This window comes from Lytechinus pictus, chromosome 18 (assembly GCF_037042905.1).
Source record: "Lytechinus pictus isolate F3 Inbred chromosome 18, Lp3.0, whole genome shotgun sequence".
NCBI classification, from domain to species: Eukaryota; Metazoa; Echinodermata; class Echinoidea; order Temnopleuroida; family Toxopneustidae; genus Lytechinus; species Lytechinus pictus.
In genome coordinates, this window is record NC_087262.1 from 11,609,893 (window position 1) to 11,681,981 (window position 72,089).

Here is a 72,089-nt window from a genome sequence, read left to right on the forward strand (position 1 = left end):
CCTAAACATGAATCGTTATCTACACCCAAATGGCAAACAGTGTAGGAACGTATCAAATATCAATTTTGCCTATCTGGAACCACTCATCTGCAAACGTAATGTAACTTATAAAACACGGTATTCTGAACGATGTCCCCTTCAAATACCCTTCCCAGGGATTATAAAAGAAAATCTTTTGAATATGTTGCTCCCTTGTGACATACACAAAATGCACGTCCCTCCATGCAGTAAAAAAACACTGTAAATCATTAAAATTCTGATTGTCATACACTGAATAACTTGATGTAATGATTCCATGATACTTATTGATTCACTCATGTATATAATGTTTTCTGTTTTTACTTTGTTTTGTTACATACTTTGAATTGCTATTGATGTAGAGTTATTTGTTACTTTTGTTCATTTTTGTTTGTAATTGTATTTATGTATTTTTGATTTGTATGTGAAAAATTGAAAGAAAAGAAATGAAATAAATCAATAAATCTTAATCTTAATCACTAAACCACAGGGTGCCTTTGGAAAGAAGTTTTGCATAACTGAACAGGCCTACCCTGCAGTATAAACAAATACATAAATAAATTAATTAATTAATAAATAAATAGATAAATTGCCAATCTGTGTCATGTAAATATGCATTGGCGGAAATCCCAGGGGGGACGCGTCCCCCCTACCATTTTGGAAAGGGGGGGGCATAATATCAAATGTCCCCCTACTATTTGTTGTCTTTTATTATGGAAAAAATACATAATTCAAAATCGAAATTATACACACATATCCTCGAATTTCGAAATATATATAAAAAGATAGTCTTTGTTAAGAACTTGGATAGGAAAAGATAAGGCATATACCGGCCCGACTATTCTCGAACTCGCATCTAGCCCTATATGACAGCCAAAGAGTGATGACTTTGATGACATCGATGGCCATTGTCAATTTCATAACTAATAAAAATGACGAAAAAAAGAAAATCGCCTCTGGATACTTATAAGTGAATTTAGTGCATTGATGATAGACGAGAATGTTCCATACCCAGTAAAAACATACCTTTGTTAACCCAATTCATTTTCCCTTTATTCCAAATTTACTTGGAATATAAGAATATTTTCATTGTTCGCGTACTCAGTAAAAAAAGAATAGTTTTCACGAGTTATGATTAATCCTTCACAGTGAATTTTAACTATGTTTAATCCCCCAAAATTTGTTTTTAAATACTCTATTAATGAGACTTTTATATTCCATTTTTACACAAAATTCCTGCCGTGGGAGGTGTCATCATAGGTAGATCAATGGGGCGAAGAGGCGGCCCGCCCCCCATTGGCGGCGTAAAATAGGAATGAGGAGAAAAATAAGAAGATAGGACCAGGAAGAAAATTAAATGATGGAAGGGGAGGGGAATAATTGGGGGAAAAAATTCAGGTCATCGTATAAAAATTTTAAAAAATTCGCTAGCGCTTTGCATTAATACACAGCCATCTCTTTATTTCAAAACGTGCTTAATTTTTTTTTCACTTTTTAGATCGAAATATATAAAATCTAATAATATATTTAGGAAGATATCCATCTTTTTCTTAATTTGTAGGTTTAAATCTTTAAAAAAAATTAGCTCGCGCTTTGCGCTTGCATTACTTATTGAGATAAACTGCTTGTTCTTTATTTCAAAAGTGCTTAAAAGATCCGGTTTTCAGATCTGAATATAAAAAAGTCATTTCGTCGCATCAGTATTATGATTGAGTCAGATACTATCCTGTTTATTGCTATAAGGTGAAAAGAAGATGACTTTTTTGGTCGGAAAATTAAAATAAAATCAGGATACGCTTCGCGCTCACATGAATTGAAATTTAGTTAAATAGCTACCCTGTCCTTGATTTTAAAATATGCTAATACCAATTTTTAGGCCGGAAATGACATATCTTCAGCACACACTTCGCGCTCGAATCTAATATTGTTTAGTAAATTCCTATTCTGTTCATGATTTGAAAAAAGTGTTACGATTGTCCAGTTTTTAGGTTGGAAAATACAAACTTTCAGCTCGCGCTTCGCGCCCGCATTAATTGTTTAGATTACTATTCCGTTCATTAAGTGCTAAGAATGTCCAGTTTTTAGGTTGGAAAATCAAAGACTTTCAGCTCGCGCTTCACGCTCGCATTAATTGTTTAGATTCATATCCTGTTCATATTCTTTTAAAAGTGCTATGAATGTCCAGTATTTAGGTTGGAAAATCAAAAAAATTCAGCTCGCGCTCGCATCTATTATTTAGTTAAATTTTTTATCCTGTTCATGATTTGAAAAAAGTGTTTCGAATGTCCAGTTTTTAGGTTGGAAAATCAAAAACCTTCAGCTCGCGCTAGCATTATTTTATTAGATTCCTATCCTGTTCATGATTTTTATAAAGCTGTTAAGAATGTCTAGTTCTTAGGTTGGAAAATCAAAAATATTCAGCTCGCGCTTCGCGCTCGCATTAATGGTTTAGGTAGGTTCGAATCTAGTTCATGATCACAAAAAAAAATCAGAATGTTCAATTTCCAGGTCACAATTTATGAAATATCAACATATTTCGGCTCGCGCTTCGCGCTCGCATTATTTATTGAGGCCTTTTATCTTTAGTCAGGAATACCTCCCCTCTTCGAAATATGTATATATATATGTTTGAGTTAGTAATTCTGTAGAACATAAAAACGGAAAACTCAATTGTGTCCCCCCCCCCCCTACCTTCAAGGAGAGATTTTCGCCCATGTATATATGTTTACAATACAAGTCTTACACGTTTTCAAATCAATGAACTAAATTGTCTCAGCTCTGTTAACGATCAAACATTCTTTAAACAAATGCCCCTTTTAAAGTAAATATCGCATTAGAAATCGCGGTTTGTGCTCCTAATTTTAATACGATATTATGTCCCAAGTATTATATGTTACATTTTCACGTTTAATGTGCATTAGAAATCCTTTTTAAGGTCAATGTATCAGAAATTTCATCTAGCTTTTCGTGTTTCCATTAATTCTTTAAGAATGAAAAGACATGTTCTGGAGATGTTTCATGTTCACTATTATAAAATGTTCTGAAAAGTCCTGATTTCAGGTCAACATATAAAAGTTTACGCACATTGCACATTGCACTCGCATTCAGTTCATTTAGTGATTATTGTTCATGTTCAATGTGCTGAAAACTTAATGGGAGAGAGAAAACAAAAGAACAAATGGAAAGCTCTGACAGTCTCGCCTGTATTATTGGATGCAATATAGTAGCAGTACTAACTTTGGAAACAACTGTAATGAATAATTGTTCACAAAAAACATCATTCTAAGTTCATTGACCCTAAATGATATTTGACCTTTATCACGTGACCTGGCATGCGTGCAAAATGATTAGTGATACTTGATTACTCTTATGACCAAGCATCTTGCAATATATACATTTACTTTCAAAGTTATTATACCATTCAAAACTTAACATTGGTTACGGATTTCATTGTAGATACTCAAAACATATGCTCAAAGTTTATTGACCCTAAATTACCTTTGACCTTAAATTGGTCATGTGAACTGAAACTCATGCAAAATGATCAGTGCACCGAGTTTAATTAACTCGATCCACATACTTTCTAAGTTATTATGACTTTTCAAAAACTTAAGTTAATATAAGGTCTCGCTCTGCTATGTAGGCAAGACAATTGAGATATTAGTGCCGTCACCAGCCCTTTTTTTTGGCGGGGGGGGGGGTTGTAGTGCAATTTGGAAAACAAGAGACAAAACTTACCAACTCCGGTGTCAGGCAGCTAGTGGCGTGGATGCCGCCGACGGCCTTTTTATTTATTGGGTCTTTTCAACGCCCCTAGATATTTGGTAAATGGTGGTGATTTTTTTTACCTGATTGCTAAGAAAACATGAGTGCCTGTAAGTAAGCGACTAGAGGACCGACGGCTTAAGGTCCTCTCCGAGAAAATTGCTAATAGGATTAATGCTATCGCGTACCATGATAAATAAATTTCAACTCATAACGGACCACTTTCGAATTCCTTCTGACGGGCCTACATGGTTTGGTTTGGCTTGATTAGTTTAGTACCAGCTGTCAGACTATTTTGGGCAAATAAAATATTTGTTTTAAAACGTTTGTTTTCTGACTTACATGTAGATGTATATATTTTTTTTTGTATTTTGATTGGAAAAGTTCCTTTACGCGGTCTTCAAATGAGACTATGATATCATACGCATTTTGACAACCTTACAGCGCACACGAGAAATCCATTGAACAATTCCGACTTTGTGAATCTGTGTTAAAGCTCCGAACAACCTGTTAGCACGCTGCTCGCCATTACAAATTCTAAATAAACGCACACACGTTCTTTTTCCTTCTCACTTATATCCCCTCTCCTGCTCATTCCTGTCTGTGGTGTTACTGTTCCGGGCTCTGTTTTTTTTAGTTTACTGCCAGTAAGTACCAAAATTCTTTCTTAACCCATTAACTGATTGTTTAACTATTCAATTAATCATGGAATCTCTTTATATACTATTATACGTGAAATCATCTGGTTTTTTGTTTCATGTTAAACGCCGGTGATCATTTTGTGGCCATATTAGGAGCGATCGCTTTTGTTCTGTTGGCCAACGCCCATTTTTGGTGTTGAAAGGGACTCTTACAGTTGTCAAAATCGTATTATATTACATGTACTTACAGACGAAGGGGAACTATACGATTCTCTTTTCGATGAGATGTTTACTATTGAATATATGTTTGTAACCCTGCTTGCGATGAATTGCTAGTCAATGAATGATGATGAAAAAAGAGCTTTGGTCGTTTTCTGATTTTATTATGGTTTATGCCCGGGTTGTGGCATTAACGTGTCTGCAATGTCCACAGATTGTTCCCCTTTCTCTCGCTCTGGAGGTGCAGCGAGGGTGTGCCTATGGGGCAAGGGGGCGTGGGATTTGTCGTGGGTGTGTGGTTTGTGGGATGTAATGTGCGTGCGTATACAAGAGGGGAATTCTTACACCCCAATTGGTAAAAAAGTACTTAGATTCAATATGTTTGCAAAATGATAAATAAAATATTAATTTTTGCCGTTCTACAGTTTTGTGTTGAAACGTTTGGTTGCATATATAGGCCTATATACCTGATATATACACTATCAGAAAAAAATATTTATTTCAGGTTGGGTAGTAGTCAAGGAAGTTTCATGTAAAAGGAAACCACAGCTGCAACTTCCGTTGTTTTCCATAATATTAGGATCTTGGCCTAAACTAGTCATAGTTTAGTCAATTTGTGTCATTGGCAAGGTGATATTTCGACGGAACATTACCATTAACATGCAGCCAGGGTCGGTGAATTATTGAATATAGATTAAAACATTTTGAAAATATCGTGTGTCGTCGATTGGTGTTTATTTTATTATATTTCTAATTAATTTTTTCTACAGAAAATTGAGTAATACTGCAAGATTTCATTAAAGTTCATCATAATAGTACATATTGATATGAATATATAACCCGGAAATCTGGATGTATTCAAGACGTGTGAAACATATTCCTTACCTTGGGGGAACATTGTTTAACAGTTATGTTATTTACAATGTATTGTAAAGTACAGTCAGTAGAGCAATTCGTATGTAAATAACCTATTGCAAGTTTTGAAAAGGATGTGCAATTTTCAGACAAGCATAATTCTGTGTTCGGCCATGCACGTGTAGTGGATGGCACCGACATTGGTTGTAACTGTGCATACAATATATAAGTCCCGGGGGGGCCACTTACATTGACGAATGGATACCATGCGCGACCAAGAAAACACGTAAAAAGGATGTCTTTTTCAAGATAGGGCACGTTACGTACGTAACGTGATAAGGGTGTCAAAAACACCAAAATAATGAAAAAAGGGTATCTATTTCGCTAGGAAAGCTACGTGTTTAGGGTCACATTTGCGGGGATGATAAAACAAAATTAAAATGTTGTATAAAGGATGTCCTTTTTGCCCCAACACTACGTGTTTAGAGTCCCGATTTGCGAGAGGTGAGGAAGATGGGGCCGTAGGTACTAAACCAAATGGTGTGTAAATTAGGTAAAACCGACGACCGACGGACCCGTGACACAACAGTAAAATATCGCTGTATACTTGTTTAGGGGTTCATTTCAGGGAATATTTATCAAGAGTATAGTTTTGTTTCCAATACTTGTTAAGGGTAGGGTTTGAGACGCCAATACTTGTTAAGGGGTGCATTTTCAGAACATGGAAAATACGTGTTTAGGGTGCTTTTCGAGACCCCGTCGTCGCGCATGGTATCCACTCGTCAATGGAAGTGGCCCCCCCGGGATATAAGTGCAAAAACAGACAGTTCGAATCGTAATGCTATTTGTATTTTTTTTCCTTTCTTTTCCTCGTCACTGATATCCGCATCAGAACTGCTCCCGCCTACATGCTTCCGACTATTTCCTCTCGCGCGCTCTCTCTCTCTCTCTCTCCCTCTCCTTTTCTTTTCTTTTTCTCTTTCATTGTTTTTCTTTGGTGTTTCAGTGAGTGGGTGACATTGGATCACACTGTTAAAAGGACAAGTCCACCCCCAACAAAAGGTTGATTTGAATAGAAGGAGAAAATCCAGCAGGCATTACACTGAAAATTTCATCAAAATCGAATGTAAAATAAGAAAATTATTACATTTTAAACTTTCTCTTAATTTCACAAAGCATTTATATGCATATCCTGCGGTCGGTATTAAAATGAGCAGACTGATGACGTCATCCACTCATTACTTCTTTTGTATTTTATTATCTGAAACGTGAAATATTCTGATTTTCTCACCCGTGTCATTTGAAATCGAGCTTTATTCCTCCCTGAACTTGTGGAATTAACATTCTTTATTATTACGTAGTTCAGTCAAGTTTTACATTATTGTTAATTCTGTATGAATTAAAATATTGTCTAATTCAAACAATAAAAAACAAAAGAAATAGTGAGTGATATATGGACATCATAGACTCTCGCATCTGCATATCACTGAGTTACAAGTGCATACAACTGTTTTGAGAAAAAATATGCGAAACTTTAAAATGTCAAAACTTTCTTATTTTACATCCGATTTTGATGAAGTTTTCAGCCTTATGCTTATTAGATTTTCTCTATTTATTCAAATCAACATTTTTCTGGGGTGGACTTGACCTTTAATTATCCGCTTTAATTTCACCGGATAAACTTCTGGGGTTTTGTGTGGCAGTCGGTTATCTATAGATCGCATTTTGTCTTCTTTTGTCTTTCATTAGTACTTGTTAATCAGACCATTTAGTTTTTGTACAAAAGGGTATGTTATGTATCATAATCATTTCTGATTCGTAAAAAAATAATATATGAAGTTAGGACTACGTCATTTCTGTATCGTTGTCAGAGTGACAACTTTGTTGATTATAATATATCAGCGCTGGTTGAATCATAGCCTAGCGGATATATCGTGAGCGAAAGAGATCATGAATAGGGTTTTTGTGTGACCCTCAGTACACTTCATGATTGTATTACGTAACGTGGATTCTTACTACGTCGCGTAGAAACCTTGTCATAAGAGCTGAAGTGTTAATTAGAATTCGGATTGAAATGTTTTAGTTGAAGAAGAAGGAATGGTATAATCATTATGGGATTACAGGATGTCGCTTAGTCACATAAGATATATATAGTATGTAGGCACCAGTATTTCACCGGTAAATGACGGAGCTGGTATATTACAATGCAATATTTTTACACATGCACGTTTCAGTCAGTTTGTGGCATGTTGGACTCAATGGTCGAAGATCAATTGCTTTTGATAAATTTGTTAAAGTTGTGTTTTATAGGCCTATATTTTAACCAATATCTTGAAACATCTGTTAAATGGACAAAATATTAGCTAAACTCCTTGATATTATAGCGGACAATCGTATGTCCGTTACTAAAAACATTCAGAGAATATCCATTTGAAAGCGTTCGTTAGTTTTTTTAAAACAATGCTACAGAATCCTTGCAAGAGTATATAGGCAGGGCCCGAAATTCCAAAGCCACAAATGCAAGGGCACAAAATTATCTGCATTTATCTACATGTATAAGTAATCAATTCTTCGTTCGGTAAATAATTGTTACCGTTTCGAGGAAATAGTCGATGTATGTATAATCCTGAAATTATGTCCATATTTGGATATTTCGTAGTGGTGGTACACATCCGTATCTCAGATGATGAATTGTTCATTCGGTCAGCACCTGAAATAGGTCTAATCATCAATCCTCCCACGCTATTACGTTCAATTCAAACATGTATCATGAGGTGAATAAACAGTATTATATACCTGCAATTTCCAAGTAGCTTTTTATGAACTCGAGGATTTACTGATCAAAGCACTAAGAATATTACAATGCCCTGATTTGTGATTTTTCAGTGTTCTTTTTTTTTCATTCAATTAAATACATGCCTCCCTTTAACTGATTTTGATAGATATGCATGTAATGAAGATATTATCAGATACCATTTAAAGTAGGCCTAGATGTAAACGATCGAATTTCTCCGAAAATTGTTCGATTGGTTTTGCCAAAAGCTCGTTCTTGCGTTGCGATTTGAACAGACAGAAATTTGGAATCAACACATTCAATTTTATCAATAAGTTGAAAAAAATCTGCCACTAAGATTTTCCTGTATACTTGCCAGACATAGCAACAAGTTATGAATGCATAGGGAATTACAGGTTTAAGTTCATTCATTAATGGCGCTCATCATGTCCTTGGCCTATATAATATATACCCTTTCCACTTCTTATAGGCTAGACCCTTTGCTCTTATTACGTCAAAGGGAAGAGGAATATCTACTAATTGGAATAGGTTTTTAGACCTGTCTTCATTGTTCATTGATGTTGATATTATGTTGCATACTTATCACCATATGCATTCGTACCACTCTTGATTTATCGTGTTCATTGTAGTTATCCATTATCATCACTCTTTATCGTAAACAAGATATCGACGATATTCCGAGTATTATAAATAATACTATGTAAATTGGTTTGACTGCCATAAAAAAAATCGTTATCTTTATTTTGATGAATTCAATATCACCGTTTATCACGACCATGCAGTTGAACCGTGTCTGCAACCATTCTATCTAAGTAATGTGATCGTCAAAATATGACAATGACTGAACCATAAATTCCGCGCCTTTGATTCTATTGGTTTTCTCATTTTTCTTAAAGGGGCATTCGAAGCCGGAATTTTTTTTAAAATTTATATTAGATAATTAGAAATCCAACGAGCAGGACGCTGAAAATTTCAATAAACTCTGTTTTAATTATGTAATGATTTTTGGCGGTACTGTGCTGTGAAAACAACCATAAGGGGATGTGGTAGGAGCAAATATCACATGACCCCCCCCCCCTCCCTGTTACCAATCCGAAATAGATCGTTTGGTCAGCTCGTACTTTATTTCTTAGGTATTTACTCCTGAAAGTGAAACTGACTCATGGACAATGAATGCCCATGCGTTTTTCTGGCAGGCCCCATTTCGGACACGTCGTTGGTTAAAGATAAAGAGTTTGTCAAAAAATGACCTATATGCCTACCAGTGCGATCCGGGGGGGGGGGGGCAGTCAAATGTATTGATGTACACATGCTGACCAAATTATTTCCAAACACCCCCTAAACGAGTATTTCTTTTTCTCTGTGTGCAAAATAACCCCATAAACATTTTTTTCGCGGGCTTTATTTACACATTTTGGCACCTAAACAAGTTGTCGCCAGAATATGACCCCAAGGAAAAAACATACCCTAAACACGTTTGACCCCGCGATTGACCATTGACCAATCTTTCAAAACTACCCTTTTTCTTGAAAATCGGTGTTTTTAATATATTCCCTTAACCCTTAGTGCACGCGCGGCCCTCGTCCAAAACTGAAAAAAACACCCCTTTAAACGCGTTTTTGGGGGTCACGCATGTGTACAGCGATATACCTGACTGCCCCCCCCCCCCCCGGAGTGCGATGTCTGTGATTGGCGCAATTTTAACAATGATATTCGACGAAACACTGATTTCACGCAAATATGGAATGGATATAGCTCCGTTATTCTTTGCATGCAGAATGGTATGAAACATTACAGGTTTCATTTCAGCTGTATTTAGTTACAGATTCAAACCCGGCCGGAATCTATCAATCATTGAAAGGAGACCACATCAATTATTCAAACACGAGCATGGTTGTTGGGTCTATTATTCGAGTTAATGTGCACATTATGTTCCTTACGGTCCATATATTATTCGAATTACACGTTTCTAGTGGTCCATTTATCATTCGAGTTAATGTGCACATGTTCCTTACGGTATTATTATTCGAATTACACGTTTCTACACAGTAAAAACGTTGTTTAAGATTTTATAAAACGCTGTTTAGTATATGAGCCTTACAGTATTTGTTTAACCGTCTAAATAATCATGTTTAATTTATTGAAGATTAGATATTGATAATTAAACTTTGTTGCTTAAGATTTAAACACTTTTTAAAACTGTTTAAACAATTACTGTAAGGTTCATATAGTAAACAGCGTTGTATATTTTTTTTTACTGTGTAGCAGTCCATTTATCATTCGTGCACATGCATGTTTCTTACGGAAAGTTTTGGTTACAAAGGTTAAATAAGCATGTTTGCTATGTTATTCTAAAATACAAATGCAAATACACGTTGATGCAACACGGAAGAATACGATGTGTGCCCAGTGAAATGATACACGTGAATCATACAACCAAGTGCTCCTGGTACAAGTAATCTGAATTGAGTCATGGAAAAATCCCAATTCGTAAGCAAAAATAATGACTTGTATTTTCTTCATTATTGAAACAAGGCGCTGTACATGTATAACATACCAAATTTTATGATCCTTGAATGATCGAGAGACCGGGCTCCTGATATATATATATATATATATATATATATATATATATATTAGCTATCTATCTATGTGATGTTAGAGCATGCGATAAAACTTCAAGGGGCAACCTTGAAAATGTTATTTCATAAGCAAAATTACATGCTTCGCGATATAATGTAAAATAGTGATTATTTTTCCTCCATATACTACAGTTTTAACTAAAGTGTACCTCGGGTAGTTATCAATTAGCGACCGATTACCTTCAAAATCTCAGGTGATTCCTGTTCGACCAGACCTGATGATTTGTAATTATGATTACAACCACTAGCATGCAAGATATATATTTTTTTTTTAGATCCTGAATGAAGGTAATCCACCCCTTAATGCATTTTTTATAATATCTAAAAGTCACGCTTATTATATACGGACAAAAATTTGACCTTCGGAATATTCCGAGGAACATGATTCAGTCGTGGGCAAATCACTGAATTATTCATGATGTGAATTACAGTATCTCATCATGCGGTTCCAATAATTAGGCCGAGTTACAGTTTCGCTTTGTGCGATGAACAGTAGCTCTACTTATTGTTGCAAATGATAATAAATGCATTTTTGATTGAGTACCCGCAAAACGTTCAGAAGTCCGTTTGTAACATCTAAATATTCGCCTATTTGCAGAAGTGCTAATACTCCTATCCCACTATCGTACCATCCGTTAAAAACGTCACGATTTATTTAGGGCATTTTTTTTTCAAATACATTCCATTATTATAATTTTTGAATTACGTCAATGATAATGCAATATTTGATGGATGTTCTTCAAACCTACAACAATATTTTTAAAATAATTTAAATGTTTTTTCTTAAATCTTTTCTTCAGAGTGAAATTCCCTTTTTATAAAGAAACTATGTAAATTCTGATATATAGAAGTAGAGTAAGGAAGAAGATCTTCAATACTAACATTCACATTACAAAAGAGAGAGAGGGGGGGAAACGGCAATCAGTAAATATTGGCTAAAACACTATTTGCTTTAGACGCCCACGTTATTTTTTACTCCAGGGCATGGAGGAAGTCGTCGTAAGGAAATACGAGACAACCATATATTACACCTTACTAGCATATGGTGATTTTTCTGTTGCGTACGTGTTTACACGTGAAACTTATTATGAGCCGTTTTATTTTATAATTTCATGAATCTGCATGTTAGTTGTGAAGCGCTGGCACGTGTAGTCCTAATTACCAAACCATGTATGATTCATTAATGAAATAGAAAAGTTATTGAGCGAGATAACCGATCGGAGGGCGTTCCACGTTCGCTTCATATAATATATTATACAAAATATGAAAAGCAGATAGATAAGGAAATTTAGGATTACAACAAGAAAGTAATAGCAAAAACAGTAATGTATTAATACAGTTTGTAGAACCAGCAGTAAAATTCGGAGAGCCAGAAACCTCCATGAGTATAAGCAACAAATACTGTATTGTCAGTGCTTACATCGTGGGGATCGACCCTTTAATTAAACCAACCTTTCTTGGTGGATCCAAGCATAGAGTATCCTCCCCAGTCTGATCCCCCCCCCCCTTCCTATATGCGCCACTGATTGGCACCGTCTTCACTAAAACTGGCGCGGTACTTCCTCTTCTATAGGAGTATTGAGGAAGTACATATACTGCTCGTATTCACAACTTATAGATATGCATGATGGTGTATATTTATATCTCTCCGCTCATGACACCGATTTCTTATTGTATCATATCTCAATGATCATTTTGTTATCATAGAGTGGACTTTCTCTTTAAATTACAGTGTGTATAGGTCGCAAACATTCTTGATTATGACTCGATATAGTGCGTTGTTTGCTGTCACACAATAGAATCGAATTGGTTACCATGGTAATTCGACAGGCAGAGGCGTTTATAGTCGAGTGGATTCGCATTGAGAGAGACTATACATGGCGATATGGCAATACGACTTGGTAATTCAGAAAAAAATCCAATAGTGGCTATTCCATTGCAAGAGACTATATCGAAGATAATTCAAATTGTCCTGATTATGGAGGTCTCTTTTGTTTAAAGTGAAAAACATACTTTGTTATTTGATAAATTCAGGGATGCCATCAAATTCATTATATTTTAGAGTTTATATCGATTTTTTAAATAGACTTAGAATAATACACATGTAGCATGAAATATTGTCGGATGAATAGTCATTCTTTTGCATGAAAGGGTATGCAGGCCCTGTCTATACATCCTTCATCAAGAAAATGAAGCTTTACAAACCCATAGCCATGGGTTTTGGGGGCTTGATAGAACCCATCCCCCCAAAAAAAAAATATATATATATATATAAATAAAAAAAAACAATAATAAAATAAGTAAATGAATAAATAAATTAAATATCAATAAAATAAAATAAAAATGAAAAGCTTTGAAATAATAGGTTAAGAAAATAAGAAGGTGGAGAAGGGATCGAACCCCCTCCATGAAAACCCTGAAATGGCTACAGGGCTGCTTAAATGTGAGTTTTAGCAATGGAATGGGCAAAAATCACAACCCAAAAATGTGCAGTAGGCCATTATGAAAAGGCTCATATTAGATACCGAAGCACCACCGACCCTACCCCCCCCCCTCAAAAAAAAAAAAATTGTTTGATTTTTTAAATATTCAATTCAATTCAATTCAATTTAATTTATTTTCATTTTTCAACATAATACAAATAATAACATGATATATCAATTCAAATAAAAGCATGAACAAAATTCAACATTGAATAAATAATATACATATTCAATAAGTGATTCAAATATAAATTAACATGCATGTCAAATTTAAATCAATATAATCAATATAATTAAATATAATTAAATCAATATAATCATATATCATGAGAAGAATGGAGGGGTCCACTGAAAAGCAAAGCTTGTAAAATGTGAACCCCTCAAAAAGTTAGGATAGAAAAAATATTGAAATATACGTAAAGGAATACATGAAGATAACGAAAGGGGCAAAAAAAATCTTATATACAGGATTGTGAAATTCAGAGACAAAAGACAATAACACGACACAACACAACACAGGTACATGAGGGTGGACAATAGTACGATGACAACTGCCTAGAATATAGAAAGAAAAATAGAGATAGGGAGAGGGATGCAAAGCTAATCTGCTGCATATATATTATGTCTACACATACATACACATCATGTACATATATATACACACATATATATATATATATATACATACATATACACACATACACACGCACACATACACACACCCTTACATACGGACATACACATATACAATATAAAAAGTAGAATATAATGTATAGACAAAGATATTATTTTAATTAAAAATTCATTTTTTTTAATTTCTTTGCAGGTGATTTCACCAACATATCAAAACAGCAACCATGCAGAAGGCTAAGAAGTTCGACTGGAAGGATTCAAATCTTGCCCTCTTTGGGTCGGATACAGAGAAACAGGTGAAGAAAGAAAGTGCAGAAAGTGAACCAGCCTGGAACGGAGCTGGTCAAGCAGTCGGCATTCAGATCTGGCGTATCGTGAAATTCAAGGTAAATAATTCTAAATCCTTACAAAAACAATAAAAGTGATGCCATTCGGGGGGGGGGGGCTTAGATGGTTCTATATATGCTTGTCCCGTATTTGGAACCTTCATATAGGTTTCCTAAAAGGTTCCAATTACCTTGGTTAGACAGCCACTTTGGATGCTTTCTAGGTACCTTTTTAGTTATATGCCATTTCAAAAAAGCTAATAAAAAAGGTTAAAAGTAAAGGTTCTTGACCACATAGAGATCCTTTTTGGGAACCCTTTTTTCTTGACGGTTCTGAATACAGGACAAAAGGGCTCCAGTATCTTTTTTCGGAGGCCCACTTGCTCAAGAGAATACTGAATTTCACAGTTGGTAGGACGTAGGTGAACTACCAAAGAAGACAGAAAAATGTCATACATTACCCACATTGACCCCAGTATGGAGGAGAGCCATCAAGGAAATAAACTGTCCAACCCCACAAAGTGCGAAAAGGGACTTCAATCGTTGCTGTTAAAGGAGAATGAAACCCTTGAAACCAGCTGAATCCATATCAAAGAAAAAAATCAAAGAAACATATTGTTGAAAGTTTGAGGAAGATTGAATGAATAATAAGAAAGTTATGAGCATTTGAATATTGAGATCACTAATGCCTTGTAGATCCTCCCATTGGCAATGCGACCAAGATCTGTGATGTCACACATGTACAACTCCCTCATTACTTTAGTACTTATTTCACTTATATTCTCACTTTTATAGTGTCTATCCCAAGGTGAGGTGTTCTCTTTATGAGAGGACAAGTACAGAGGTTTCACAACATTATATCATTGATGAATCGTTTGTCATATGATTAGAATGAGCAAAAAGAGATGTTTTGGGGTATATTTTCAGTGTCCAAAAGGGGAGAGTTGTTCATCTGTGACATAATAGATCTTGGTCGCATTGCCAATGGGAGGATCTCCATAGCATTAGTGATCTCGACATTCAAATGCTCATAACTCTTCTATTGCTAGTCCTATTTTACTCAAACTTTTGTTGATCTTATTCTTAGATTTTTCAGCTTTCACAAAAGCTAACTTGCTCCAAGAGTTTCATTCTCCTTTAAGTATTGATGATGGTGGGTAATGTGCATTATTTGCTTCATAACATGAAATGGATCTTTGGCATTTGGTAAGTTATCCCCTTGAGAATGTATTTTGTCACCCCGACATGAAATGCCTGAAATTCAATATTTAATAATTTTGACAGAGAGCTTTTCTTGGATATATTTGTCTTCCGTATGCACCAACAATGGGCAATACACAGAGGTACGACACCATTATGATCTGAATAGTCACAATAATGATGATACTTGCATCTATTTAAAGACATCCCACCTTCCCTTTTTACAGTCTTTTGATACAAACACACATTTACCACAAATTGGACTATATTTTTTCTTTATGCAGGTTACACACTGGCCCAAAGAAGAATATGGAAGTTTTTACGATGGGGATTCTTACATCATCCTTAACACATATGTAAGTTGTGAAATGGATTGTTATTCAAGTAAAGGTGTAGGTCTTAATTGATCAGGGGATAAATTTCTGGAATAGAAACCACAAGGTCTAGGGTTAACATCTCGCCACAACACTGTCAGTTGGCAGGACACTTATGGACATATCTGTCTAGTTATAAGGTGAAGTGGGGATGAAGAAGAAGTATTACCACATCCACTACTGTCACTGTTAGTAAAATAATTGGACGACACTGATTTAGTAGTAGGTAGCAGGGATGGTGTCAAGGCCTCATTTTGCTGGCTTCGGCCATGACCTTGTGCTGTTTAATTGTTATGGAACCCTTCTCCTGGCCCTGGAGAGGACTCTGTCAAGCAATCAGTCTCCTGGAAGCTTTCTAACAAGCATCGAGGTTAAAATAACCACCACCACCATTTCAATTAAACTGGTAGCAGTATAGGATAAGTGCAGCGTTTCGAGGTTTTGCGTAAATTATTAACAAGGTTTTGTTCTTTAATATTTCTAGAAAAATCCAGGCGAGGAAGATTTAGAACATCACGTTCATTTCTGGATTGGAGAGAATTCCACCCAGGTGAGTGTCGGCAGTTTTAGCCTTTTGCTGTTCTGACCCCCTTTCCCACATTCTTGCCCCCATCCCCTAAAAATATATTTTATACATATATATTGTGAAAGAAATTTGGATAGAGAATGATAGCAGGCGTACCTGTAGCTGTAATCAAAGTTCCAGAGCTATATTGTCGTGACGCCAAAGAATGCCTCCACCAGGAATCGAACAAGGGCCCTCAGCTTAGAATGCCAGTGCCCCAACCATTTGATCAAAGACAGGTTAATGGCTACGGCTAACCTGTTCATATTGACCATAAGATATATAAACAGATTTTCAAGCTCACTAATTATTTCCTGTGGCGGATGTAGAGGAGTTTTGAACAATGACAAGCCACCATGCCTTGGCTGGCTTCAAGCATATGCTTAGATTGTAAGATTTTATTGACTCTATCGACCCTCTCTCGGGGTATGCGAGTATGAACATATTTACAATACATGAATACAAAAACATAAGTGATAATAAAATATACATGTACAACCTGTACATGTTAAAATATCAGATAACGTATTTACAAGTCAAGGCATTTTGGATGTTTGACTACTCTACCACTACGTGTACACACATTCTCATCTACTTTACTTTCGATAAAACTACTGTCTGCCTTTACCCAGTCATAAGGATGATCATGTTGGTACTTGAATCAGTCATAACCTGACTGGGAATAATTATACTGAAATGATTCTCTTCAAACATGAGGAATGAGTTAAATAATGATGGGAAACATATATGTAAATGCATGCAATGTTGAAATTGTTGGCTTTCCATAATTTTAATCCATTGCTTACTGGAACTGGGTGATCTGTGTACAAAACTAATGGGAATGACAGAATTCAGTAGTCAACAGGTTAACACAGGTGTCAGACCATGACTTCTGAATACAGGCCAGTGTAAAAATGTACTTCTTAACATCTCTTTGTAATCAGAATGGCTCACAGAGTGTATCCTGTCCAAGCACTGTTCCTATACTTTGCTTTATTCAAATTTTATATTAATTAATTAAATCTATGGGTCTGTGCTATTCAAAGAGCAGAATGTACTAGAAAGTAGTCTGCTATAAGCTATAGACCTTATGTATTGATGGCGCTATCATAGATGCTGCAGTGGGCACATCTCGGACACCTCCATTTACATGTATTCCTATATCCTGTGAGGTAGGCCGCTACTAGATTATGTTGTCATTACAAGGTCCATTGTAGATTACAATAGCCTGAATAATAATTTTACCAAGATGGTTTCTAATCTATTCACTTTTTCTGAAATTACTTCATGCCATCCAGGATGAATACGGTACAGCAGCATACAAGACGGTGGAGCTAGACACTCTGCTTGACGATAAGCCTGTTCAACACCGAGAAGTCCAGGACAATGAGAGCGACCTCTTCAAAACTTACTTCAAATCTTTCACGTAAGGTTGCAGCTCCCTATCAAGGTTTAACAAACACTGAGATTTTTGGGTCACATGGTCAAAATTCAAAGGTCATAAACTGGTGCAGATCCAGAGTTAGACTTTAACACGATGCGAATATGCTTGAAAAATATGACAATAAAAGGGTCATCGCTCATTTTTCAGGTTGTGCAATTACTGCCTTAGGGGGGGGGGGGCAAGTCAAATGTATTGCTGTGCTCATGCGTGACCAAAAAGGTGTTTCATAGGGTGGGTTTTTTTTTCAGTTTTGGACGCTAGCCATGCGTGCACTCGTTAAGGGTATCAAAGACACCGATTTTTTTTTTAAAGGGTGGTTTTGAAAGACTGTTCAATGGTCAATCGCGGGGTGAAGCGTATTTAGGATATTTTTTTCCACAGCCTTTATTTTTTTAAGACTAGCCAAATGTGTTTAGGGTATGTTTTTCCCCAAAGCTTTTTCCCCGGGGCTTTTTCCTCCTTGTTTCTGAAAAGTGTTCGTGTTCTTCCCAATTGTGGTATTTTAACCCTATACTGCACTGGGGGGGGGGGGGGGCATGCAATACCCATGAATATAGTTGTATATTTAAGTTTATTGTTAAGCATGTAGACAAAACTTGTTTAAGGGTCATATTCTGGCGACTTGTTTAGGGGCCAAAATGTGTAAATGAAGCCTGTGAAAAAACTTGCTTAGTGGGTTATTTTGCACACAGAGAAAAACTTGTTTAGGGGGTGTTTGGAAACAATTTGGTCACGCATGGGTACAGCAATACATTTGACTGCCCCCCCCCCCCCACAGGATTACTGCATTCTATCATTATGTAGCATGTAGAATGTTTGTACTGGACACCAAGATTTCCGTACGACACGCAACATTTTCACATGCGGACAACAGACATTTGTTACTTGTCATTCTTTTCACAAGACTACCATGTAAATTGTAATAATTTATTATTACCACAAAACAAATTACAGTTCATTGTTTGTTTAGACAACAGGTTAAAAATGTTGTGAAAATTGCTAATTTTTTTAGCATGGAATCACCAAGGTATGGCATGCATTTCTGCTCTGTTCTGGCATTGGCGAAGGCATAACTATTGACTGCATGCAGTCAAGAATCGATCTAGCTTTTTGTTGAATGTGTCAAATTTTTGTTTGATATTGTGTCCACATTTTTTTTTACAATTGCAATCTGACATTCTGGTTTAAATGGTTGGTTTGTGGTGATTTACCAATAAAAAGCAAATGTAATGATTGAGTAAATGAAAAAATCCTGGTGGAAAGAACACAGTGTCACGCAGTGTGATCACAGTGTGTTCACAGTGTGGACTATGTGTAAATATTATTTACACTGTTAAAATGCTCAAAGTCAACAGTGTGAAGAAATTTTCACACTGTGGACACCTCAACAGGGTCACTTTTCACTGCGTGTTCACATGGTCGACTTGCATGAATAATCAATTAACACTTTTGAAATGCTCATATTTGACAGTGTGATTTCACATTGTGTTCCACACTTTGAACACACCTGTGGCACACAATATGGGACACACTGTACAAGAAGGGAATGATCAAATTTACATTTATAAATGAATTGATGAATGTTGTATTCATGCAATTGGTGATTCTTTCCTCATTCTTAATTGATTGTGAACATCATTGCATACACTGAGGGCACGCCTTGGTCTAGTGGTTACGACTCGTCTTTCAACCTGAGGGACGTGGGTTCAATATCCAAACGTGGCATGTTATCCCTCAGCAAGAAATTTACCCACATTGTGCTGCTCTCAACCCAGGTGAGGTGAATGGGTGCCTGATAGGAAGAAATTCCTCGAATGCTTGAGCGCCTGTATAGCGGCTCGGCTACAGCCGGGAGAATATTATGATACCAAATGTAAAAATCAGTAAAATATATTAATATAGTAGCTTTGTTATATAAATGCTCCATATTATTATTTTCATGACTATTGACCTAAACTGTGTCCTTCCATTTCTGTTGACTAGGACAATGACTGGTGGAGCTGACACAGGTTTCAGGCATGTGACACCAGAGGAATACAAGAACCGCCTCTTCCACGTATGTGGCGATAAGAAGAAGGTCGAAGTGAAACAATTAGCTATCGAGAATGCACGCCTCGATAGCAATGATGTCTACATTCTGGATATGGGACTCAAGCTGTACATTTGGGTTGGCAATGGATCAAACAAAGATGAGAAATTCAAGGTATGTAGGGTGTTGTGCCATAAATGGATTTTTAAATATAACCACCCACTAGATTAATTCTTTTATTGAGCATGGATGAACAAAAGAATTAATGCTATTTGATTAGCAGGACTCTTCTACCATGGAGCTATAAGACACAGATAGCTCCATGCTTCTACTGAGGGTACCTTTAGAGTGCTAATGATACCACACCTGGTGGATGTTTCATAAATCTCTTCGTAAGTTACGAGCGACCTTGCGAACGACTGGTGATCCTTTCTTATGAGCTTAATACCAATGAAAATTTGCTGCACATAATGTACCACAGGAAAAGGATCACCAGTCGATCCCGAGTTTGCCCGCAAACTGCTTTATGAAACACCCACCTGATCAGCACTCACGCAGGTTGGTATGAGGAAAGAGATCACCGACTCTATACTGTGTGATTTGATTTTTTTTTTTTTATGAAATGAAATGGCATATCCAGTTTTCTGGGGGTTTTACCAAAAATATAGGGTTGTAGGCTGTAGCCCAATTTATGTCTTCATATTGGCCAATAGATAAATGGAGAAATGTTCTTTGGGTTATCATCACCAATAACAATCAATAATAGCCTTCTTGGCAATGACCTTCAGGGAAACAAACTGCTACTACAATCATCCCAAGGGCAATTTCTACCCCCTTCCTCCTCCCCCCCCCCACCGAAAATGCTTGCCCCTATAAAACTTACCCCAAGAAACCCCAGGGCACTTACCTTGTTACTCTTGTTAGTTGTTACTCCCCCTTATAATTACTAGAATGGCAATTACCACAAAATAATATCAGTCACTTTGAGAAGGGTGGGGGAATAGCAAATTAAAAAACAAAATACATAAATAATAAAGCTCATGAATAAAATCTGACAAATGACAATAGAAGTTGCCAGCACTGTTAGGAATGCGATTCCATTGCTTGTAGAGCACTGGCTGGCCAGATGAATAAATGGCCGGGTTTATTGTCCGGGTTTATTTATTATTAAGGTAATTGGCTGGGTTTATATCCTGGATACCTAGGATATCCTGGATACCTTGGCATTGATTGCACTCTCTGGTAATTTTCCTGGGGTAAATGTCCGAGGGGAGGGGGAAGTTTTTTCTGGGTGCAATAACCTTCAGGTGCAATTGTCCTAGGGTATTTGTACTTGGGGGCTATTGTGCCAGGGGAATTATCTTCCGGGGGCTCGTTGCATAAAACCCCAACCTGAGTTTTTTTCTGGTTGAAATCAAGAAATTCCGGTTGGAAGCTCCTAGCCTGCATTTTTCTATTGCATAAACTTTAACCAGACTTTTCTACGGTTCACCTTACAAAACTCTGTCGATATATAACAAATTCTGGTTCATGTGACCCTTGCAACGGGCCCCTGGGGGTGGTTGTCCTCAGTGTGAGGTAATGTTCTAGAGGGCAGTTTTCCTCTGGGGTAATTTCTAGCACTAAGTGTCCTTCGTCCCACCCTTGGATAATTGCCTGAGCATAGAGACTACATTGGTCTGAAGTAAAAACCTATTTTCAGAATACTGCAAGGTAAACCCATGCTACCGTAGAGTTAATTTGCATTTTTGTTTAATAAAGTATTAACTATATTTTACAGGCGGTACAGTATACACAAGGAATAAAGGACAAGCGAGGAAAGGCAACATCTGAAACCCTGGATCAGGATGAGATACCAGCGAGCCATGAGTTCTATACATTTGTTCCTATGCCTTCGGATGATGGTACAGATGGAACAGACAATGGTGAAGAGGTGCAGGACACAAGTGTACCTTGTATCTTCCAGTAAGTCTACTAAAGTTCCTCTGAACTTTGACCCATAGGCATGGGTGGATCCAGATTTTTCTAAAGAGGGCGGGGGGGGGGGCATTATTGTTAAAACTTGAAATTTGATGTGTCCAAAGGACACAGATGCCCCCATTTAACCCGATCAGAAATTCATTCAATATGATTGAACTTAATATCGTGCAGAAACCAATATTCATATATGAACAAATTTAGACCTTTGACCTAAAGACTCACCCTTTCCATAAAAATCTCTGACAGAAGATATGACAGTCAGGTCATTTGATGTGACCTGCATTTTGGTGTCATCTACCCAGACACCAAACATTTTTAATATCTGGTGAGTATTTCCAAAGTTATCATGCGGAAACGAACTCGCATATAAAATGAGCTTTGACCAGCGGACTCTGAATTCGAACTTAGACTGTATTTTGGTGTCATCTACCTACACACCAGAAATTTTTTAAACCCGTTGAATATTTCATAAGTTATCATGCGGAAACTAACTTGCATATTTAATGAGCTGTGACCTTTGACCTGCGAACTCCGAATTCGAACATAGCCTGTATTTTGATGTCATCTACCTACACACCAAAAACTTTTTAAATCCATTTAATATTTTTCGAGTTGTCGTGTGGAAACCAAGTGGGGGACGGACAGACAAGGGCAACGCTTAATGCCCCCTCTGGACTTCGTCTGCGGAGGCATAAATATATTAAAGGTCAAGTCCACCCCAGAAAAATGCTTACTAGAATAAATAGAGAAAAATCAAACTTGCATAGTGTTGAAAATTTCATCAAAATCGGATGTAAAATAAGAAAGTTATGACATTTTAAAGTTTTGCTTATTTTTCGCAAAACAGTGATATGCACAACTAGGTGAGTCAGTCGATGATGTCTATTTCTCACTATTTCTTTTGTTTTTTATTGTTTGAATTATACTATATTTCATTTTTTATAGATTTGACAATAAGGACCAACTTGACTGAACCATATATCATATTAAACAATGCTAATTTCACATGTTCAGGGAGGAATATAATCGTTGTATCACTTGACAATGAGGAGAAAACTAGAATATTTCAGATAATAAAATACAAAAGAAATAGTGAGTGGATGACGTCATAGTCTCCTCATTTGCATACCAGCCAGGATGTGCATATAACTGTTTTGTGAAATTAAGCGAAACTTTAAAATGTCATAATTTTCTTATTTTACATCCGATTTTGATGAAATTTTCAGTGTTATGCTTGTTGGATTTTTCTCTTTTTTATTCAAGGCAACTTTTTGTGGGGGTAGACTTGTCCTTTAACAAGATAAAAAAAAAGTCTTCACTTGCATAGTAGACATTTCCCATTATGTTTTATTAATCTCAGAATGGGGGCACCGATGTACCCCTAACTGGATCCGGCACTGCCCTTGGGCCAAAATTCTGAAGTCTCGTTTAATTTAGACCATGTTCTAAGTCGATGCCTAAAATTGAGTGAAGCAAAAAATGTCAAGATTTTGTTCACATTGTATGCTTCTTTTTATTGAGTTCCTTAACCATGCATGAATGGTAAATAAAATATATCATTCATTATTTTCTCAAAGTTCTCAATGATTGGAGTGGCAAGTGGTAAATAGGCTGATAAATGGAACTTGTACTCTTAAGAAAATGTGTCACAATTGGCCATCCATGTTTAAACCACAACTTCGTCCAGAGTTTAAATAAAACCCTGGTTGATTTGGGCCATAGAGATACATGTCTACTTAGAAATAATGCGCAATGTATGTATCCATCTAGACGCAGTATGCATGACTGTGCATATGCACGTTTGTAAATTGCACGACAGCTAGACTTAAGCCAGGTAGGTGGTGGCTGACTTGAAAAAATTTGCACGGCGTATTTATCGCGAAAAATGTTTTATTAAAATTCACCAATCGATTTCCTGTCTTTCATCCCCAGACTGAGTGATGCAAGTGGACAAATGGAATTCAATAAAGTTGCTGAGGGCCAGCTTTCAAAATCAGACCTTCAAACTGACGTAAGTATCTCAGTAGTAATGGGGAGCTAACCTAGCTTTGCAACGTAACTTTTGCAACGTGCCTAATTGCCCAAAAGTGTTGGAATGCTAGGCAAATTTTCCTCGCGCCTGCTCATTTTGAGCAATTTATTCTACTCTCAAATATGTGATAACCCAAATTCGCGACCCATCTAATTAAGCTGCCCGTCCTTGTTGGTCGTGTTATGACATTGACATCATAACGTTGTGCACAGCATACTTTATACAGCAAAGACAATGCACACCTTACACGGTAGTTGCAGTGTCTCCCCAATCTGCACCTGACTTCAACTAGGTCTTTCAGAAGATGAGGGAAAAAATTTCAAATATGACATGAGCTAATTTAAGAGAAGAAGTGAATGCGGGTGGCTTAAGTTAAAAATGACTTTAAACACGACTGTTGACTTTTTTGTGCTAAATGGTATCCCTATGTAACTACCACCTATGAACAAGTTTTATGAAACTCATACCTGGGGGCTGGTTTACAAAAAAGTGTGACGTAGAGTCACACTTAACCTTCCTATTTCATACGTTATTAAAAGGAATCACTGCTTGGGTCAAATAATGCTATGAGGATGCGCACTACTGCGTGTGAAACAATAAGATTGTGTGTTACATGTCATGTATGCGTCAGCATTTAAGCATGACTCTACACACTTAGCTCTTTGTGAAACTCTACCCCCCCCCCAGGTCACACAAGCCTGTGAAAATTCAGTGTCACGTTTAAGTCACACGAGCTAAAGAGCTACTTATTAGTCCAATGCCCATCTCTGTCAATGATGAAATCATACATTTTATTATGACTGCATGAGCATATTCAATTATCAATCATTAGTGGCATTCATCAATATAATTCCCTTCTTTATGTCTTCATACAAAAATAATGCTTAGGAAATCTAACCCATGACATTTCAGACTATCATTTGCATCTCTCACAACTTGGTTTTATTTTTAGGACGTGTTCTTGATTGATGGACGTGTGATAAGCGATGGACCGAGCAAGAATAAGAGGATGAAAAGCAACGACAGGCATTTGTTTGTCTGGATTGGCAAGGGGGCCTCTGTCGCTGAGAGGAAAAATGCAATGACATATGCCCATGTGAGTTTTCTTGTCTTTAATTTTCTCAAATGTAATTTATATATATATATATATTATATTATCATTATATATATATATATATATATAATGAAAGTGTAATGACAATTACCCTGCAACTTTGCCCCCAACTTTTTTTGAACAGAGGATTCACCCAGTCATTTCAGTAAGTTAAAGGACAAGTCCACCCCTAATAAAAATTGATTTGAATAAAAGGAGAAAAATCCAACAAGCATAACACTGAAAATTTCTTCAAAATCGAATGTCAAATAAGAAAGTTACGACATTTTTAAGTTAAGCTTAATTTTACAAGACAGTTATATGTACATCCTGGTAGGTATGTAAATGAGGGGACTGATGATGTCATCCACTCACTATTTCTTTTGTATTTTATTATATGAGATATGAAATATTGTAATTTTATCATCATTGTTCTGTGAAATGAAGTTTTATTCCTCTCTTAACATGTGGTATTTCCATTGTTTGGACATTTTATGGTTCAGTAAAGTTGGTCCTTTAGGTCAAATCTCTAAAATTGAAATATTGTATAATTCAAACAATTTATTCAAATCAACATTTTTCTGGGGGTGAACTTGACCTTTAAATACAAAGTTAGTTGTATCCAGTTTGGTTATCCATATGCAGAATGGAGTTCCAGTGTCCCACCCTCGTGTTAAATTGTTATAGTGTAGTCAAGATCAATAAGAATGGAAAGGGCCCTTGGAAGATTATTACCAGTCATCAAGCCTTCAGGTGTATGCCCTTCACCAGGATCTGAACCAATAAACATGTGTATAGTAGTGTAAATATTATCAAAGAAATATTATGAATAATAATGTTGAACAAAAGTCAATATTGTTGGGTTTTTGGGGGAAATTGATAGCGAGTGAATAATCCTACCATTGGTTATAAAGTAATACTGGTCGATATATAAATAGTGTAGAATCATTACTGTTAGGTTCGGCAAGTAGAGCACAGAGTAATCAAGTATGAAGGATGTGGAAGAGGATGGAGAAAGTTGTTAATTGGTCCGATTTTGTACCACATGGTCTTAATGCTTTTAGTTTGTTCATCGATGGAATTCTTTTCTTATGATGGGCTGGACTTCTGACTTCCTGTTTTGCTTGGATTTTTCCCCCTGAGAAGTCCTGTGTCGACATTTTCCACTTTGGGGTAAACTTTGTGGATCAACCACAAAGTTAGACACAAGATTTTGACTCCCTTTACCAGGTTCAGTCTAAGACTAAAGGCCCATTTACAATTCCTGTTTACAGAGACATGCTCAGATCCCTGTAGTCAAAGTTTGTAGCTGGGTTGTACAGTACGTAGTTGCCTGGAGAGAGATGTCATTCATGTTGTCCATCTATTCCAGTTTTTAGGGGAATATAACATCCTTCTTGTGTAAAATGAGGTCAAGTATGACAGATGCGAAAGAAGATGAAGAAATTTGTTCATTTGTCTACATTTGTACCACGTGATCTGAATGTTTTAGTTGTTCATTTGTGGGATTCTCTTCTCAAGGTGGTCTTTACTTCTGACTTCCGGATTTGCTTCGATATTGCCCAATGAGAGGTCCTTTCTCAACATTTTCCACTTTGAGGTACGGTAAGCTTTGTTTTTCAACCACAATCGAAGATTGACACAAGATCGTGACTTACTGGTGACAGCCAGGTGCTGTCTGATACTAAGGCCAAATTAGAATCCCTGTTTAGAGACACGCTCACATCTATGTGGTTAAAGTTTGTAGAGCTGGGTTGTAGGTGCCTGGAGACAAAGCCTGTTGTCCATGTTGTCCATCCATTACAGGTTTTAGGGAAATGTTGTGTCCCTCTTATAAGGTATTGATCCAAAGGCGGATCTTCCTTCAAGGTTTCATTTTTGCCTAGGAAAGGAGTTCTTGATAGAACATTTCTCGTGCCATCCACCACCGCCTTGCTTCTTTTGTATTCTTATGACCCTCCGGTACATATTGAGCTGTCTACTCCTGATTGCAGGATATAGTCTCATTCAAATACCCTAAACCTGATTCTTGGCTGCCTAGTTATTGAGGTTGTGTCAGACAGCCATCCTAGATCCCCAAAAAACAACCTTTAAACACCCTTTCTACCCATGATAAAGTATCTTGTGAGTGTTCAGAACATCTAGATTCTCACAAACTATTAAGGTGATTCTCTTGCTATCTTCGCTCAAAGGCTTTTGTTCTCAAGTTTTTAACCTGTTGGCCTTGGCATGGTCTGCCTTGTCTTTACTATTGACATAAAGTAATCCTGTGAGACAATTAGTCCTTTCTCCAATCCCCCAGATTCTAAAAATGATGGCATAGCATCATCTCCACCTGTGAGACCAACGCTGGCAGAGGGCTGTGCATGCTTGCTTCTGTTCCATCTGAGCATCCACTCAACTTTTGCTATTCCTGTTGGGAAACCCTTTCATGTTTGGTTCAAAGATGGTTTGTGCCCAGTGGAGCGACCATCAGGACAACTGTGGATCCATGATTTCCTTGTGGCAGATCCCATTACATTTCAGAGGTTCATTGAAAGCTATGTAGATTTACAGTCTTCATGGAAATTGGTACTGGCAGCTTTGAAATACTTGGTCAGGTTCTCTTCATAAGAACAAAATACCCTTGATTGATTCAGTGCGACCTTTTTTCTGACACCTTGAGGTGGATCAGCTTTACTGTGTTTCTTACTCTTTGCACCTATTGTATAAAAGCGTGTTTACATTGTGTGTATATTTATCTCTTAAAAGAATTTATCAAAATAACCAATACATTGGTAGAATGGAAGACCCGTTAAGAATGGTCGAAATCAAGTAATTTTCTGGTCAGAATCTGCCAAAATGTATCATACTGACTATTTTTATCAGTCAGCCACATATAAGCTCAGTAAGATAGGTCACTTATACCCCCGGGGGGGGGGGCACTCAGTATATAATGCATAGTGGGTATGTGCCACGGAGGGGACCCCCATTTTTACACTCAAATTTCCGTTCCAAGGCATAGCATTTTTGTCTTATTGAGAAAAAGAACAAAGAAAGCCGTTCCAAAGCATAGCATTTTCTTCTTATAATCGAGAAAAAAGAAGAAAAAAATCCGCTCCAAAGCTTCGCATATTTTCCGTTACGACGTTCCAGCCGCAATTTTGGTGAAAAGGGGCCGCAGAGCGCTGTCCGACCATCGCATCTGCGCTAGCGCACCCGGCGCCCGTGCCGCCGGGCTAGCTGCATGCACGTATGCCCGTTCCATAGGGATGAATACGCAATCACACGCTGGCGACCCGTTCCAAGGACCCCCGTTTTCACAAACATTTGTCGTTCCGAGGACCCTCCTTTTTGCAATAAGCCCGCGGCACATACCCACTACTTTTTTGGTCGAGTGCCCGGGCTTATACCAATCTTTATTAAGAGTATTACTGGAAGTGTACAATTGGGTGATTTCAAGTTCAGTGTTGACCTTTTGGTGTTGGTGTTGGTCAATTTTTACACGAGATGTCAATAATGTGATCTGGATCAGTTTTACAAACTCAGAATAAGTTTTGGAGCCAGGGGAAGCAATCCAAATTCCAACACCAACACCAAGCCCAACACCGGACTTGAAATCACCCAATTTACCCTGAGGCTTTCTTTTCTGCTTTTAACTCAAGCCCCATTGAAAACCATCAACCTCAAGCTTCCGTAGAGGTTTTACTTTGTTGATTAACTGATTACATTTTCTCTTTTTTTTTTCTCCCTCTCTCTTTTCAGGGATACCTTCAGAAAACCGACCACCCGTTCCTTCCAGTCACGGTTGTGAAAGAAGGTTTAGAGCACAAGACAAAGGCATTTGAGTCAGTTTTCCATTAGAAGAACTAATCCTATGCAAGAAAGAGATAATATCCAATCAGACCAATGTATGACCCTTCCCCCTCGCAACTAACTTAAACTATGTTCCCAGACCCTAATGAAAATGGCCAAGGTCGAAATCTGGAATTTGATTTTTAGAAGCTTTAAATAAGTCTCAACATTTGTTGTAGCTTTTGCATGGTCCTGTTACGATTTTATTCTCTGTGAGTTCCTTTTTGATCATCAACTCATGAAATTGCAATTAAATGACAACCACGTAAATTGCTGAAAACTTGAATGCTGCAAGTGGCTCATGGAATATCTATGTTAGATATTGGTGTAAAATTTGGCTTCTCATAATTAAATAAACAAATTTGGACCTTGGCAGAGAGAAACTGGGTTTACAAACAATTGTATTTTTCTTTACCTCATGCTATTGAGATTTTAACAACAAAAATATGTGATAAGAAACAGAAGCACTGTTGAAAAATATATTGACAAATTTCAATAATATTTAAACATATGAAAATCATAATACAACAAGTCCTGAATACAGCTTTGATTTACCAATATGACCAATCAGGTGAATTTTCATATGAGGCAAAGAACATGAGTTTTCGAACAAAGCAGAATCGTGCAAGAAAAAAAATGAATAACTCGCATTTTGTATTATATACAGAGGTGCTCTTAAATACTTAGCAACACCATAAATGCCTGTATAAACAATATTTTGTGTATAAGAATGGTTTTATATCTATATAAGAATGTCTTAAAGTTTTAGATTTGCCTTGTATTTGCACTTAGTGTAGTGACAATCCACTTGACTATCACATCTTGACTATCATTTTTTTACATTCTTCTACCCCTTTCACTTGCCATCCTTTCCTTCATTCCTTCCTTCAATATATATCCCTTCATTCCTTGTCCTTCCCTCATCTTTATCACCATAATTTTCCTCACACGTACACCCTATATCCCCTTATTTTTAACATAGAAATGTAGGTTTGCACAGAGATAATCAAATTTCACTGTAATAAGTACAGATTTATCTACTTTATATGTGCATTTGTACTTCATATTTCAATCATTTAGTTTAAATATGTTTTTATTGTTGGGAGATTAGTCATGTTTGTAAGTTAGATTATTTACTATTGACAAGATATGTGCTTCTTTCACGACCAATTACTTGTGTAAATGTAAGTTCCTAAGTATTGCTCTAATACATCAGTCATATCACCTACAGGGGTAATTCAACGGGGTGGGGGATCATGGGGTAGTCGCCCATTCTTTAATTTCTCAAGTAATCAAGGTAGAGAAAACAAGGAGCAGAAAATATGCAAATAGTAGAAAAAAAAGGAGGTAGAAGAATAAAAACCCGACGTGAAAAGAGAATACCAGGTTGTGTGGTTACATTGGCATTATAACCTTCTTTTTTTTTATTCATGTACAATTTTATCTTTTTTCTAATTTATGTTGCATTGTTAGGCGCCTTGAACATTCCTTGAAATTGGTATTTTATTTGAGAAAAAAAAAGAAACAACTCTAGCCACTCCACCCCCCCCCCCCCCCGTAAAATGCCCGGCAGTTACCTTGACTAGATACTATCCTTATAGACAATCTGATCACACGCAGTATTGTATTGGTGTTCCCAGTTTTAATAGCTGTTTTCACTCGTTTCTATATAGTTCGTTTATAACTGTACTACAAAAGTATACTTTGTTAGCACGGGTGTATCAATATTCATCTTGGATTTGAATCAAATCCAATGATTCTAAATCGAGCAAAGATGGAACAATAGTTTTATATTGTTTGATATTTACCCCAAAATATAATTATGATTCTTTTGAATTCCGAAAACCCAAACCCGAAGACTAGTGACCATCTGTTAAGTATGTTGATCTATACAAAATAGTAACTTGGTGCATATCTTTTTATAGACTATACTTTTATATTGAGTTTTTTTATTTGACTGTCAATGATTTACATACATTTGTTTTATATGTGTATATTGCAGCTATTGTTTGTTAGAATTTACAAGCAAGTTCTCAACTAAAACTTAATGAGATAACAAAATATATTATTTATTGTTTCCTGATGAAGCAAAGTTGTCATGCATTTGATGTATGATTTGTTTTTAATTCATCTTGTAAATGAAAAAAAAAATTACTTTTATTTTAGTACTCAATTTATGCACTTTCTGTACTTTTATTGCAATACAGTCTACATGTAATTTCTATTGACGAAAAGAGGGCTTTCTTTATGTAAGACAAGTACCATTTACATACTGTATGAAATGTCTATTTTGATTATACACTACCAGGTGTCGTAGCTGAAAATTATAAAATGTTGCACTTATTAAGGTGTTGAATAAAATGGATCATTACGTAAGGGATAAGTCATGATTACATGGTCTTTCTTTGCTGGTTATGACAACAGTAAAGATATATGACAATGATGAAGATGATGGTGGTGATAATACTGATGACGATGATTGATGATAATAATGATGCCAATGCTGAATATGATGAAGATAATATTGATGGTTATTTTTCTGAATTTAGTTTTAAACAGGTAAATAACAAAGGAAATGTGCAGGTGAAATTGTGATTATGTATCAAAGGGGCAATAATTCCATAAAAAATGTAGGCCCGACCCCATACATGTGGGACCTTCATGAAATTTTCTGTCTCTGATTCAAAAGACCATCATGATGACGTGGTCAATTTATGAAGTGAAGAAAGATTTGAGAAAAATGGGGGTCGGAAGTACAAAAAGATTGATTCTGTTATGGAATTGCCCAAAGGTAAACATAATGGGCCTGTATTCTGAATTCTGGTTTAATTTAAACTCTTTCCTAAAGTTGTGGTTTAACTATGGATAGCCAACTGTGAAACACTTGAAATCTCTGCCAGTACAGGTTCTATCTATCAGGTCACCTGTCACTAGGGTCATTCAAAACTGTCTGGGAATATCAAATGAATTTGTTTTTCTTCCTCATGAAAATATGATGAAAGAGGAAAGTGAGCATAAGAAGCATACTATGTACATGTTGGCCTAAACAACATTTTGACATATTTGGCTTCCCATAATTCAAGCACAGGGTTAGACCATGGTCTTTAAAACCGGGCTTCAAAATTACGGGCCATGCAATTCAGCAACCCGCAATGTTTATAACTTCCATAGGTGGTATTCCAGCTTCTTCGTTTCACCTAATATCATACCGGTACACACAAAAAAATCCACCCAAGGAAGCAAAAGACAATATTCGTTATATTAGATATAATACAAGATGACTGGAAATTAATTGGTAACTCACCATTTTGCTTGCAGTAGAAGCATCACTATCAGATGATAAGAAATCTGCAAAAGAGAAATCCAACTGTAAAATAAAAAGGAACATGTTGCAGTAGACTAGTAAATGCTGACATTCCAACACCGTGATGTGTGAACTATAATAAGGAAATGCCGAATTGGTCTAAAGTTAATCTTCATGGAGTTAAAGTGTATTCCAAAAATTGACCACACAAAAAATATTGATATTGTAAGAAATAAATAATAACATTGTAAGGCACTAAGGGGAAAAATGTGCTGCCGCTTAATCGCCCAATGAAAGACGTTGAATACAACGCTTATCTGACGTGATGACCCGAGACCATGAGTTTTGTGGGAAAAAATATCTTCTGTCACAAGAGTAGTAAGAGGCCTCTAATTTGATTGGACTTGTACTACGATGTAGATCTAGTAGGCCCATTATACTTTTATAGTCAAATGTGGCGAGAGGGGTGTGAATGCCAGAACTACCTAGTCTGTGTAAGATGGGCCAGTATTACAAACATTGCATAGATTTGCTAATGCGTCATTTTCAGCTTTTGATATCCTAGTGTTTGATATTGGCCTATAATTTATAGACTTGTTGCACCCGATCAATGATTTTGTTCACCTTTGGCTTTTAATATGTGTGTGCTTCATTAGGGTGACATATAGGTCCCGATTTTCTTAATTTCATTATTTCCTAAATGCTGATTACTTACCACATTCGTCTTCGGACGCTGACAAAAAAAAATCAGCACATGCTTGATTCCATATCAACTATCAAGAAAGGGCAGAAGAGACCATATATGTTTCAACGGGACAGTCCGGCTTGATGACTACGTCCATCTTCGCCACGACGAATAATGGCGAAGCAGAAATACCGATTTTGTTAAATCAGCTGCAAGTCTGATTTGGAAAATCTTCCTATCTTCGAGATAGGCTGCAGATGGATCGACCCTTTGAAGATTACAGCAGATGATGATGAGATGATGAAAACAATGCCCAAGTGAATTCGATGGGCATCTCTTGATCTTCCATTAAAAAAGCTAGCGATGCGAATCGACTGCAACTTTTCATGTTTCGCGCGCCCGCCGGTAAGTGGCGCGCATGCTCGGCAGCGGATGTGCATGTGCTATGCGCTAGTAGCTGTTCGATACGCGAGGGGGGTTCAGGAAATATTTATGAATGTAGGGAAATTTGGCATTCAGTTTCGGGAAATTCGTTTTGAATCTGTGGAAACACTGCTTGGGCTACCAAGTAAAATAGAAATAATAATGACCTACATTTTGAAGTCAACCCCAAAATGACCTTGATTTGCTAGTGAACCCCCCCCCCCCCTTTTTTTTTTGCATGTCAAATTTCTCGGTAGGTTAACAATTTTGTAGTGGAGGCTGTTTTTTTTCTTTATCACATTTCTCGGTCAGACCCCTCCTCCTTGGAAAAAAGCTAGATCCACCCTGCATACCTCAAGGTGACATTTCAAACGTCTTTTGGGAAACATAATAACATAGCAGGGGCGGATCCAGGATTTTCCAAAAGGGGGGCACATTTTTCGGAGGAAAAATTTGACAAGCAAAAAAAATTAAGGTTTTTAACCAAAAATTTAGGATATTTCGTATCCGAAAAAAATTGAAAAGCAAAAAAAATGGCATTTTTACATTACAAATTTTAATTTTGCTTCTCAACAGGGAGGGGGGGCTTGGGACGGCTGTGCCCCCCCCCCCTGGATCCGCCAGTGGGTCGTATTAAAATAAAGGATTATAATTTCTTAACAATGCACAAATATTAGGCCTACGTCCGTTGGATATATCGACAATTTCTGTATGGTATTTTGTCTGCAAATTTTGATTTCATTGGATGAGACGAAATAAAACTTACTCTGCGAAATGAATGTTGACGCTCTCTTTAATTGTTTATATCGGAATTGATCGGGCGACCGGGATATTATTAGCATCTACATTTCCCCCAAACACTTTCCCTGAAGAGAAGCTTAAAACTTGTGTTTTTTTAAAGGGGGATGTCCTTTCTAAAGACTGAAGTTTTGAGTACCTTAACTTTAAAAACAAGATAATATTTATCTTAATATCAAAGTAACTCATGCAAGCACTAAGTGCGAGCTCAAAATTTTTAATATTTCATGTATAGACCCGAAAATTGAAAATTCTGAGCAAGTTTTGTTATCATGATGATGGATGCAAATTAACTTTATATTGGGATATATTGAGCTCATCGTTATCCTTATAAGCAGATTATTATCTCACTCATTGCGAGAACGAAGCGCCAGCGACATTTGCAGTTTTATTATAATGACCTATATAGGCTGCTAGTATTTTTTTCTTTACGAAATTCAAACTTTTTGATAAAAGGGAGTATTTCAGTGCGAAAACTGCCACAAGAACACAAAAAAGTAGTGTCAAATGCCCTTCATGACAATGAGCAACTAGGAAGTCTTTGTCGTAAATCGAAGTGGTAAATTTAAGATTACAGCTTCATCCTAGACTCTGCATGGATAAAAAACCTATTTGATTGAAACTTAGGATGAACTGCTATTCCGGTTCATCAATTTGCGAAAAAGACTTCCCAGCAGTTCATTGTCATTTGACGAGCATTTTTATTATATTTACTGTGTTTTAAATTCGTTCTGCCTGGCTGTGTGAAAACTTGCAAATGTAACACCGGATGACTTATGTAGCGTGGGCTTGTTCAGATTCCGCCCTTAACATGAACCAAGGGATGCATAACATCACAACTTCACTCACGGCATGCATTAGACAGGAATAACCGTCGTTTCTGGGGATTTATTCAACAATTTCTGACATTTTACTGTAATCCCCATTGTGAGCCAACGCAGTTCAGCGGAACAACCAAAATACAGAGACTGAAGCTTTTGGTCTAGGCATGCATAAGAAATTAACACAAGAGTACCACGACCTTGCGTTTAGAACTTCGCTTGAAGTAGGCTATCCTCTTACGATGGATACATTTTGAAAGCATGACTGGCAGAACTAGAAACATACAGTGTTTGGATAAAGACTATCTAGACGCCGTTGGTATGCAAGGAATGCGCGGGAGATGTCGGGCTAGAGTTTTTGGCGGGATGGCCTCGTGCGATGCATCTATCGTCTGTTCGTGTAATGGGAAGTGCTTGTTTTTGGAAGTTAGTGGACCATTCGACGCAAAGAGACTGGGTGCGGTTCGAGGAAGAGCAAAGATCTTCATCACAGAAAGAAAGGTAAGCCATAGGATTTACATTTTCAATCTGAAATTTAGTCAGTGACCTGTGCTGTGATTATAGATTCGAGTAGTTAGCTTTGAAAAAGAATCATTTCTTATCGACACTAGGCTTATTTGGGTGAAGGCAAAGGAGGATAGATAAGAGTGAGATTGACATGTTTGCTGATTAATCTCGATGAAAAATGTTATTGAATGTCTGTGCTGAGCAAAGGGATGCTAGATGTCGAAATTGCGAAGTGAAATTCTATGGGACTGGTCTGCTTCTGAGGCGCGTTTGTTACCGATTCATCATGATTTAAAACTTTTTGCCTTCTTTATGTACTTATATATTACTGATGAATGGATGTATTTTTTGCCAGTACAATTTTTAATTCGATGTTTTCTTCATGATTGATGTGTAGGGCAACATCACGAAAACTGCATGCATTGGAGATCGTATATACATGTACACCGATTAGAAAGTCCTTATAATTTGTCTTTTTTTTTTTAAAACTTTTTTCAACAAAAATTCTCAGGACCTGTAGCATGTTTTTATACAGGTAGAAATCTTGGAGACGTATTTTCAAAAAAGGAGAGAATGAAAGAACTAAAAAGAGAGAACGGAACCAAGAAAGAGAGTTAGGGCGGGAGGTGGAGAAATGAGAGGGAAATGCAGATAATGAGTACCCGTACATCTCGTTGTGTGTGCTTGTTGTTCTGGTGGGAGTGTCTCGGGCGGGTGTGTTCATAAGTGATAACACATGTACACAGTTTGTATAGACTGCAGCCTACTGCTTGCCGGAAAAGAGAATAGAAATGCCATTAATAGAATATGCCTATGTTCACATCTTCATAAGATAAGGACTTGTGGTAAAGAGTAATTTGGTTACATAATAGGCGTAATATTCAACAAAATAGTAGTTATTCACTGCTACTTATCAGGATTTAAGCCTGAGGAATATTATGCAATTTATTACATTCAAGAAATTTCAATAGCAAATTAAGACAATCATAATTATAGCGAGAGCAATAATTTTATTATGCTGTAAAAGTCGACTTATTCGTTGGGGCCAAATTTTATTCTCTTTTCTCTCTTTATTAATAAATTGCTGACCTCGGATGGACAATATCTATCTCTGTATGAGATATAAAAAAGGATCCTAAGAAGAAATTATTTTTACTTTTACTCAATAATCTTTCATATTCTAGAGTTCTGAATGAAATAAGGTAATCATATTATGATCCATAAATTTTAAACGTTTGTCTGTCATGCCTGTATAAGCTTAAAGTTTCTTTTACTTGATTCGGTTTGATTAATACATTATTGATTGATTGATTGATTGATTGATTGATAACGAATTTATTTCATTTCAAAATGTTCAACAAAGTAAAGTGAATTATTATACAACATAATGAAGTGGAGCGTTGTGGCCCAGTGGATAAGTCTTCTGACTATGAAACAGAGGGTCGTGGGTTCGAATCCCAGCCATGGCGTAATTTCATTCAGCAAGAAATGTATCCACATTGTGCTGCACTCGACCCAGGTGAGGTGAATGGGTACCCGGCAGGATTAATTCCTTGAATGCATGAGCGCTGAAAGGTAGCTCGAGCTAAAGCCGGGGTAATAATAATAATAACAACGCGCCTCGGAATAGAATAGAAGCGCCATCTAGATAGATGGCGCTTTATAAATGCCTATTATTATTATTTTTATTATGAAATGAAATGGGGAACCTTCTTTTCTATGGAAAAAAAGAGAATTTTTTTGAAAAAAAGGCATGTGAGAAAGAAGAAGAATTGAACACTCGACGTATCATACGATGTATAATATCTTATATCACTAATTAAGTGAATATTTGACCATAGAGAACGACACGACGATATGTCCTATCCCAGTGACGTCAAAGCAGTATCACACAAATTTCACATTTAAAAAGGTGAAATTCACTCAGCAACGACTTAAAGTAATTCTTAAAATTTTATTCACTCCCTCCGAGGATTGAATTGTTCACTGAAGAACGAAGATCATTTAGACCAGGCGCATCAGACGATAGAAGAACTCAGACTCATTTTTAAGCGGGGTCTGGTTATACGAGGAAAGATCGAGTCAGCTGTTGAAACGATTAAGGGAGGGAGGGAGGGGGTATAGAAGTGAGAAAGGGAGGGATGGGGGGTATAGAAGTGAGAAGGGGAGGGAGAGAGAGTCAAGGGCATGTAGCCATTACATTAACGATTACAGTCTATGCTATTTAAATAATACTATCACCGATCAGATGGAATCTTGAATATGCTTCGCCCATGCCCACGTTGATTGGTTTCTTACCCTTGTCACTGAACAATAATTATGTTTCTGTATAGAGGGAGAGGATGTTGCATGATTGATGCTGCAGTTTTCGGGAAAGTCCAAACATGTTCTAATTTATTACGTCAAAGTTGCACATTCTAAAGCGTTCTGAATGGGCTTGATTGTGTCAAAGATGAATGACCAATAACATTATCATAATTATTATGAAAATATCAGCCACTTTTAATCGCGACTAATTTCTGATTCTGATTATTATGTAGTAGTAGTAGTTGTAGTAGTATTTCCGTATTAAAAGCATAATTATATACAATAAAATACGGTGGATAGCCCACATTCAGCGTGGCTCGCACAGTCACGCTGGTAATCCATGGGGTCCAAAAACATTTAGGCCTAACATCATAAGTAAGTAAAACTTTCTTGATTCCGATGACAATACACTTTAAATGCGAGAGAGCTAATCTGGTCCCTAATCACCTTCTTCTCAGAGTATAAGACGAGGGACCAATCATTTTGAAGCGGGATTTACAACTTTTGACATGTTTGAGAGTGCATTATCGCTCCTTCTGGAGTGAACAGAGTATCTCTTTAGACATTTTCACTCCAGAAAGAGGTAAATCCCATTCCAAAACGACTGGTCCTTAGTCTCACTACGGGAGGAGTGTGATTATCAGATTTACCTCTTTTGCATTTAGAGTGTATGCAATAGGATTGGGGCGGATCCAAGATTACATAGAAGAAGAGCAACTGAAACTAGGAACATTCTGACAAATAGGTGTTAAAATAGGTAATTACACACGTGTGAACAATTGACGGCATTGTTTGGTCTGATCTGCGAGACATCGCAGATGGATAGGTGAGCCGAACCATGTGGTATCCATATCTATTCCCCAGTACTAATTCCGATGGGCAACTAGATAGGCCTGAATGACTTGACTCGCCAGTTTATAAAAACCTATATCCATATGAAATCAACAATTCACCATTTAAAAAAATACAATTTTAAGCAGTCCGGAAGCATTTTTTTATGTTTTACTTATAGGATGAATCATAAACTGCTTTTTGAACTTGTTGATGTTTGTTTATGATGAATATTTAGTATTATACTTAAATTGAAGATACTCCCATGTTAAAAACGAATGAGAAACAACAAAGGAATTTGCACTCTTCACCTTAGCACCTCCTCTTAATTACCTAGCACATACCATCATGACCATTGCGGTATACTATCGTTTATACATCTCTGTCAATTATCGGATAACCGCAACCCGCGGTCTTTCGAAGTCAATAAACATCTCACCATCATCTGTCATATGCCCCATCAGCCGATGCTAAGACTGCTTGTGGGTTAAACTCAGTGCTTCTTAACCCCTTCGTCACCCATCGTTCGATAGCCTATTTTTTTATCAATCATTTCTTTCTGTCTCTCTATGTCTGTCTCTCACTCTCTTTCTTTCTTTCTTTCTTTTTTCTTTGAATTCTTTCTTTTTACCTTATCCTCCCCTTTCCACCACTTCCTGCCCCATCCTTCTCTATCCATCCCCTTCCTCTCTCTCTCTATAATTTCGTATTCTCACTTCACCCAGCCTTACTCATTTCTTCTCTGCTCCCCATAATAACCTTGTTTTCTGTTGTTTTGGGGAAAGAGGTCTCCTCATTTCTTTCCTTTATATTCTTGGCCCATCCCGTAACCCTCTCATTTTCATCCTCGTCTTGCCCCCCCCCCCTCTTTCCTCTCTTTCTTATCCTATCCACCCTTTTCCATTTATTTGCACCCCATCACTTTCACTTCTCAATCCCTCTCCTATACCTCACCATCCCACATCCTCCACTTCTCCTTCGCGTCGTCACCATCAAGACCCCCCTCCCTCCCCCGCGCCAACTTCTCCTCTATCCTTCTCGTGTCATACCAGCCTCTATCTTCTCTCTTGCTGAGACTAGCTGGGTTCATCCTAACTATGTGGACAGCTGACGGTTATCCATCTCATCGTCTCGGCGATAATGAGCCATACTGATGCGAGATCCTAGATGATGTTTTTTTTTTCTTCGGAAGCTCCAGACCATCATTATAGACTTGTCGTAATAAAATGCATAACTTGATAACATGTTTACTATCAACCAATCGAATTCAATTATTTCCGTAGCTTTAAGCTGCTTTTGCAAATTTGCTTCTATAACACGTATTATCAAACGGCGTCCAGGTGCCCGTTTCATAAAGCTGTTCCTAAGTTAAAATTTGAATGTCTTGCACAACGATGAAAATAGAAAAAATATAGGTTTCTCTAAACTTACTAAAACCAGAGTAAAAAAAAAAAAGACGAACAATCTATACATGATGATCTATACTACCAAATAATTTACACAAATTCATTTACAGTTTGCAGGAGAAGGATTGTCAGTATAAGCCGGTTGTTTGAAGAGAAAAATGACAACCCCGGAATAAAAATCATCAAATTAATGCATTTATAAAGCAGAATGGCAATTATTGCAAGACATATGATTGGTTTGGGAGCTCAAATGCATTTGTGTTTGACCGTTTCTTGAAATGCACCATTATAGTGCAAGTAATGTTATAAGTCCTTTTACTATCAGCTGAATATATTAAAAGTAGTTTATCGGAGTAAGTGAAAGACAATTAAATAAAAGAATTCAAGTTTACTCGTATGTTATTGCATTTGAATCAATGCGAAATGTGATATATCATATTGTAAAAAAATATCTATTTTAAAGCCTCGCGCAGTTCTGGATAAAAAAATAATTTGAAATATCGGAAATATCAGCGTGAGATATGAATATATTTTCACTTAATCAGTTTCATAGATGTAAAATGTCCTAGGCATTCAATTTCCATGATATTCATTAACGTGGAAAATATTGTGTGTGTGTGGGGGGGGAGCTAAATATGAGAGGGGTGTGTGTGGGGTGTGTGTGAGGGTGTGTGTATGTGTGTGAGAGAGAGGGTGTATGTGTTTAGTTTGCGAGTGTGGGGTGTAAATGTGAGGATGGGAATGTGTATGTACTGTGGTGTGGTTTGTATGAGCTTTATGTGTACTATTGTGTAGGCCTATATGTTAACGTTGTGTTTGATTGTCATATAACTTGTTTCCATTTCTTGCTCATCTTGCACTGCAATAGGCATGACTTGTTCTGATCGAACCGTTAAAGTCAGGGGCCGCGGAAATGGGACCTATTTTTATCCAAATCTGTGTATAAAAACGTAAAAATTACCATCTAATTGTGATTTCTTGCATGGCCACCCCCCCCCCCCCCCACACACACACACACACTTCCAAAACCGTTCCGCGGCCTCTGAAAAGTTACAACTGTTTAGGGAACATTATACATAAGATCACAATCATGATCACCATTAGCTCCATGATACTTCAAAGCTGGTGCTGAGTTGTTGACATGGGGAGCATTCGCGCACATGCACACCCTGGAGCGCAGTGAAGGCCACAGCTGCTCGCACGGGTTGCGCTTTGAACAATCTACGAGTCTGTGATATATAGCTGTGATAAATCTCACGCGATACAGACGCATCTCAATAGGCCCAGCAGTAATTGACCTCCGTTTGGGAATGCTGGAGCTAATTAACTTTAGAAAGAGGAAGATACTTCCCTCCTGTTCAATGATGTAATATATCCTTACGTCCTTACCTATTGCCGTTGTCTATCAGATAAGGATGCCCATAAGCAAAAGATTATCCCTTGGACATTATTTCAGCATAATACTTCTATTTTCATAACTGAACTCACATTCAAAAGTACTTTTTTTAGTTAAAAAAATATTTTAATAGAGAATCTAAGGAATACAGTCTTTATTTATAAAATGGTTTATCACAGAATTAAGACATTTACACATAAAAATGCTTCTTGCTGTAGTGGTATAGTGCAAGAAGTGGACTATAGGTGAAAGAATCTCCATCGTCCAGAGGTGCTGATGAAATAGGTAAACCCCATATTTATGTTCTGTGGAATGGGGGCCTTAAAGGCCCCCATTCCACAGAACGGAGACCATTGAAAGACCACTGAAAGACTTAAAATTGGTGAGGTCTTACAGCGGTCTTCAAGATCACTGAAATGTGTCATCTCTGTGGAAAGGCTCAGAAAGACCCTCAAAGAACTCTGAAAGACTGATGGATATTTCTTGTCTTACTGGTCTTAGACTTGTCCTATAAAGATCTTTCGATGGTCTTTCAGATATCTTTTATGCAACAAGTGATCTTTCAGAATTCTTTCCATGGACTTTGCCTGGTCTTTCAATGGTCTTTCAATGATCTTTCAATGATCTCTCATGAGTCTTACAGTGATCTCCACAATCTTGAGAGACTGCCGAAAGATCATTGAAAGACTATGAAGACCTTTGAAAGTTCATCGAAAGACCGCTGAAAGACTGCTGAAAGACCATTTTCCTGTAAGACCGTTGTAAGACTGTTTTGAACCGTTTCAAAAAGTTTTGGAGCCCATGAAGACCACGAAGACCACTGAAAGATTGGTCAGGACTCGTGTAAGACCTCAAAGACCATTGTAGGTTCATTGAGAGACCTCTGAAAGATCAACCAAAATTCATGGTCTTTCAGCGGTCTTGTTCTCTGTGGACAATCCCCAATTACTCTCGAGGACCTATTTCTTTTCATGAATATTAAGTACAGTCATGTATGGATAATGAGTCTTTAAACAAATTATTGTCAATATTTGGCTACACCAGCCGTACCACGTACTTACTTCCGACTTACGGTATGTCCTACAAATTAATGTACCAGCTTTGATCGCTCTGGAGTCGGTCATGAAGCACTGCATCTGATGGTAAATACGGGGGGGGGAGGGGGGCTTCATTGACATTGGAATTCCATTCGTAATTCCGATTAAATCTATGAGATAAAGGAGATCATCGTTGGAATGAAGATGAGAATAAAGAGAGTTTGGTAAAGGGATTCCTGTAGTGTGAGGCAATATGACCAAAGAGAGCGGAAAATAATATTAATGATGATGATGATGATGATGATGATGATAATAATAAAAACAATGATAATAATAGTTAGAATAATAATATCATTATTAATAATAATAACAATAATAATGATAATGATGATGGTGATGATGAGGATGAGGATAATGATAATAATGATGATGATAAAAATGATGATGATGATGATAATAATCATAATACAAACAATGATAATAATAGTAATGATAATGATGGTGATGGTGATGATGATGATGATGATGATAATAATGATGATGATGAAAATGATGATGATAATGATGATGATGATAATAATCATAATACAAACAATGATAATAATAGTAATAATAATAATAATAATAATAACAATAATAATGATGCTGGTGATGGTGATGATGATGATGAGATGATGATGATGATGTAAATGAGGATGATGATGATAATAATCATAATAAGGACTCCCTGGCTTCATAAAACAATGATAATAATAGTAATAATAATAATAACAATAATAATGATAATGATAATGATGATGTTGATGGTGATGATGATGATGAGATGATGATGATGATGTCAATGAGGATGATGATGATGATGATGATGATAATAATCATAATAAAAACAATGATAATAATAGTAATAATAATAATAATAACAATAATAACAATAATAATGATAATGATGATGATGATGATGATGTTGATGATGATGGTGATGATGATGATGATGTTGATGATGATGATAATAATGATGATAATGAAAATGATAATGAAGATGATGATGATGATGATGATAATGATGATGATGATAATAATCATAATAAAACAATAACAATAGTAATAATAATAATAACAATAATAATGATAATGATGATGATGGTGATGGTGATGATGAGGATGATGATGATGATGTTAATGAGGATGATGATGATGATAATAATGATGATGGTGATGAAAATGATGATGATGATGATAATGATGATGATGATAATAATCATAATAAAAACAATGATAATGATAGTAATGATAATAATAATAATACTAGCAATAATAATGATGATGATGATGATGGTGATGGTGATGATGATGATGATGATGGTGTTAATGAGGATGATGATGATGATGATAATAATTTATGGATTAACGTATAGTGTTTTTTTACAGAGGATAGAAGATGAAACTATTATTACCCCCTCCCCGGTTTTAGCTCGAGCTGTTGTGCTCAGTGCATGTAACGATAAAATCCTGCCAATCCCACCTCATCTAAGGGGAAAAAGGCAATGCTGGGATTCAGTCCCACGACCCTCTGTTTGATAGAAATGAATATATTTAAAAAAATATATATATATAAGATCCACAAAAGAGTGCAGGAAGATAGGTCATTCTGATATTTTAAAGCATAATTATAAGTTAGCATAATCATATGCATAATACAGGATATAACATAGGCCAATTATCCAAAATATGTATATGTGAGGAAGGCTGAGTTAGATATACTATTAAATGTGAGGAGGAAAACGGAGACTTAATGCATTCACATACAATTATTCAATGAAAGAAAAATACTTATAAGCCAGCAAACCGGCAACGGCTTGGAATTGATAGATTTCCCAGTAGTGATTTCATATCCGATGAAGATAGCAATACGCGATGGTATTCCATGAATCCCCAATAGGATTATAACTGGGAAATAGTGCAGAGGATTTTGCTCCCCCATCTTGGCAAATATGTGAGCGGCACTTCACGTTTAGTTGACTCCCAAGCTTGAAGTAATAGTCGTGTCCTCAGTAGCGCACTGGCTGTTGCTCAAAGCCCCCCCCCCTCCTCTTTCTCTCTCTCTCTCTCTTATTCCATCTCTTTCTCTTACCTACCACTCTCTTTTATTAAATATCTTGATAATTTAAGTTATATAATTTAGTAACTGATTTTACATTGTATAGTAATGTATCAACTTTGGCAAGGATGCCAAAATCATTATACAATGCTGACCCCAAACTATACACTAAAAATAAGGCTTTGGCTTGCCCCAACCCCGAAAACAGTAATGATAATAATAATAACGATGATGTGGAAGAGGTTCATCGTGGTGAAGGGTATACTAACGATATTGATAATAATAATCATCATTATGAATAAATGAATGAATTAATGAAAATTAATGAATTAGTAAACATACCAATAAATTAATAATGTAAATGAATGAATCAATTTACAGATGAACGAATAAACAAACAATGAATGAATGAATGGATGAATGAATGAATGAATGTATGAATGAATGAATGAATGAATGAATGAATGAACGAACGAACGAACGAACGAACGAACGAACGAACGAACGAACGAACGAACGAACGAACGAACGAATGAATGAATTAATGAATGAATGAATGAATGAATGAAAGAATGGATGGATGGATAGATAGATAAACAAATAAGGAAAGGAAGTTAAATTTTCATCAAGCAATATCATCAGGTAAGCGAGCTGCCGAATTCCAATGCCGGGTGCATGTATGCATAAGGATAAAATCAGATCTTCTCATTCTCCTACCCTTATTGCAGGCAGGAGACCAATTACCATATAAGGGCCGAGAAGGGACTGCTGTCCTTTGAAAGTAATCAAAGAACTGAGGTCCGACGCGCGGAGCAGCAGCAACGTTCGTTGATGATGAGGAAACTACCAGATGGGCTTGTTAATATCGACCTAATATAACCGAAATAGAAAATCCGGTCAAAATAGCCAGTGTGTCAATGGTGCTGGCCAGAGGCGTATCCAGGATTTTTCGAAGCGGCACATTTTCCCGAGGAAAAATTGGAAGCAAAAAAAAGGTCTTCTGTTTTAACGGCATTTTTACATTACAAATATTGATTGTGTCTCTCAAAAAGGGGGGCACGGGCCGGCTGTGCCCCCCCCCCCCCCCGATCCATCAGTGGTGCTGGCAAAATAATATGTAAGCCGCCAAAAAGATATTGAGGTTCACCATCATCAACTATTAAATCGTACCAGAATCTAGTTTATTTTTTTGTCATTTGTCGTTGATGTGGCATACTGTCGGCGAACTTCTTCTCCCTTCAAAGAACTTTCTCCGAAGTCGAAATTAGTTTTTGATTAAAGTTGTAAATGTTGTCGTGTTGTTTTTAACTCAATATTGGTATAGAAGGATGGCTTAATCTCGATTAAACTATACCATAATTGTAATGAAAAATTATTGAGAGATGTCTTATATTTCAAATATTTGATTAATTTCCTTTCCCATTTTTTGCAAACTAATAGATTTCGCATGATTCAGCAGTAGTGCTTCCTCAAAATGTCCTTACGTTATACATATGACTTTATGAATGACTCTGTTGATCCTTTCCTCGGTGCTTAACCAGACTCAAGTTTGAACTCAAATGAGCTAAGTTTGAAATATAATCTTTTTAAGACAAAAATAATGAAAATAATATCCAAAATTTATAAATTCCAATGACTCTGTTAATGATTTTAGGCTGAAGATGAGGTGTAAACCTTGAAACATGTTCCATTTATTAAAGTGTTCTTTTCATTATTTTTTCCTTCAAGTACTGTGGATATCGTGTTGTTCTTTTTAGAAATATCTGTTTAAATTGACATTCTCGTTTTTATCAAGCATTTCAAAGTAAAATTAGTTATTTTTCAAGATTTATGCAGAATTAGGGCCGAAATTCTCATTTTGCACGAGAAAAGTGCGCCAGACGTATGCATTAAAAGTCATGCGTAACTGCTTAATGACATTGCCAATGAACTCTTTACACAGTAATATCGCTGCTTACAATTCTATGCAATGCTGTAACTGTATGTACCTTACATTAGTTGTTTAACAGTTCAAACCCTGTTTAAATAATTGAGAATAAAACATTAACAATTGAACTTTGTTGTTTAAACACTTATTTAAACTGTTTAAACAACTACTATAAGGTTTGTATATTAAACAGCGTTTAAACAGTTTTAAAAGCTGTGCATTTCCGATACCCCATGCATACATTATAATTATTTTTAAGAGAAATATATACATTGTCTTGTATTTTAACTCTCTGTAAAATGCAAGTGAATTATATTTCAAATATTTTATCATATAATAGGAAATATAAATCAGCAAGATGACTGCTCCTAGCAAGGGACTACGCAAGGCCAAGGAGTATGACTGGAAGGACTCGAACCTTGCACTCTTCGGCTCGGATACCGAGAAGAATATCAAGAAAGAATCGGCTCAAACCGAACCAGCTTGGAAGGGTGCCGGGTCAAAGGTCGGTCTTGAGATATGGAGGATCGTCAAGTTTAAGGTCAAGCGTTGGCAAAAGGAGGAATACGGAAGCTTCTACAGCGGGGATTCTTATATCATCCTCAATACATACGTAAGTGACGGTAAAATTGATTGATTGATTGATTGATAACGAATTTATTTCATTTCAAAATTTCAACAAGGTTACAAAGTAAAGCAAAATATAATATAACATTATGAAATGAAATAGAAACCTTTTGAAAAACAAAGCTTGTTATTGAAGGTTTCCTTCAATAAATACGACAAATTAATGCAAAAATACAAAGTTCAATATATATATAAAATATACAAATCATATCTTTCTTGTAGAAGTTCAAAATGTATATAATACACAAGTCGTCATATCTTTCTTGTAGAAATTAAATGTAAATCCTTGTTAAATATATTTTTTTACATATTCTCCCAAGTAAAAGATAACCAAGGCTGGATTATATTACAAGATATGAAGAAAAAATGAAAAGGACACACAAAACAAAACTTTACAAAAACAGGACGTGACAGAACGGTACAAGAACAAGGCATGACGAAAAGTTATACAAAAACAAGACATACGAAATACTATAAGAACAGACAAATTGAAATAAAAAAACAACAACACAAAGGACAAAAACGAGTAAAAGAAAGCAAACAAAAGAACAAACAAAAAAACAAGTCTGCACAGGTAGATCGAATAAAAAGAGACAGAGACGAGAATAGAAGCGAAATAAAGGCGGGTGATTAATAATCATGATGATTGGTTGGGTGGTTGGTTGGTTGGTTGGTTGGTTGGTTGGTTGGTTGGTTGGTTGGTTGGTTGGTTGGTTGGTTGGTTGGTTGGTTGGTTGGTTGGTTGGTTGGTTGGTTGGTTGGTTGGTTGGTTGGTTGGTTGGTTGGTTGGTTGGTTGGTTGGTTGGTTGGTTGGTTGGTTGGTTGGTTGGTTGGTGGGTGGGTGGGTGGGTGGGTGGGTTGATTGGTTGATTGATTGATTGATTGACTGATCGGTTAATTGACTCATTTATTAATTCATTGATTGATTGATTAATGTATGAATGGATGGATTGAACGATTAATCGATGTGTGAGTGACTAATGATTAATCGGTGGATGAATAGATTGCTTATAATTTAGTTATTGATTGACTAAATGACTGAGTGACTGATTTATTGACTGGATGAAAAAAATTGATAGATATGTTAACTGCTTTGTTTTTTTCTTTTATATAACACTTTACGTGTCTCTTCTGTCGGAATCACTTCTTTGGGCAATCAATATTTGAATCTAAACTTTTTAATGTTCTTATACAGAAAGATCCCAATTCAAAGAGCGAGGAGCTTCTATATGACGTTCACTTTTGGATCGGGAGATACTCCACACAGGTAATGAATTATACCATCCTGATATCAAATAAATTTTAGGAAGATGAAAAAAAAAAGATTTTAAGAAAAGTAGAACACTATTGTCATTGTTTTGTTGTTAGAAGTTGAATTAGTAGTAGTAGTTGTAGTAGTAGTAGTAGTAGCAGTAGTAGCAGTAGTAGTAGTAGTAGCAATAGTAGCAGTAGTAGTAGTAGCAGTAGTAGTAGTAGTAGTAGTAGTAGTAGTAGTAGTAGTAGTAGTAGTAGAAGGAGTAGAAGTAGCAGTGGTGGTAAAGGTAGCTATTATTATTATTATTATCATAATCATTATTATTATTGTTGTTGTTATCATTATTACCAATAATTACTGTAAATATCAGTAGAAGTAGTAGCAGTACTACTACTACTACTACTTCTTCTTCTACCGCTGCTACTACTACTACTAGTAGTAGTAGTAGTAGTAGTAGTAGTAGTAGTAGTAGTAGTAGTAGTAGTAGTAGTAGTAGTTTAACTCGGTAAAAGCCACTATATTTCAATGTTCTTTTGCTAGGATGAGTACGGCACTGCAGCCTACAAGACCGTCGAGCTCGATCACTTCCTTGACGACAAGCCCGTCCAGCACAGGGAAGTCATGGACTTCGAATCCGACCTCTTCAAGTCTTACTTCGAGGAAATCACGTGAGGGTTAAAATGTTATCTTTAATTAAGAGTTTAAAATTCACGTTCAACCATGTATGTACCATGCAGTTTATAAATCACATTCAGTTGTTTTAATATTTCTTTCGACAGATACGTATTCATCATGTAAACATATGTAATCAGTCATAATTTGTTCATCCATTTATACATTCATTCATTATTATTATTATCATTATCATTATTATCAAATAATAATAACATAATAATATATAGCGCTTAATACACATTGTTTCTAAGCACTAGGTACATAGATTGACACTTTCTTGAAATCACAGAGTGCAAACTAAGGGCTGCGCCAGGGTATTTTGAACAGAATGCAAGATATGTTGGGGTTACGTCATTTTCTTAATCAATTGAAAAAAATATAATTTTGTAACACGACTTTACGATAGTCTTCTTCCTTGTTTCTTCCTTATGTTTGTCTTTGTTTCATTTCTTCTTTTCTTTTCTTCATTTCACCCAGCCCTCCTCATCGTCACCCAAGTGCAAATCATAATCATATTACTAAATGAAGTTGACAGATTGCATGTATTTATTGGTTGTTATTTCCTAGATCTAATGAAATATCGTTTGCAAAAATATGTCCTTTACATAATTAGCCTAATAATAACTCGGCAAAGTTTTGCAATTTGGCATACCCCATTTTCATTTGATGATTGCTTTAAATCATACATGGCTCTGAATGTGATAACAGATGTAAATGTATTTTTATAGTGGCTCCTAATTTTTGTCTCACCTGCATAGCAGAGTGAGACTATAGGCGCCGCTTTTCCGACGGCGGCGGCGGCGACGGCGGCGGCGGCGTCAACACCAAATCTTAACCTGAGGTTAAGTTTTTGAAATGACAGCATAACTTAGAAAGTATATGGACCTAGTTCATGAAACTTGGCCATAAGGTTAATCAAGTATCACTAAACATCCTGCATGAGTTTCACGTCACATGACCAAGGTCAAAGGTCATTTAGGGTCAATGAACTTTGGCCGAATTGGGGGTATCTGTTGAATTACCATCATAACTTTGAAAGTTTATGGATCTGATTCATGAAACTTGGACATAATAGTAATCAAGTATTACTGAACATCCTGTGCAAGTTTCAGGTCACATGATCAAGGTCAAAGGTCATTTAGGGTCAATGAACTTTGGCCAAATTGGGGTATTTGTTGAATTACAGCCATAAATTTGAAAGTGTGTTGGTCTAGTTCATAAAACTTGGACATAATAGTAATCAAGTATCACTGAACATCCCGTGCGAGTTTCAGGTCACATGATCAAGGTCAAAGGTCATGTAAGGTCAAAGAACTTTGGCCACGTTGGGGGTATTTGTTGAATTGCCATCATATCTCTATAAGTGTATTGGTCTAGTTCATAAAACGTGGAAATAAGAGTAACCAAGTATCACTGAACATCTTGTGCGAGTTATAGTAGTTTTCAAAATCAGCACTGCTGCTATATTGAATCGCGTGATGCAGGTGAGACGGCCAGAGGCATTCCACTTGTTACTCTTTCCATTTATTTTTCTTTGTTACCATGGTTACAGATTGATGGAGGGCGGAGCCGACACTGGTTTCCGTCATGTGGAACCCAAGAATTACGAACCACGTCTACTCCACTTCAAAGGAGACCGCAAGCGCGTCAACGTGCACGAGGTATCCTGACATATCAACTTTGCTATTGAATCGATTCCCGCTCCCTTTGCCTTATCATACTTTGAATTTTTTTTTTTTTTTTTTTTGGGGGGGGGTTGCATCTACCAAAAATATTATTTCATCTCTTCCTCCGAAGTCATACTTTCCCTTCGGGATATTTTCCCCAAACCTCTGCATGTGTACTTCGGGAAAAAATTATGATCCCTTGAAAATGATATATCTGTGACTTAATGAAATGAAAAGATGTATTCAACACGTATTATTATTTCTCTTTCCACCTATTTTCTTTAGCTCTTAGATACATTAATGTGCAAACATGGTCGTGAATTATATTTGTTATAAATTATTCTACTTCTAGACTGACAATATCTGTATAATATTCTGGGAAATGTTGTAATGAATGTTTGTGGAATTAAATCAAAATCAAATTAAATCAAATTTAAACAAAACTGGGAAAAACGGGTAAGAAAATCATACCGATGGCTTGTAAACCTCGTGTTTCTAAATCCCTACCAGTGCCCATGGATGCCAACAACTTCCCAGTATTTTATGCTACAGTGCTCTATCGCCGACAGGGTGTCGTGGTTGAGTGGTTACACCTCTCGCCTTTCAATCAGAGGGACATGGGTTCGAATCCCAGCTATTGCGTGTTTCCCTTTAGTAAGGAATTTACCCACATTGTGCTGCCACTGCTGCAATCGAACCCGGATGAAGTAATGGGTATATACCCGGCAGGATTAATTCATTGAATGCCCCACTGAGCGCCTAGTAGCTGGGGTAATGCAGTGCGCCACTAATAGACCAGTAGGTAGTCGGTGCCTCATAAATATTTTATTATTATCTTTCTTTAAAACTTGCATCTCTTTTCAGCGCCCAAGGTCTCGAAGGTCTCTGTGCAGCGGTGACGTGTTCATCCTGGATCTTGGTCTCAAACTCTACCAATGGAACGGATCAAAGAGCAACAAGGATGAGCGTACTATGGTGAGCCATTATACATGCAGAGGTGTTGTGGCTTAGTGGAGAGGTCTTCTGACTTTTAATCACAAAGTCATGGGTTCAAATATCCCTGCATTTTTGTATAACATAAAACAAAACAAAATACAAGCATTAATATATAGAAGAAATAGAGAGCTAGAGCGCAAGAAGGCACATCACCATATATTTACACTACATTGCGCTTAATTGATACCTAAGTAATTTATTTGTTTTGTTTTGTTTTGTGTTCGTGCATGTCTACCCCTATTATTCTTTGAGCTATTTTAGGTCTATTATGCATGTCTATTATAATTATACCAGTGGAAAACAATGTTTTATCATTATGTATGCGAGGACAAAACAAAATATCTTGTATCTCTTGTATCTTGTATAATAATATTTATCAGTTTGATTAGTTTATTCTATTTAATTTAATAAACACATTTTCAAAAGTGATGTGATATACAACGTTCAAGATTTCGGGGGGGGGGCAACTGCTGCAACCCCCACCCCCTCCCCGCCCCTCGGCTGCGTAGCATGTGTTACAGAGTCCTGTTGTCAGTTGTCAGTTTTATAAACACCCAAGCGGTGTCTCCACTGGTTTGTGTTCTAGGCTGTTCAGTACATCTCCAAACTGAAGGAGAAGCGAGGCAAGGCCAGGAGCGAGACCCTGGATGAGAGGCGCGTGGGGGACTCTCACCCCTTCTTTACCAACCTGCCCGATGTCCCCGTTGACGAAGTGGACTGCGTTCCAACGGACAACTCCCTCCCTTGCATATACAGGTAGGTAATCTCATCATTCCCAAACCAGAACGATTTGAATATTACGGGAGAGTGCTGCGAACGAGAAATTGTTTTGCAGATATTTCATTTACAAAATACGCTCAGTAGCTGTATGAAAAAAAAAACACAATTTCTGATTCTACTAAATCGTTTGCTTTCAAAAATATACTGCATTTTATCAAGCAAGCGAAAATGGTAAAGAAGAATGCGAGGAAGAAGAAGAAGAACTTAAGAAGAAGAAGAAGAAGAAGAAGAAGAAAGAGAAGAAGAAGAAAAAGAAGAAGAAAAAAAGAAGAAGAACTTAAGAAGAAGGAGGAGGATCAGGAGAAAATGAAGAAAAAATATCAAGAAACAATGATTACAAATACAACAGGAATAGAACGGAAAATAGGAGAAGATAGATCAAGAAAACTTGCTCTTAAAGGTCAAGTCCACCCCAGATTTTTTTTTTTGTATTAAGTAGTTTTTATTGACAACTTCAATTCATATACAAAATAAAATATATATAACAAATAGAAGTTTGATGTCTTTACAAATTGATAAATACCTTGACAACTTATAAATTTAACATCATTTTTTTTCTTGAATGTTACAATAAAACACAATCATGTCAGACATCTTCTAAAACATAATTATAAATAACATTGATAATAATAATATGCATCAAGAATAAACTTCTACAATAAATTCAACATATTGAATTTTTTTTCAGTGTCAAATACACAAAAATAAATCATTAATAAGACTTAACGAATTGAAGCCATCAGCATATTTTTCTTTTAAACCCATTGCCTCGGCCTCTTCACTCAAATAAAATCAATCTCAACAACAAACTCAGCCCTGGACCCTACCCCCCTCCCCCCGACCCTCCCTAAAACACCCCATCCCCTATCCGGTGGAGAGCTGGCTCTGGGCTGCAGTAAATGGTCTAATAATTAAGTTTTCCCATTTAGAGAAATGGATTGTAAGAGTCCCCCTCTTTGTTGCTAAATTCTTTTCTTCTCTTTGATCCCCCTAATACTATTTTTTATTTCATTCAATGAAGGAGGTTTTTTTAATTTTCGGTTTTTGTAAATAAGATATTTAACTAAAATCAAAACATGATTAATTAATTGATATTTACCTTTACTTTTCTCCTGCTTCCCGAAAAGAATTTCCTGCCAACTAAATTTATTCATTTCAAAATTTAAACTTCTTGCGCACAGATCCCAAAGTGATTTTGAGTGTTTTAATTTTGCTTAAGATTTCTTTGTAATTTAGATCTTCTTTCTTATGTTCATCTAGGGTGAAAAATACTCCTAAAACTTTAAGAAAATCAACGATCTCGCCGAAGGAGAAGTCATAATCCAAATGCTGACATGAGCCTAATTTTAATACTTTAGTTTTTTCATTATTGATTTTTAATCCAGAAAGTTTTTCAAAATCTGCAAATAAAACTTTTAGTCTATCAACTGATTTTACATTACGAGCAAAAACTGTCATATCATCTGCATAAAGTGCTAATTTAATTTCTTTATCTCCAAATTTAATTCCTTCAATCAGATTATCTTTTCGTAATTTATGAGCCATTACTTCATTACACAAAATAAAAAGGTAAGGACTAAGAGGATCCCCTTGCCTCACCCCCTTTTTATTTCAAAATAACCGGTGGAATTTCCTTCATTTAAAACACAACTTAGAGTATCAGTATACAAAACTTTGACCCATCTCTGAAAGGATATACCAAAACCAAAAGCCGTCAGAGCCTTTTGAAGAAAATGATGTGATAACGAGTCAAAGGCCTTCTCAAAATATATAGCTAACAAAAAACTAGGTAGATTAAAATGGGATGTATGAAAAATAACGTCATCTATAGTACGAATGGCCTCACCAATACTTCTACCTTGTATGTAACCCACCTGATCCCCCGCAACGATTTCATTAAGTATTTTCTTGATTCGCTTAGCCAAAATTGTTGTTAAAATTTTATAATCCACGTTAAGAAGGGATATAGGTCTATAATTTTTCAATAAAAGAGGATCTTTCCCATCTTTAGCGATTAACGTAATAACTGCTTGTTTTTGCGACGATGCTAATTCCCCGGACCAATATGCCTCATTTAAGGCATCTTTAACTAAATCTCCAATATCCGGCCAAAAAGTATAGTAGAACTCCAAAGAAAGACCGTCATTTCCAGGTGATTTATTATGTTTCAATTCTTTAAAAATTTCTAGACATTCTTTGTTACTTATTAACCCTTCACAGAGTTCTCGAGATGTCTCCGCCAATTTAGGTAATCCTTGAAAAAATTCATCAAAGAGGTTATCCGAACACACGCACTCTACTTTATCATACAACCGACTGTAAAATTTCCCAATTTCTTCACTTATTCATTTTTCATCACAACAGATGTTTCCATCTGTGGTTTTAATTTTTTTAATTGTGGTTTTTCTTTTATTACAAATTGTTGATTTGAATCGATAGAGAAAAATCAAACAAACATAACGCTGCAAATTTCATCGAAATCGGATGTAAAATAAGAAAGTTATGACATTTGTAAGTTTCGCTTATTTTTCACAAAACAGTTGAATGCACAACTCAGCGATATGCAAATGCGAGAGTCGATGATGTCCATCACTCACTATTTCTTTTGTTTTTACTGTTTGAATAATACAATATTTCAATTTTTACAAATTTGACAATAAGAATCAACTTAACCACAAACAGTTAAAATAATGGTAATTCCACATGTTCAGGGAGAAATAAAACTTTGTTTCACTTGACAAGGAGGAGAAAATTTGAATATTTCATGTAATAAAATACAAAAGAAATAGTGAGTGGGTGACGTCATCAGTCTGCCAATTTGCATACCGACCAAGATGTGCATATAACTGTTTTGTGAAATTAAGCGAAACTTTAAAATGTCATAACTTTCTTATTTTACATCCGATTTTAATGAAATTTCCAGTGTTTTGCTCGTTGGATTTTTCTCCTTTTTTTCAAATCAACTTTTTGTTGGGGTGGACTTGTCCTTTAATAATACATCTTACGCGCGTATTTGCATATATGGGTGTATAAAGGTACTTTTAGTTGAACTTTTTAAAGAAACATAATTCGTGCAGTAACAGGGCAACTCGGGCCTATCATCATACAATTTTGATAAATACCTTGACACAATGCTCATCATTTGCAGGCTCCAGAACACTGGAAAGCTGACATTCACCAAGGTTCAGGAAGGAATCCCTCTGAAGAAGGACAAACTGGACTCCAACGTAAGTTATTCTTTTTTAAATTTATCGTCGAAAGAAATCTTTGTTTTATAAGTCACACCTCATGTGTAGTGTTAAGATCAAAGTCGAACCAAGTAGCCCCCATCACACTTATTCCGAATCAAACAGAATTGGCCTGAATGAAAGGACTATTGTTTGACCACCAGTTGGTCATTTAAATCTACTTCGAACACCGTTCGAAAATATCCCTCGAATGTTTTGAACATGACCAAAACCTTCGGGACGGCCAAAAGAAATGACAAAAATATTTCGAATGCACTCAGAATGCAGTCAGGATATTTAGAATGCCCCTATAGAATGTCCAAGAACGTAGCACGAATTATCAATCTGACTCCATTGCGGTACATTTGACTAGTGTATGATGATACACCTGGTCAATTTACTGAATTTCAACTCCAGTTTGGTGAGTTCATAAGTTCCTCCCACAAATTTCTAGATTTTTTGAATATTTTTTTCTTTTCAGCTTCTGCTTGATTCCTGCTGATTCCGAATAAGTGTGATGGGGGCTTTAGAACCTTTCTTTGTCCGTATTCGTTAGGCTACATTGTTCATCACATTGGCAAAATAAGGGGTTCTAAACAGTCTTTTGAACCGTTCTTCGAAGTAACCAATGTGTTGGTTAATACGTGTCCAACCGATAAAAAATGATCATTATCAACCAAAATCCTGATAGATTCTAACCAATACAATATTTTAACCATTTTTACAGGTCGGTCACATATTAACTAACATATTTATTTTGGCCAAATCAACAAAATATGTTTTCAAAATATCGGGGAGGGGGGGGGCTGCCCCTGCCTCCACGCTGCGTGCGACCATCCCATGGGGGGGTTTGGGGCCTGCTTGGGGATCTCCAAAATTTTCGAGACAAAGGAAGAAAAGATTTCCTCTCAGCATGACGCCACTGGAACTATGCATGAGCCGAAAGCAAAGCGGGTAGAACAATACATTTGCAGCAAAAATTGTGAACATTCCTTTACCCCCCCCCCCTTCCATGAAGTTGTGCTCCGCGGAATATTTTTAATTTTTTCCCGATTTTCCCCCCTTCTTTTCATGTTGTTTTAGGATGTTTTCATCGTTGATACACGCGTGGATTGTTTCGTTTGGATCGGAAAAGGCGCTGACGAGGTCGAACGCAGAAATGCTTTTGGCTACGTCCATGTAAGTCTACTAAAATTGTTAGAATATATTTGTTAACATATAGGAACGTGATGTTTTCTGCTGTGTAACCGTAATAATGGGTGCTTAGCGTGATCTGTTTTTCAAATATATATAAATATCGTCTCCGGTCATCACAATGGCAATGAACAATGTTTGAATATCAGTTATATCACAGTGTATTCCTGTCATGTTGGCCTAAAGTGCTAAATGGAGATAAATTTGGCAACAAGTGGATTCTGATCATCACCCCGCAGCAAATATATATATATATATATATATAAATGATAGTTATAATGATGACAGTAATAATAATAAGAATGATAATAAGGAAAATAGGGGAAGTCATTGATACTGTGATAGTGACATCATCAGGGACGTCGATTTCTCTGTAACATTACAATTATATTTTTGCACTTCCGGAATTATACAACCCCCCCTTAATTTTCATTTATAGGGCGATCGCACCCCTGCCCCCCCCCCCCCCCCACCCGGATCGACGCCTCTGATCATCATAAATTATTGTTATTGATTTTTAATCACTTTTGTTTATCGCTATCATCATTTTTTTTCTTTCAGAATTACCTGCAGAAGTCCGAACATCCTTACATCCCAGTCACAACCGTCAAGGATGGCCAGTCGTGCCATGCATTCGATGCCGCCCTTGCCTAAACCCGTCTCAAAGTCCCGTATTCGGAACCGTGGTTTAATGCAAACTCTGGTCTAAAGCTGTGGTTTAACTATGGAAAGCCAATTGCGTCACAACTCTCAACAGGGTTGGTCTATCAGCTCATTTTGCACTCACATTATTCTTAATTGTCTGGGATAGTGACTAAACTTGTTGCCTCCACCATTAAAGCATATGGAAAGAGCAGATTAAGAATAAAAAACGTACAAAGTAAACATGTTTTGACATTTTTGGCTTGCCATAACTTTTACACAGGGTTAGACCATGGTCAAGTTATACTGGCCTGCAGATTATGGGTCCATAGGCATGTGTATGCCAATCCGTGACGTCAAAAGCATAAAGATATTACTATTCTCCAGATACGATATGAAAATGCCAATTTTACGGCGACTTGTGTCGATATGTGGCGTTGTTTCACAACTGTCAAGATAATAAAAGATTACACCAAGAGTGTGATTGCTATTTGGAGACACATAAAGAAATACCAACTAAGATAAATATAATTATTATTATTATTGATAAATGATAATGTAAAATAAACTAAAAGAACATGACAAATATCGTAATTATGGTGAGTTGGGGGAAAAATCAGAAGGTAATGTCAAAAATAAAAGGTACATTGCATATTGTAATCACTCCCAAATAATAGTATATTATTTCCTATGCAATAGTGAAATGATTATGTAAAGTAACATTGTTAGAGACCTGTCGGTCGATATGGTAGCAAATTAAAGTTTATGTTATTCGTTAGAATGACCTAAATGGTATTTGTATTTTGAATACTTTTATATATCGCCTTTAGACTTAGTGCAATTTTTTTGTTATTTATTTTAGAAGAGTGACCATAATATCTCGTGATTTGAAATTAATCGTTTCATTATAAAGTTTATGTTTCTGTTAGAATTAGTAAAATAAAGGTATGTGTTATTCAACATTCTTCACTCTTATTGGCAATTTGTTACAATACGTTATAATATTTAACGTTGAGTATTTTTGTAAGTTATCGATGAAATTTAAGGAAAAGTACAGATTGAAATGCAATAGAGTTTACGAAATTGTACTTGACGAAAGCCTCATTATTTTGCCTTGTTATTGAACTTTGTAATTTCAAATATTTTGATATTCATATCTGTGAATTTACAGCACTGTTTTCATGGAAAATTCACCTCGAAATTTTAGCCTTACAATTTTTTTTAATGAAAATAAATCAATGACATTTATGACTACATTAAAGCAATATATTAGTCAAATTTGTTATGATAATTATATTCAGTTTATGTTAGTAAAGTAATACCAGTGACAAATTCATGGGGGTGGGCTTGATATCTAATTTTGCAGGGATCGCTTATTTCAGCAATTTCTTGTAAAACATTTATGAACTTTTTTGTCGGATATATGATATCTTATATGGAAGAAAAATTGCATCTTTGTTTCAAACAAATAAAAAAAAGTTGGAAATCAATCCTTGTATCAAAATCCTAATGATATACAAAGGCGTAATTTATCATCACCGCCGCCATCTGTCTGCCACTGTCGTGTCACAAACACAAAGTAGTTCACGAAGTAGATGTACTTGAAGATTTTTATAAGTATTAAATTGTTGCCATTTTGTAGCAACGTGATTACCTTACGAAAACTTCGTCTGCATGTGAATGTAATATTCGAGTTAGAATACATGGGTCTTGGAATGGTTTGAAGAGTGTGTAAGGTGCATGAGTCGAAAGTAGACGAGGGGCTTACCATGCTTTGCAAAAAAAAAAAAACACAATCAGATCGTCATTTTTACGTTTTGGTACTCGTTTGTTGAAAAATGGGGGCTGAAGACCCATCCACCCCCCCCCCGATAACGCAGCCTCTGGAATGGATGGGATATCAGACATAAAATGATGTTTTGTTTGGATTGTGGAGCGAATTGGAATCCCTCGCCGTCTGATGAATGTATGTCCTTTTTAAAAGTGCCCCTTTATGTTATAATTTCGTTTATTTTAGCCCTTAATGAGTAAAATAAACGTGCACACACCCTATCCAGTCATCTAGATCTAGTCTCCTTGATTGGATATTTGTAATGATAATTTTGCTCGGTCGCTGCACTCGCTCGAAACATTTTGATAAATTTTGCCCAATAAACCATATCTATGCCCCACAATATTTTGTGGTCATTACACCACTGTTGGTACTGGTTCAGTAAAAAAAATTATCCTCAGTCAAGATAAAGTTTTCCTCTTAAATTTCCTTAGTATTTCATTTCATTTTGGTAGCAGATTTAGGCCTTGTTTGAATGAAGGAAGAAGGAAGGATTAATTCGTCAGTTGGCAATTTGATTGGCAGAATATTTTATTACTTTATCAATTGATATTTTCATGTATTGTTTTGACCAGTCAGCACTTGATTGGTTGGTTGATTGATTGATTGATTGATTAATTGATTAATTGATTGATTGGTTGATTAATTGATTGATTGACTGACTGATTGATTGATTGATTGATTGATTGATTGATTGATTGATTGATTGATTGGGTGAGTGAGTGTTTTATTCTTAAATGATTGGTTTGTTGACTAATTATATGACTGCATTACTGATTGATTGGGTGAGTGAGTGTTTTATTCTTAAATGATTGGTTGGTTGACTAATTAATTGACTGCATTACTGATTGATTGATTGGTAATATTGATTGATTGATTGATTGATTGAATGACTGATAGAATGATTGATTAATCAATTTTGATTGATTTACTAATTACTTATTCGATCGACTGACTGGCTGATTGACTACTTCTTTTCGATAATTATCTGTATGATATTTGATCCATTGTTTCTTGCTTGATAACTGAGAGATAAAATAATCCATTCATTTATTCATTAATATATATTATATTGATTGATGTTCGCCGTTTGGTCGATTAATCTTATCATCGATTCATTTATCAATCGATCTATTGCTAAATTTGATTGATTATTGTAATGACAAATATACCCGAAGGATGATTGATATAAATTATTTTGGTGTTTGAGTGAAGAGGCGTCTGACAACGAAAGTACTTAACTGATTTGACAAAGTCTACCAACTATAAGTAAATTGAAATATTCACACTGTAAAAACGATGTTTGAATTTTAAGCACATTGTTTAAGCCAGTTAACGAATATCATTTAAAGTTTTAATCAGATTATTAAAGAAGTTTAAACAATTTCCAAAATAAGTTTTAAAAGTTTTTGTTGTTAGAGACTCAGGGGCTGCGGAAGCGGGGGAGGGGGGTGGCTGGGGGCTTCAGCCCCCCCCCCCCACTTTTTACCCAAACCGTGTACAAAAACCTAAAAATGACCATAGGATTGTAATTTTTTGCATGGTCAGCCCCACCCCCCACTTTTGGCTCAGCCCCCCCCCCCCCCACTTTGAAAACCGTTCCGCGGCCCCTGAGAGTGATGAGCTTAAACAACTTGCTTACAATTTTACTACACAGCGTTTTGGGGACATTGGAAACATCATAAAAATTGATGTATATATACATATATATTATTTTTTTCAATTTACCCACTCCTGGAAATTCACCATGTACCATCATACAATTTTATTTATGATAAATATATGGGGGTCATGCACTTTAGTCTCGGCCTATGCAGGAAGACTCAATTATGATTATAAAACATTCATTTCCGGTGATTTGTAGCGAAAGGAAAATGGGGCTCTTGTAGGACTTCTATATCCTATTCGTACAATGATAAAGTAAAATCCAGCTTCCAGCAAATGGAGCCTGCTGGCTCCGAAACATATCGATATTTCCGATAATGGCACAATATTCCATATTGGTGGCATATCCCGTGCTCCAGGGGAGCGTTTCATCAATGATTCTGATTGGCTGAGAGGCACTGTTCATATGGTAACTGTCGGATAAACTGGTACTTGTCATATACAATGTCCGACAAGTCCTTTCATGAAACGCCCCCCAGGTTGCATATGCAGCGGTGGGGTGCCGATGGGGGAAAGGGGCAGTTGAAAAATTGACGACCTTTTTAACATGTTTAAAGCCAAATTTCACGAAAATGCACCTAAATGCGTAACAAATCATTCCCTTTCAAAGCAAAAACGGCTTTGTGATAATCTTCGTTGCACTTTCACTATTCTTACACCGTCCCCCCTTACGGCCAACGGCTGAAAAAATAATAAACAAATTAAAATATATATATATATTAAGAAATACACATAAATGCACTTGACACAAAGGAATGAATAAATGAATATATATATAAATGAATAGATAAATAGGCTTTCATTTCATTTTAATACACAGTAAAACAAAAAAAAAAGCACGTTGTTTAGGCCTATGCCTGTCACTCTAACAACTTGTTTAAAAAGTTTAGACAGTTTTTGAAAAGGTTTACAGAACAGTTGTTAGAGTGACGGGCTAAAACAACGTGCTTAAAAAATATTTAAACAGCTATTTTACAGTGTATACTACAGGGGCCGCGGAACGGTTTTCAAAGTGGGGGGGGGGGGGCTGACAATGCAAAAAATCACAATCATATGGTAATTTTTACGATTTTGTACGCGGCCCCTGTACTATGCCCGTCGCGCAGGCCTATATCGTAAGTGGGCGATTGAAATGAACACAAGGAATCAATGGAAATAGGGGAAACTCCTTTTAGTCGGCCTAAATTCGGAGGTTTTTTTTGTCTCTTTTCACATCCATGAATCACAGAATTGATGACCATACATTCTGTGTTTTTTCCATCGAGGAAGACCACGTCCAAGGTTAAAGAAGACAGGAATGACTGTATCATGTCTGCAGGGGAAAATGCCCCAGCTGGTGAGACAGTTGCCATGATGACGTCATCCACTCCTAGGTCCACAAGTTGAAAGAGGTTTCCACGAGTTTCCGTCCAGTCACTATAACCACAGAGTTTTCGCATTTGCTACCGAGCTGCTCTCGACAACGCACCAATTGCTATGAAAAGGCAAGTCAAATCGCAATGGAGAGTTGAGAGGCTTGTGTCGAAAGTTGGTGGACGCGCGGGGGCGGGACAGCAGCGTAGGCTCTTAACTGTGGACGACGACCATACACTTGTATTTGCAATTGTTCGTCCGGTGTTAATCTTCGGATGATGCACTTTCCCGGTCGGTCCACCAACTTTCGATCCCTTTTTTTCATTCTGATCTCAGCTTTGACTAGTGAGCAAATTAGTTTTCATTGAACAAAATATTCACTTTTTAATGCTTATTTGCTCTTTGTATTTCTTTTCCCTTTCCTTCTAAAGTTTAATTTATTGATAGTTTACCTCACTAGCGTACCTACGGGGGGGGGGGGGGCAGTGTGCCCCCCTGACGAGTCACAACCCATGCAAAGGACGTATCCCTGCCCCCCCTGACGAGCTTGAAGACCTTTTTTGCCTCCGTCCCTGATGAGCTTGAAGACCTTTTTTTGCCCCCCCCCCCTGACGAGCTTGAAAACTTTTTTTTCTGGTCCGAAATCCTATATTTGTGGATGAAGACCTTTTTTTTTTTTTGATTGTCATTTTTTTTTTCTGGTACGAAATCCTTTGAAATCCTTTATTTGTGATTGAAGACCTTTTTTTTTGCTTGTCAAATTTTTTGGCGGACGGTTTTGCCCCCCCCCCCCCCTGTGGAAAATCTTAGGTACGCTACTGGTTTACCTTTATCATCCCCATTATGCACATCATTATTTTTAAACGACTGAAGCAAATTTTTTCAAGGCTCGCCCACTATAATCGCTGCATTTTCCCTTTCAATTACACACCCCTTGAAAGACGGTTTCGGAAATCATTCTGTCTTCCGTTTCCAATTATTGAAAATTCGCTTACTCGCTTCGCTCGCTGGCATAATGATATTTACTGTAATTCATCACTTTATATTCCAGCAAATCCATTATAAAATAGCAATCGAAAAAAAATCATGATAGACCTTTAACTAAAAGATGGCAGTATAATGCACACATTTACAGTATAAACGTAAGTATAGATTGTCGTGATGTGATAATTACACACCACTTAAAAGAGTTTTTGGACATTGTTTTTTGTCTTCCAACTACTAAAATATTTTCTCAGTCGGATATTGATTTTAACTGCAATTCATTATCTTATAGCTATCGAAAAAAAAAATCGTTGTAGGCCTTTTTACTGAAAGATTGTAGAATCATGTTCTTGGTTATATACCCCGAATACATAACCCTTGGTGATGGGTGTCCCCAAAATTTTAAGGTCAATAGGGCCTACACTGCTACCCCCCCCCCCTGCTCGGACCGGATTTACGCCAGTGCTTATTATGACTATTAGCACTGGCTATATAAAGCACTGGCATATATAGTATTAGCTTTTGGAGCAGATAAGATTGAGTGAATGTGAATTTGAGTAAGGAAAACAATAACTTTATGCAGATAAGCTTTGGGTCAATAATATAGAAACAAATAAATTACTATTAAACCACCCCCACCATCATCAGAAGAAAGGGGAGAAGAAAAAGGAAAAGAAGAAGAAGAAGAAGAAGAAGTATAGATGAAGAAGAAGAAGGAGAAGAAGAAGAAGGAGAAGAAGAAAAAGAAGAAAAGAAGGAGAAAAAGATGAAGAAGAAAAAGAAGACGAAGAAGGAGAAAAAGAAAAAGAAGATAGAAGAAGAAGAAGGAGAAGAAGAAGAAGAAGAAAAAGAAGAAGAAAAAAAAAAGAAGAAGAAGAAAAAGAAGAAATAAAAGAAAGAAAGAAGAAGAAGAAATAAAAGAAAGGAGAATTAAGAAGGAGAGGAGAAGGAGTGGTGGTGGCCATGTCTCTTTGCAGATCATGATGTTTATCTCTGTGATTATTGTTATAATGGGGGTTGGCTACAAATGTCATAATTCCATTTATTATACCGTCGAATAAAATAATAATAATGATGATAACAATATTAATGATCAGTCGTAAAAATCAGTTCCACCATTAATAGCTATTAAAGCTTTGCCTCAGGAGACAACATTAACGGAGAAGCCTTTAGGAACAACTATTGTTACGTTTGATAAATCTTTCATCTTTCAAGTAGCACCGGTTCATTATATTTTAATGAGGCTAATCCCCATTGTCAAAGCTAATCAACACTTCTTTTCTAAGTCATCAATCAGTCATACATTTCAGGCAAACTCTTTGAACTTTCAACTCCAAAACGAGACACACTTGCTAGTCCTGTACAGTTCGTTTACGGAAAAGATGTTGAAAATATTAGAAGAAACTATGTGGGATCGGGTGTCTTTTTCAGCAGAATTATAAATATGATATAAATTGTAAAAATGAAAATCAACTGAGTGTGGTAACGTATTGAAAATAACAAACCAAATCAGAAATATGGGAATTCCTGATATTTTTACTTACTATTCTGTCCTTGTCATAGACTAACTCACCGTTAGCATACGAATCGAATAAAAGACTATACTACATTAACAATATTGCGGGGAGTCCGATCGTATACACCTGTCAACGAAAGGGAGACGAAATTGGCGATTTTCACCAAAATGATCCTCGAAATGGTAAGATTATCTCGAAATTATGTGTGATAAATGTATCTTTATGGTGTGATTGTTGAAATGTAATCGATGTATGTAGAATTGGTGTCTTAATAAATCCGGAAAAGCCGGGTGACTGTGCATATCTATTCTTTTCTGCGTGGAGCTTTATGGCTTAACTACGTATACCGGTAGGTGCATTGCGTGTGAATGTGTACATGTATATGGGTATTTTCATTCATTCGTTCGCCCCTCCGCGAATGGATGAAAACAAATCAATAGTCAACACAGTATTCCTAGCGTCTGGTGCTGCTACACGTTGTAAATAAACTCAGCTCTGATTATATCTTATAAGCAGAGTTTATTAATTATTTTTAAAGGAGTCCGCTTGATAGAGAGTGAGTTGATTAGACAGAATTTGACTGAGACATGACTGAGTGAATGAATTATGACTTTTTTAAAAATAATATTATGTACAGTGTATGTAGTCTGATTTGAGAATTTTTGGATTCAATAACAATAGAATTAGGAATAAAAAAGTATATTTCAATTTGTTAACCTTTTGCTATATGAATGTAAATTAAATTTTACATTTTATAATGAAACATCTACGATTGTAACAATAAATCCCTCATAATCCTAAGGCCTATCAAGTATCATGCCTATATATTTTCTCTCCTTCAATTTTTGTACCATGGTCAGAGCTGAGAAACATATATGGATAGAGTATTAAAAAGGTGAAATTAGGTGGTTTCAAACTGCCTCGATCACAAGAATCCCCGTTAAATTTTGGGGATATTACGTGTAGGCCTAGTTTGCTTTCACATTTATACCAAAATACCTGGTATTTTCTGATCGGGGTAAATTTCCCGATCAGAGAATACCTGGAACTGACGAACTTCGAGGCGGTCTGAAACCACCTTTATTAGGGATCTGAGGTTAGCATGCTTCAGAGAAAATGTCATCAGTTATTATTACATGCAAGTCACGCATACTTTCAGCTCAGAATTTATTGAGTGCATTAATGTTGATAAAAGCTTTGTTGTTTTAACCTCTGACAACACACATTGCATTGATTGATGTGTGTTGTCAGAGGTTTAAAGGTCAAGTCCACCCCAGAAAATTTTAGATTTGAATCGGTAGAGAAAAATCAAACAAACATAACGCTGCAAATTTCATTGAAAGCGGATGTAAAATAAGTTTCGCTTATTTTTCACAAAACAGTCAAATGCACAACTCAGCGAGAGAGTCGATATCAATTATGTCCATCACTCACTATTTTTTTAGTTTTTTATTGTTTGAAGGTCAAGTCCACCCCAGGAAAATGCTGACCTGAATGAATAGAGAAAAATGAAACTAGCATAGTGCTGAAAATTTCATCAAAATCGGATGTAAAATAAGAAAGTTATGACATTTTTAAGTTTCGCTTATTTTGCACAAAACAGTTACGGTAAATGCACAACTCAGCGATGTGCAAATAAGAGAGTCGATGATGTCCATCATTCACTATTTATTTTGTTTTTTATTTGAATAATACAATATTTCAATTTTTACAGATTTGACAATAAGGACTAACTTAACCTAACCATAAACTGTTAAAATAATGGTAATTCCACATGTTCAGGGAGAAATAAAACTTTGTTTCACTTGACAAGGAGGAGAAAATTAGAATATTTCTTATGTCATATTATAAAATACAAAAGAAATAGTGAATGGTGACATCATCAGTCTGCCAATTTGCATACCGACCAGGATGTGCATATAACTGTTATGTGCAATTAAGCGAAGCTTTAAAATGTCATAACTTTCTTAATTTACCTCCGATTTTGATGAAATTTTCAGTGTTTTGCTTGTTGGATTTTTCTCATTTTTGTCCAAATCAACTTTTTGTTGGGGAGGACTTGTCCTTTAAAACAAATAAAATGCCATGGAAAAACTCCATTCACTTCACTGTTAAAGCTTTAATGTTACAGATTTAGTTTGCATGTAGTGAAAAGTAGGCAGGCCAAAAATGAAATATCATTTTTTTGCCTGACATGTACATATACGTTATGAATTGTATGTCCAAACATTTCTGCTACAGTATATTTGGTCATACGTACATGTATGTACTCTTTTACTATAATATTCTTCACTTCACCAATCATCATGAAAAAGAACTTGAAAGTAACAATTCTACATGTAGCTTTTATCTTTCCTGCAATAGGCATACATTGTACATGTCCAGACTACCCATGTGCATAGTTCTATGTTTTTTTCTGTACACAGTCTAATTGGTAGTGAATACAGTTTTCTTTTTTATCAGCACCTCATAAAATCCACCTCTTCTAGTTCAGTTGAGCCATAAATGCTGTGATTGGAATTTGGATGTTAGTTACATGTACATACAAGGCATAGCCTTTAGCTATCCAGGGTCCCATAACACAAAGATTAGCGATTAATCGCTAACTTGAAAGAACAATTCTGATTGGTTCCCAGTCAGTTTATTGAGCAAAATGCGCATGCAACGATGATCTTGATAGGTCATTTCATTTAGCGATTAATCGCTAACCTTTGTGTTACGGTGCCCAGGTCTGTGTGAATTGCGTATCGATACGATACAATTCTGTTTAATGATCAAATATTTATAGATGATTGAATCTGAACCCTGGACTGAATGATGAGTAATCTATTGTAAATATAAAGGCATGCAATATGTAGGGTAACCCGGTAGTAGACATACATACATACATAATGTTTAAAATAAAATGTTTACATACAGTACATGATATACATTATACAGAAAATAATTATGTGTGGATTTTTTTTTGAAAGGTAGGATTGTGTATTCTTTAACCTATGACACAACAGTATATCTGTAGACATAAAAATGTTTATGATATGATGATGAAAATAATGATGATAGTGATGATGGTGATGATGATGATGATGATGGTGATGATGGTGATTATGATGGTGATGGTGATGATGATGATGATGATGGTGATGACAACAATGATGATGGTGATGATGATGATGATGGTGATGATGATGATGGTGATGATGACGATGATGATGGTGGTGAGGATGATGATGACGACGATGGTGGTGGTGATGATGATGCTGATGATGATGAAAATTTCACAATGATAATAATGATCATTAAATAGTGAACACTACAAGCTTCAAAGTCATACACATAAATCATTATGTACATGTAGCCTACATACAATAACATTTTTGTAACTTATGACCTACATGTACATGTATAGAGTGTTAATCATTATTATGGTATTATAGCTAAACGTTAGATCATAATTTTAATAATAAGGCCTACATCATGACTATTAAACTTTAAAACAAACACCCATCACCATCTGTTATTGGTGGTAATATTCAGGCACTGATAAATAAAAGGATTAATTGCCATAATCTTGAGAATGTGAGAGTCCTTATTATTCCAAGGGCAAGTCTGTAAAAGACAGATTAATTGAATAGTCTCACATTACATATAAAATCATAATTTCTTTGTGATTCAAAGGAAGTAAAACCAAACCAGAAACCCACTTCAGTCTTGTTATTGTATAGTACAAGGAAGTACTAGTATTTACTCCACCACTTGTAAAACGTAATCAATGAACTCATTAAGAAAGCAATGCATCGTGGCCCCGCCCTTCTTTTGCTTTTATTGTCTTTGACAAGTGTTTCAACTTACATGTAACTGGCTATAAACTTAAAGTTACTCTTTCTATAATCTACTGTCATACATGAAAATAAGTTTTTTTTTTACTTCTGAGTCCTAATTAAGGTTTAATGAAATTTATCTATAGATTGTCATGACCGTTATCCCGGATACCAAGGCTCCACATTAATGTGTTTTCTTGGTAGCCCGATCGGTCCACCAAAATCTTCAATTTCATAATTTTGGTGGCCTGCAAAGCAAATTTAGTGGCCTGAAAGTGAAACAATAGAAAACATTACAATTTATCAAAACTTTGGTAGCCCAACCAGGCCACCGAGTGTTGGCTTTTAAAGAATTTTGGTGGCCCATTTTTCATTTTTGGTTGCCCCAGGCCACTGCTAATATCAAGCCTTGCGGATACAGTACTTAGTAGCCATTGACATAATGAAATATTTACTTTTAAATTTAATGAACATTAATGATCTTTGTATGATAATTTTACAAATTTTAAAAGACTTGTAGATAATCTGGTAATATACAAGGTGAAATAGATATGCGTAGATAAGGACTTTACGGATTTATTATAACCCCAGTTTAATGGATTCAATCAGTCATTCTCGCACACAATCTATGCACATCCTCCACTCCCTGGGGAATATTCCAGCCAATAGCCATATGAGGCACTCGCAATGCTGGACCAGCTACAAAATAATATCCTACCAAGTACCCATTGATACTGTAGGTCTATTTTCCATGAGATTCTCCAGTATTGCTCCAGAATACATGTGAACATTTTAATGAATGATGTAATGAGTGAAAGTAAACAAATAAATAATATTACACCAGTAATTGATTGAAGCAGTTATAATGTAAATAAAAACAGATAAATGTTGTCTGGATCTAAACAGTGAAAGTGCAGCAATTATTGTAGGCTTTTTATCAAACGTTTGTGTGAAAAACCCTACTTCTCAAACAAGCAAGTGTTCGCTCATGTATTGAATGAATGTTTGCATCCCATGACATAAAAATAGCTACATAAATCATTCATTTTCCCATCTTGTGAATGGTGTTGACCCTAAATGTCACAAGAGGCAAAGTTGTTTGAACATGGTGGCACAGAATGATTGATTCTCATTTCTAGAATCATGATTTCATAAGTGTAATTCAACCAACAACCAATCAGGATTAAGCTTCTAGTTGTGAAGTGTTGACAGACCAATCACATCAGCTTGGCTGTTTTGTGAGGATATTGATGGGGGTTTTAAAGGTAAATGCTAGTTTTGGTAACGATATCAAAATGAGTTCGTACAGAATCCAATGAAATGACCACCAAAGTGTCTGTTTGTATAAATAAAACGCATGTGCCAAAGGATTCTGGAAGAAATTGTGTAATTGCTGAGAAATCAGCAAATAAGCACAGGATTCGGGTAGAGCGTCGGGCCCGACGCTCAAAGCAATAATTATACACTGTCCCACGTGCGCTTATCTGTGTTGGGGAAGTTCAGTCTGAATATTATTCAGCGTAGATTTCAAGATTTCACAAAGTTCAGTTTATGTAACTGTACCAGATCTAGATCCTCGATGATATACTGACAATTAAGCCTGGTTTTACAGACTTTCTCATGAAATCAATGTTTACTGCAACTACTGGAATTTCTCTTTAAAGAGAAGATTGAGTTCTGGAAAAGATGAAGTGATAGAGTTTATGAGAAACATTTAATGGCCTTTTTAGACTCTAGTTGCGTTCCAACAACTATGTTGGTTGTGAATGATTTAATACGTTATTTTTCAAAAATCCGTTTTAAATAATGACTTTTGAATTTCAAAAAGGAATTGTTGAAAAAAAGTACATGTACAATTGGAAACATGTATCAATGCCATCAGGGATGGATCCAGGATTGACCCGGGGGGGGGGGGATGTCAGTGGTAAACAATCGAGCAATCAAGTGTTGCGATATTTTGACTGCTAATATCAGGCAATGTGGACAATTGCGGCTGCAAGCTTTTTATAGCGTAACTTCATTCCGAGAGTGGCACTGATAAAATTTCCTGCCAAGCAAAGAATTAAAGGATAAAAAAAGGTGAAAAAAAAATCACCCTGATAAGATGCCATTGCCCTCTAAATTGACAAGCAAAGATTGAATAAAAGATTGGGGGGCGCGCAGGTCCCTTCATGACTGAAACTTTTAACATGTTTTTATTTTATTTTTCCAAATTTGAATAAAAAAATAAAAGTTGGCCTGTTATAGTAGGGTCGGTTTGGGTTCTTGCAAACAAGCGTTTGTTTTTTAATGCCTTTTCTGAGTCACTTGTGCAGTGAGAATGAGGGTAACACTAGTCCCAATTTTAACGTTGTCGATACAAGATAAGGGCCTATTGCTTTGAAAGGAAATCCTTGCAACAACTGGCAGGATGTACCTGTATACAGGCTAGTATATAGGCATACAGTATACATACGTAGGTCCTATAGGTTTGCTTCTCAAAGGAGCAGGGGTCACTATAAACTTTCAGGAATATCTTTAAAAGATATCTGAAATAATGATTCTGAAACATATCTTTTTATTTGTTTCAGTCCTGTCTGTTATATTTTTTGTTTAATCTTGGAAGTCCATAATTTGAGCTTTTTTCTGGAACATCGATTTAAAGGGGTACTTCAGTCTAAAAAAAAATAATGTGATTTGAACAGACAAAGACACAATCAGACAAACCAAACACTGAAAATTTCATCAAAATCGGACAAGGAATAAAAAAGTTATGAAATTTTAAAGATTTGCATTATTTCCGAGTTCAAACAGTTCTATGCATGTCTTGTAGACTCATTGAGTAAACTGATGATGTCATATGACTCATATCCCCACTTGTTCATTTGTATTTCATTACATGAAATGATGTTTATTCAAATTTTGTCCTCCAAGAAATAAAAAAAGGATTTTTTTAGCACATTAGTCTAAAATAAATACATTCATTGCTGCAACTTATTTTTCATAAGGGAGACATAACATGCACATGTGTGCATGCATGAAAAATGAAATAATTATGATTTCATGTAATAAAATACATGTAAGAACAAGGAAAGTGGGGATATGACATCATCAGCCCACCTCATGAATATTCATGGCGATGTGCATGTATTCACAAAATATTGCTAAATTCTAGAATTCAATAACTTTGTTATTTATGATCAGATTTTGATGAAATTTTCAGCATTTTGCTCAATGAATTTTACGCTATTCATTTAATTTTCAGCTCAGAGTACCCCTTTAATAGTGCAGCATCAAAATTGAGGGAAATAATTGGCCTTTTTTCCTGGCCTTTACGCCCTGGCTGTAAGCCTACAATATGGTATTTTACATTTTGCCACTTGACATGAAACAGGTACATTTACATATT

General features: G+C 36.2%; 2 protein-coding genes across 2 annotated transcripts; both read left to right on the forward strand.

Moving 5' to 3' along the window:
* The first annotated feature begins 4,202 nt into the window (after positions 1-4,202).
* On the forward strand, positions 4,203-31,310 carry LOC129281915 (gelsolin-like protein 2). Its single transcript, XM_054917843.2, has 10 exons — positions 4,203-4,430; positions 14,244-14,436; positions 15,861-15,932; positions 16,435-16,500; positions 17,814-17,941; positions 19,943-20,162; positions 21,769-21,953; positions 23,901-23,979; positions 24,953-25,096; positions 28,838-31,310. The coding sequence occupies exons 2-10, from the start codon at positions 14,275-14,277 to the stop codon at positions 28,934-28,936; spliced, it is 1,155 nt and encodes a 384-aa protein (XP_054773818.2). The 5' UTR covers positions 4,203-4,430; positions 14,244-14,274; the 3' UTR covers positions 28,937-31,310.
* Positions 31,311-46,805: 15,495 nt separating this feature from the next.
* LOC129281250 (gelsolin-like protein 1) lies at positions 46,806-59,194 on the forward strand. Its single transcript, XM_064113304.1, has 9 exons — positions 46,806-47,080; positions 48,290-48,361; positions 48,890-49,017; positions 50,577-50,685; positions 51,556-51,666; positions 52,274-52,443; positions 55,616-55,694; positions 56,778-56,873; positions 57,450-59,194. Exons 1-9 carry the CDS (start codon positions 46,826-46,828, stop codon positions 57,540-57,542), a joined length of 1,113 nt encoding a protein of 370 aa, XP_063969374.1. The 5' UTR covers positions 46,806-46,825; the 3' UTR covers positions 57,543-59,194.
* Positions 59,195-72,089: the final 12,895 nt, after the last annotated feature.

What these genes read in the sequence shown, in the direction of transcription:
- LOC129281915 (XM_054917843.2), top strand. Translation starts at nt 14,275, where the DNA reads ATGCAGAAGGCTAAGAAGTTCGACTGGAAGGATTCAAATCTTGCCCTC. An exon ending in ACATCATCCTTAACACATAT is followed by an intron (nt 15,933 to 16,434) that starts GTAAGTTGTGAA and finishes TAATATTTCTAG; the next exon opens with AAAAATCCAGGCGAGGAAGA. An exon ending in ATGCAATGACATATGCCCAT is followed by an intron (nt 25,097 to 28,837) that starts GTGAGTTTTCTT and finishes CTCTCTTTTCAG; the next exon opens with GGATACCTTCAGAAAACCGA.
- LOC129281250 (XM_064113304.1), top strand. Translation starts at nt 46,826, where the DNA reads ATGACTGCTCCTAGCAAGGGACTACGCAAGGCCAAGGAGTATGACTGG. An exon ending in TCGGGAGATACTCCACACAG is followed by an intron (nt 48,362 to 48,889) that starts GTAATGAATTAT and finishes TTCTTTTGCTAG; the next exon opens with GATGAGTACGGCACTGCAGC. An exon ending in AGGACAAACTGGACTCCAAC is followed by an intron (nt 55,695 to 56,777) that starts GTAAGTTATTCT and finishes ATGTTGTTTTAG; the next exon opens with GATGTTTTCATCGTTGATAC.